Below are 70,621 nucleotides of genomic sequence, written 5' to 3' on the forward strand. Positions count from 1 at the left end.
CTTGGTTTCACGATGTCTTCTGCGCACTACCCTGCAATCAGCTTCATTGTCCATCATGTAAAGTGCCCAGCTTCAAGACCGCTTGCTCCTGCACCTTAATCTAAGTTAAATTTAAAGAAATGGCTTCTAAAAACATGATTCATCCTCACTCCTTCACAGTACGTAACCATGACCCAAATCATATTTATGGTGTTTATCCCCCTAAGATGTGTTCCCAATTTAGATATACATTTTTAAAGTCTTCCCCTGTCTGCGCCCATGGAAATCTGTTAGGTTTTACTGACTGTGTATGGCATCTTTTGGAGGGTGAGGATGGTGATATCTGAAAGCAGATGGGTGTAAAACAGATGCTATTCTGCTCTTGGATACGCAGGGGTATAGAAGGGAACAGAAGAACTCATTGCTCCTTAGTGCATCTGGTCTGATTAGCTGATACGGAGTCGATCACACAGGCTCAGCCATGTGCACTTAGTTGTTGTTAATAAGCTGCTGGTACATGATGGGCTGCTCCCTTCCTCATTTCCTCCAAGTAACCGCAGAATAGAGCCAATTCCCTTCCTTTCCTGATACAGTCCTAAAGGACTTGCCCATAGGCCTTCCTTGTTTCCTCTGATGAGAACATGGCAAACATGTCTTTTCAAAATATTTGCTAACTTAAGGTAAGCATAAGGGTTACGCAGCCCTTGCTGTCATAGGACTGAATCCCACCGTGCCATGGAACAGCAGCAATAGCATTAACCACATCAGCCACCAGCTATACCTGTCCTTTACGTGCTCCTGTCCTGGGAGGGCTGCCAAGGAACAGGCACAGGAGCTCAGCAGGGTCGGCCGCTGCTTCTGCCCATCATCTCAGAGGGGAGGAATAAAGTGCCACAAATAACCGCCTAGAAGAGCCCACAGCCAGCTATGGACATCTACTCACAAACCAGCACTAGCTCCCTCTTTCACTAGGCTGCTCTGCACACTGGGTCATCATCAATCTTACCCTCAGCCAGAAACCATCTTTTAATAGCTCATTCTGAGGTTCATCTTATAATTAAGCCTGTCTGTTTAACTAAGAGAAATGGGCAAGTTGAAATATAATTTATAGCGTTGTTTGCCACAAATCTCTGTTTGGTAAAGGCCAGGATTGGCCTGGATATTGCCTGGAAAGTGCACAGGTCTACTTTTGAGAGCTACAATGGGTATCAAACGTTTGCTTTCAATCAGAGCTTGCAGACTATTTTAAAGACAAAGCCTGGGATAGCAGCAGTGCTGGAGGTCTAAAGTGAAATGCATTGATGGCATTGTTCAGAACTTCATCTAAATGGATTCCTCCTATCTTGGCTAACACCAGTGGGAACAGTCACATCATTTGAATAGATATGGGATCTACAGCTGAATCGTTCAGTGCAACTAAAGTCCTTAATAGTGATATTTTAGTTCAGTTTTCAGTACCAAAAAAAGAATATTTTAATATATATAATCCAGCTATGATCTTGTATCAGGTGTGAGGAGCCAGACTGGCTGATGAAATCAGAATCTGATAATAAAGCCATCATTGTGCAGCAAGTACAGCAAGGGGAAACACTTTCATTACTTGAGCAACGAGTTTGTAAAGCTGAAAAACATTCCTAAGGTCCCTAGAGGCTATTCTGTTTCATATTTATAATCATGCAGATTGAAGAAAGATACTGAATGCACAAAGTCCTCAAATTAAACATTTTCCTAGTCCCACAGCCCCTGTACGAGGTGCATTCCCCTTCCCTCCGCTTCTCTGCGGGCTGTCCCGGGTGCCGAGCACCAGCAGGAGGGTCCTGGAGAGCAGCCTGGGAAGCTGTGGGGCTAAGCTAAGAGTGTGGGGGAACCCGCAGAGCCTCCACCGTGGCCACCTCCTCTGGGAGCTGGCATCCTCAGGGACCTCTTTGGTTCAGGTTCTTTCAGCCCCAAGGAACTCAGTCTCAATGTAAAATGTATGTTGTTTCAGTATTTTTCCCTTAAATCAATTAAATAAATGACTATAGTCATTTCACACACACACACACACACACACACCCCTCTCAAGTTCATGGAACTCAGGATGACTCTGCGGATTTCAGGGTGCCCCAGATCCAAAATGAAGAGTTTATCTACAGGGACAGACCATGAACATTGGCCAATAATTCAAAGTTTGGATGTCTGCAAAATAGAGAACCCTTGGATGTCTGCAAAATAGAGAACCCACGCAGAAAAGTTAGTCAAGAGGGTAGGAAACACGGCCCAATGCCTCTCCCAACAACCTACTCTCCCTGTTGTGTGTTTCTTAAAGAGGAGAAGCCAAATCCTAACTCAATGTGAGTTTACCATATCCCTTCCCAAAACCCTTATGCCCATCTACCCCTCCTGGGAGACCCAACAGGAAAAACCTCAGAAAAAAATGTTCAAGAAAAATCCCTCTGAGGTGGAACACCATTATCCAAGAGCTCACAGCACGTCACTGCAAACCTGCTCAAAAACTTCCTTGCTGCTCAAAAACTTCTCCAAGGAACTGGGCTTACCCAACCTATCCTGCAGGATGCACAAGGTCTGACCTCTAAATCAGCATCCTATTTCTTTCCTATTACTCCTAAGTGTCAAATCCACATCCGATCCTGCTCTGCTCCGCCTCTGAACTCTGACTCCAGGGTCATGGTACCACCACGCAAATCTCTCTCCATCCAGTCACTTCTACACTCTCTTCAACATCGCCTTCACCTATATCAAACTATCCCTGGGGAAACACTTTCCCCTTTAAAACTTTTTCTCAAAACTCTTTTAAAATTCTGAGTAAATTCTGTGCTTGGAAATACTGTAAATTACCAGTGATCAGTGGAATAGAAATGATTTGGTCTTGTTTCTCTCTCCTAGCACACACATATTTGAAGAGAGCTTCCTGGAAGTGAGTGAAGGAATACCAGTTAAGCATCTGTACTTACCTATTTCTCTGTAACATGTTCTACAAGAGCATGAATGCAGAAACTCCTTTATACCTGGTCCAACAGAAATACTAAGGGACTGGAAGAACATTTTCATGTTGTGTTCCCTGTGAATCAGTGGAACAGCTTAGCAGCAGAAGCCGTTAGCAAACTCTGAACTACCCACTATCCTGAAAGTAATGAATATAATGATAAAGGGGATTTTTTTCTGCAAATCAGATAAAAGTCATTCCTTTGGCAGGCTGTTTTGAAAGACCAAGGACTGAGTCACTGAAAACACAAGCTCTCTGGTGCAGGAAAGCACCTGCTAAGGAAAGCCATATTACCCTAAAGATTCTGCTGTGTGCCTTTTTTTTTTTTTTGGATGATGATAAGTGCATGTATTTCTCTAAAATTAGTGAAAATCAATAATAATGCCACTGAGGCTGCAGTCTTCATGATAAATAATTTCAACTAAGACTATAATAGTGTCCAGAACTTTAAGAGGATCTTAGCCCTGAAGAAACAATTGAAAGAATAGCAAAAGAAGCAGCAAAGCCATAATATTGCCTTACCTCCTTCCTCACAGTCAAAGGTTGAACAGGAATCCAAAAATCCATGGGAGACTTCCTACATGGGAGATTTCTAACACACTACATTTTTTTTGAGTTTTCTTTCTTTTGTTCTGCACTGTGCTAGTTTCTTAAACTAAAGAGCTTCTCTTCAGGTTAGAAGGGCAGACATTACTCAAGCGCAGAATGCTTCTTTGATGTTTTATATTTCCTTTGTTCATCAATAGACAATGCTGCAATAACAGCAGTCCTAAAATGGACAAGTAGTAGTAAGATTTTTGGACAACGAAATAATCAAAACCATTCACTTCTCAGTTCTTTGGTCGCCTACTTGCAGTTACACTTTGCAGTTCCGGGGTAGCTCTATGTATCAGTTAATATTTTGCCTCTCAGAGAAACAACATATAATGGAGTCACTACTCCCTTTTTGGAGTTGTTGCTCAAGAGGAGCAAGAAAGGAAAAAGAACAGAAGCCACAAGGTACTTCTTTCCAAGGAAGAGAACCCACTGCATGCACCACCTTTAAGGCTTAAGGCTTCAGGCTTGGGATCATGAGACAAGAATTTGCTTTCAAACAAATAGGGACCCCGTGATTTACTTTGAAATTGCTCTCCTGCAGCCTGTACCCTGGCTGAATTGCTTGACATAAAATAAAATTTCTTTTGTAAGATTGCCAGTTAATTATTCACCTCCATAAAATGAGCACCTGGAGCTTTGTTTAATGTCTCAAGCCCAGGAATAGCTGTGGCTGCATTAACAATAGCCTAAGTGCCAGTCCAAAAAAGATGTTTTTCCAGTAGTACAATATTTCACTCTCACACTTGGAGCCATTCATCTGAATCTCGCTGCTTGTACCATATCACAGCAGCTGGAAAGATGCTGACCAAAGACTTAGCCAAAATTTAGAAAGACACAGCTTATTTCACATAAGTAGTTCAGAGATGAAAACATTTATTTATGTCTTTAGTTCACTACCACAAGAACTAATCCTGATCCCTCTGAGATGAATGGCATTCTCCTTTTCTACGTTCTCCTGAAGTTTCCCAGAATTTAGCCCCATGAAATACTAGAAATAATAATCTGGTTGGGAACAGGCTGTCTAGTTTCACGCATTCAAAACAAGTACCTCTAATATTGGCCAAAAAATGTTTTATGTGTCTGGCCACTAGGGTATTTCTCATTTGCATGGAAATCTTACCCCCAGGAGGTAGTATAAATTTTTAATTATAGACAATCTGAAGCAAAGTAGCCTTGGATCATATCCAAACTTCTCCCAAGCTGGGCAGAGAGTTCTGAATCTGGCACTTCTTTAAAATCTTTCAGCCAACCTACCTGGAAATGCTTACACAACCTTGAAATTCTTGAATGAAAGTGGTTATTAGAGCAAAGTTATTATTATCGAGAGTAGCATCTTAACTTGCTAAACCTCAGATGCTGGTACAGAATGTCTTCAAAATTAAATAGCAGCTCTCTCTTTGAGTCACTTTGGAACATTTGCTGCGAGTCAAACAAAACAATAAGCTTGTGAAACCAGCAAACAAAAGATGTCTTTTTATCCCACGATCCATGGTTATGCCTTGACACATATTGGGGAGTGTGCTTTTAGAGTAAATGCTGAAGAGCTAAAATCACTGCAAGGTATAGCAACAAAAATCATGTCCTAAGCAGCTGTCCAAATCTGAAAAAGGATTGAAAATACTCTCAATGCATGTAAAAAAAGAAAAAAAAAAATCAAAGAAAGAATTTCTGCATAAATATTTGGATTAGGATTTGTGCTTGTTCTAGTGCTGTTTCTGTTACACTGAAAAGCAGGCCAAGTGAAGGCAAAAACAGCTCTGATCTCCAGCTCGATCAGTCTGTTACTAATTAGCATCTCAGTCAGTAATGATTTTTTTTTCTATTTTTTATGCATACTTTGTAGGCAACCAACTTCAAGGCAGAAATGCAGGAATCAAGTACGCCAATGGATTTTGTAAATGTTTTGACAGCAAAGTATAACATGTCTCAGAGTGACAGTGAGAAGTATCTGCATGAACTAAGGTGCCTGGATAGGTCATTGGAAAGGGCTGACGAGGGGTGATCCAAGGCTGGAACAATAGCTGGACCTGTAGCTCCAGAACGAGGTGGTTGGCGATGAACAGGAGAGAAGGTCAATGCTTCAGGACCAGTGGATGCTGGCTCAATGCCCAGATGCTGCAAGCCAGCAATGAGAATGTTGCAGAGCTCTTGTGGAAGAGGCCATCCCAGAATGGGGCTCCTCCTGGTAAGAACAGGGTTTACCTGGTAGAGTCATGTCATAGACCAGAACCATCTGTTACAGGTGCCTTTCGATGACTTTCCTTAAATGTTATTTGGATGCTTAGTAATGACTAAAAATTACGCCTTCTGTTGGAATGTCTGCAATCTGCTCTTACCTTCTGGCTGCTGGAGTTACATAATAGATTTCATGCTTATTTTCTTATGGAACAAAACCTATATTAACAAGGACTGCCTAGTCTATGAGGTCTTTGATTCGATAGTGCTCAGAGAATGGGCTATTCCAGCTCTGACGTTATTAACCTCGCGTCACCTGTCACCGCGTTCATCACCACGGGCTGCAGCTGGAAGCACTAAGTGCTTCCCCAAAGCGGCTGCAGCACGAGGCACCCTAACAGAGGGGACACTGCTGGTTACCACCTGCAAGAGGATGCTCCGAGTGACTCACACACACTTCATGGCAGAACTGGGAATCCAGCTCTGCCAGGCAACAGGGAAGGAACATGTCAGGTTCCAGGCTGGCATTTCAGCCAGGACATCTGAGCCCTGTCTTTTCCCCTAGCATTTGGCCAGGTTCAGCACAGACACCCTGCACATCTCCCGCAAAAGAGCTGCTATCTGTAACATGTAGTCAGGAAATCAGGGGGAGCTACTGCCCCATGCTGGGAACATGAGAGTGAAATACCGCAGAAACCAAGGGCTAACATCCACTTTTCATTTTCCAGTGTTCTAAAGCACACTACTAAAGCACTTCATCATAGGCAAGAAATCAGTCGGGTTCAACAGGCATGGCAATCTTCCCCTCCCAGCCTTGCCTACCTGTAGCTGAGCTACCCTCCAGCTCAATATAAGTAAGTTTATAAAATATATAAAAGACAGAGCATACAAGAAACATCTGACTCCTCCTCCATTTGATTTACTCATGCATTTCCCTTCTTTACTTTATCTTGTGCTCTAGACATAGATCCCAGAAATGTGCTGATGAACATATACAGACCCTCAGCTGAGGTTCATCAGACTTCAAAATGCCTCATTTCCATCTCACTGGAACTGTCACTCAGCCCTATTTTACAGCAGCAGCCTCTCAAGTGAACTTCTGATTAAATGAATTAGGGTAGAACATTCACATGCACCACTGCTTTCAAAGGTGGTACAGACAGACAAGTTTGTGCAATTAAGATGTGTTCTGATAAGGCTTAGTATTAGTGCTGTTTTTATGCTAACGAAACAGAAAATTAATACTCCATGTTAACCTTCTTGGTGGCAAGCAGTTTCTATATTTTCAGTCTTACTGACAAGCACCATGAAATCTGAATGACTGTTAGACCTTAGAAATCTGCACAGGGCTTGTTGGCACATGTGCTTCGCAATCCCAGGCCAGTTATACAGCAACACCAGGACAGCACCTGGGAATGGCATGGATGGAGGTGACAGAGAAGAGCCACAGGAGCCGCTGCTTCTTGAGCTATCGAAAGACTTCTTAACAGCAAAAAAGAGCTCATAACTTGCTGCATAGCTCTTAGCAGGCAGATTATTTGTGGCATGTTCATTTGCAGAGTCTCTCTTGGGATGAAACAACTGAGAACAAACTGCAGGTTCACAAGCATTCATAAACAACACTACTTTCACTTCATGCAGAAGCTAATCTAAAAGCAACTGCCAGAATAAGCATGTATGGCTTCCAGGTGTGCCAAGGAACACTCAGTATGTTTGCAAAACAGTGCATAGCATGTGAGAAAAATGCCTGATTTTCCATACCGTCTTGTGGGATGGAGCTAAAAAGTATGCAAATAAATGAACCTGGGGTTCGTCATCTAGATTTAAACTTTCAATATAAGTAATAGCTAGATAAGGATTGAGAGCATCAGGAGTTCTTTTGCTGACATTGGAAAGGATACTTAGTCTTTTAGGCAGAGAGTGGTTCTTCCAGAAAGCAGATATAGCCCTTCATTGGAATATAAGTGTGGGCACAAAGACAGGAAGGTTGAGTGTCCAGTGAAAAAATATCAATACAGTGTTTGCAGATCTTTAGATAGCAGTTAATTGAACATTATCACTTTTAAATCACCATCGTGAACAACTTTGTCACGGAAGCATAGTGAAATCTCTAAAAGCTGCTGTTCTCTTGCTAGTCCTGAAGCGTTTTGGTCCAGTTCATATTCTTCCCATTCACTCTTGGCATTGGCAGGCTCTCTGGGAGCTTGCAAAGGCCTGCCTCCAAAGTCAGAAAGGACACTCCAGTGTCCAGGGTGAACATTAGCACCTAGTGAACCTACCAACCGGAGAATCAAATACAGTGTAGAAAGGATGCAATGTCAGAAGAGCTTATTCCTCAACCAAATTTTCTAACACGTTATTTCCCCACAGAGTACAGCATGGTAAGGACACGTGTGGTATGCACTGGGTGCCCATAGTCTTCAAACAGGAGAAACGCTACTCAGAGTACACAGAAAATCCCTAGCGAAGAGGACTAACAATTTGGGATCATCAGCAGTGCATGTTTCTCTGCAGTCTGCATAGACAAAAATACATGCAAACATCTCCCAACAGCAAAATCCATCTGTTCCTGCACTGAAGAATTTGAACAAGAAATAAAAAATCCAGTCATGTCCTCCAAGGGTCCCTTCCTGTGACAAGAACAACACTATCCTTATGAGAGCAGAACAGGGTTATGCATAACCTCTGATGTGCGAGGTGCTGGTACATCCTCTCTTGACATCAGTAGGTGTCAGAGAGCTGAAGCAGTCTGGGCTGGGACTTTAAATGAAACATTTGAGATTGAGGCTGTGGATTTCAGCATTGTACATGCTGTAATCTGCTTAGTTGGTCTTGTGTAGGGTTTAATTTAAGGATATCCATTTGAAAAGTATCCCAAGTAAGTCAAGCTCCTTCTATCACTGTGGTATCCAACACATTTTTTTTTATTATACAAGACAGATTTCTTAATGGACCAGAATGACGCAAAATTAAATTACTTGTTCCATCCAAAATGAATGGTGATAATTGCCACTTTAAGCTAGGATGACAACAGAGCAATCAGTAATGGATCTATTCATTACAGTACAGGATCATAAAACACAGCAGCTGGATTGGATCTAGCCTCACTTGGATAAATAAGAGAGGCAATTAAAGTTCTTCTAAACTCCTTGCTTTGGATGTCACTTCATTTCCAAAAGAAAAGAAAGCAATCAGCAACAATGAGAAAGAGCTAAATAGAGTCTGGAAAATAGCCTAATCTATATAAAACAGATGTGTATCATGAATTACTGGGATAAGATTCCTCCTATCTGCCTCTGGTAAAACATCCAATAGCCTCTGCCAAAAAGATTCTAGGGAAATCTTACATCCCGGACCAACATTTCTATATCAATAAAAAGTCTTGAAGCCCAAGGGGAAGTCATTTTTAAAAATGAAATAGTGGTTCCACTTGCTCACAGATGTACTGCAAGATGGTATCTCAATACTTTGTTGGAATTTGGGACTCTTCACTGGACATGAAGTATTAAAGGAAAGCAAATACTCTCCACCAACAGACACTGATGAGCTGTTTCCTTTCAAGGGGCTGTTAAAAAGTTTAAAGTCGACCACAAAATAATCCCATGGTTAACTCTGCAAGATTCAAGACAGGAGTCATAGCAATCTGCAGGAGAGTTACTGTGGCTGCATTTTCCCTAGGATTTGTGCAACCACGTGTACATGCTCCAGTGAGAGGTGCAGAATCCCGTGTTGTCCCATCTCTCTCATTTCTATTTCGCCTCCTATCTGCTTCACCCTGTGCCGGAGCCGTCGGGAATCACGAGGCCTCTGCCCGGCTCCGTGTGCACAGGTGAGCCGAGAGGCTTCACTGTCCACCCTCTCTAGGGCAGCTGCTTCCCAACAGTCAGTTTTGCAATCTCAGTGTCATCTGGGCACAAGGACCAGGAAATCAGGAGTGAAGGGCTGATGAGGGTGAACGTGTGTATTTTGCAAGCGCCTCAGAAAAGCTGTGTTTGATGAACTCATATACTGTGAGTTCTTCTCAGTAAGATTTGGTAAGCAGAGGCAAAACCTGGAACTTTTGGAGAAGGTGGTTTTGGAAACTACATCATCTGCCTTACTTGGGCCACACAAGCTCTGCCTCTCTGCAGTTTTTGTCGTGATGCCTTAGCATGGCAACATGCAACACCACTGCAGAACTAAAATCAGCCCCTAAATTCAGCAAGGTCCATTGCTTATAGTCAAAACTATCTATAATCTTTCAACATTCAGACAAGTTACAAAACTACTTCTAACAGTAAAAAGAAACAGCAATCTGTACCTGACTCTGAAGCTCACACATATGCACAGTGTGCAGTTTGCTCAACAGAGTGGTCTCTGTTGGGCTGATATCATCATCTAATCTCTAAAATTAATCAAGACTTTCCAGTGAAATCAGCAGTTATATGAGTGTTATGCAGATAACACAAATGGAGGAAAAGTCTATGACTGTTATTCCCAAAATTGTTCTACTTTTTAAAAAGTAGAAAATTAAGCAGAAAAAACATAGAATATGGTTAGGATATAAGATATACAGGATTGTGTACATAAGGTATTCCTGCGAGCAAAGGCAAAGAAAGGCAAATAAATTCCTACAAGGCAAAGAAAAATGGGTAACAGTTTTTCTGTGGTCCTTATGGCCTTCAGAGCAGATAAACACAATGATTAATCGGTGTCATCAAGCGTTGCTGTCAGGTTATTGCAATTACACCATGCATCCCCTGTGCTGCAGGCACATCTCCGTATATCTTTCTTACATCACCTCAATGGCCAAAAAAGCTGATGAGATTGAAGAAAAAAATCATTCACCTCAAAGCTGAACCATTCAAGTGTCCGAAAAACAAATGAGCATGAATTGATAGTGCTGATAGGAACACTTAATAGTATTTAAAGGTCTCAACTCCTGCTGCAAACTATTAGGTGTTTTTGTTTTTATGTAAGAACATACTGGTATTAAACAATTAATAATGGGGCGTACATGCTGAGAAAAACTCTCCTCCCATTTATCTCCTTGTAAGTGATGTCAACAGAATATAGATTTCTAAGGAAAATCCTTACAAACCTAAATGAATTGACTGAATAGCTTCTTAATACTTATATGAGAATCATTGTGCAGATCTAGATGTTTCGTTGAAAAAAGCTCAAAGAAGGGAAACCTCAGGACCTAACAGATCACTGCTTTATATTTATAGTGCTATTTCTGGTTCACTTAATGTCAGTCTTCCCGCCACCTTGTTTTTCCCCCCCACTCATAATTTCTGAGTTCAGCCCAGCAATCCACAGCTGTCCTTTAGCTAAGTAGACAGTGTCTAGGGGAAAAACTAGAAATAAGGTGCAATACATTTTACACTCCAATGTGAGTCTCTTGCTCAGAGCTGGCTGGAAATATTGGACTGAATAAGAAAAGACCAATTAGTAGCAGCAATGGTCTATTATTTACACATGCTAATTGAAATCTTCCAAGAGCTTTGAAAGGATACGGCAAAGCACAGGGAACAGGGAAGAGAACCCTCAGCTCTGAGAGGTACCCCCCCTCTATGACCAGAGTTGGATTAAATGGTTCCTTGCATGTGGCTGCAGGAGTTTCAAAGTAAATGACGCCAAGGTGTGAAAAGAAAATTTCAACCTGAGGCAAAGACATCACATTTGCTCTTTCGGACAAGGGAACAAAATGAAACCAAACTGATTGATGAAACTCATAATCGAACCAAACAACGATTGATGAAACTACTTAAGTGAAACTTCATTTCACTTAAGTATTCAAAACCCACCAAATTCTCTCTCTCTCTCTTTTTTTTTTAATTCTGCAAAACTGATGTTCCTTTAGGTAAGATTGAAGGTGCTGTATGTGTGATAGTGGGAAATATCAAGATAACTTGTTTATATTCAAGTTTTTAGACATCCAAAAACCTCTCTTCCTAAAGCCATATATAAGCACTCATGAGCCAACTGCCTCCTCATTATTCCTGCATACACAGAAATTAAGTTTTGACTAGATTGGTGCTCTTGAGCATTTCTACCCACTGTATGAGCATGGTTCATACAGTTCATACTGTTCAGAATCATTCAGGACTCCTTTCTTCATGTCTCCTCCACTTCTAAGGTAGACAATGACACTATGATTTATCTTCACATGGATACTGTGACAAGGGATCAGCCCTTGGGAATTTGTTGGCTAATGAAACATTGCAGTCAGTTTTAACAAACTTTCATAAAGCTTCACCCAGCCTTAACATCAACATTTTCCAAAAGGATCTTTCATAAAACTGTGAAACGTTATATTTATTACATCTGCAATTTGAAATTTCACGGTGAACCTTCCAGCCAAAGAATCCCATTCACTGTAGGAAGAGAATAGCACCTACAAGGAAGCGATTGCTGAGCTACGAATCAGAAATATCATTAAGAGCATAACGATTATGACAATGGTTACCTGGTTACAGCGTCTCTCACTGGCCGTTAGCTTTTCCAAAAGATCCTGGCTAGCTCTTCTGGACCAATTCATGAAATGCCTCTAAGCTGAAGATCACCAAAGGCTGCAGATAAAAAACTAAAAGATGAGTTATTTCTCTACATAAATCTTGCAACTACATCTTGAGCTAGAGCATAGGTGTAGAAGGAAGTGGATAGATGGGGAGGGGCTCAGGAGGAACTAAAAGCCACTGTACTAAAAATCCCACCTTTGCTTCTTGGTGAGCAGCAGAACAGAAATGTTTCTGTTTGGCTATCGGGACTCTTGATGAATGAAAGCTCCTAAGATACTGCAGTGGCTCCTCTGCTAACATATTTAAGGGTTTTCCTGGTATATTTTTCTTTCTCTTTTGGGGTGATGGATTTATTTATGGGCTGGCCAGAAAGTTATTGTGCTTTTATATCAATGTATACAGAAAGAGGACAATTCCCAAACTGTGGGCTCTAGTCCTGGCCTAAAGAGTTTACTCCTCTCTGACCTTGAGTAAATCACACAGTTAATACAGTTGTTTCTTTTCATATCTGAAAATCAGCTTAAGTAACATTTGTGTTTGATTGCAAACACCTTCCAGTAATATGTATTTTTACATGTTACAAGTGACAGCAGGGATTGGTTAAAAATATTGAAATGCAAAGGAATAAGAGCTGTCAGAGAGAACTTGTGTGAAGACTGTACTAATATCTATTTTTGAAACATCAATTTGTTATACCTTGTTAAAAATTAAGCAAAAAATTCCAATAGCATCAAAACATCTTTAGAAACTGAAAGCATTTCCGTACTTCAATGTGAAAACCTTTTGTAATGGAATTCATAGTTTTGACATAAAACTCCCTCAGCAAAATGGGAACGCAAGTTTCATTTTTAATGAAGCAAAACCTTCCAGTCAAAAAAAGTTGGTTGTGCTTTTTTTGTGAAACAAAAAGGATCTTGAAAGCATTGCCTGGCTCCAGAAGTGAAAAAGGGCTCGTCTTGCTTGGCTTTATATATAACTGTATTTGTAACAATATGGCAAGGCAGAATTGTAAGACTTTTTATTCAAAATCTGTCCTGTCTTCATGCAAGAAGAGATCCCCACTGGAAAAGGGACTGGGAGAAGCTCCAAGGACAATAACAACCCCCCTCACATGGGCAGATGACTTCGTAAGATGTTGTGCATATGTGAATTGGGCTGGTGCAAAAAATGCATGTGTAAAATAATCTGTGCAGTCATTTATAGAGACAGCGTTAAGCATTTAAGACAAAGTTGAAACGTAAGGAAACCACAGATCTCCCTTAAAAAAAAATAATAAATAATAAATCTTTTGTACCAAAAAGGAGAGGCAGAAAGGAAGGGTTCTGAGGTTAAATCTATTTGTTACCTATTTATTAAATACTCACGAAATATTGATGAAAGAAGACCAAAGAATACGCATTTATTACACCATGTAGATAAGCCAGGGCACTGCAGTACTTTCATTTTGATGTAATTCAGCTCACATTTAACCTGCTTTTAAAAGTCAATGTTCTTGTTTAAGTTTGTTAAAAAACAAAATACACAGATGTGCGACCACACTTTCTAGGGGTCCCAGGTTTTGTTGTATTCTTGGGCATTTCTCAAAGCAAATCAGCTTGACTCAAAGCAAAAGGCTGTTCTTTGCTCACCTCTGGGATGTAAGCTTTCATTTAAAAAAATAACCCTTGAATGTAAAAAGTAAGAGCTAGACAGGAAGATGCTGTAGCAGGGTTTTCCTTACAACGATAGATTTCAAAACTTCCTCCTGTACTGAAAGATGCATTTTCTTCACTATTCTTGATGATATTGAATAATGCAGACTTTTTTCTCCCCATGCCCTGCTCTGGGTAGATTAAATTCCTGAGCAGTGGCAGCAGTATCACACCTGCTTAACCATCCCTCACCCAAGAGGCTTTTTGCCTCTGTCTTCTCCGTAGAACTTATTCTTTTATTCTTCATCTGCGGCTCTTTGGGGGATAGGTGACCTATTTCTTTCTTCCCCTGGTTTAAAGAACAAACCATTAAGCAAGCCTCTCTTCTCCAAAACGAAAACAGAGAATATGAGGTTTACAAAGAACACCTGCTGAGTAATAGATTTACTTCACCCAGATAGGTGAAAGTTAAACACATTGATTTCCAAGACCAGTTGTAACCAAACTGAAACACCATACATGTTAACTTCCAGTAAAAGCTGTTTCATCAACCACCTTTCCGAACCTGCTGTCCCCATGTCACCAGAATGGCCTATGACTAAATTAATCATGCTTTGGAAAGCCTGGTATCTCATTTATGCATATTTCTTCTGTTTTCCCCTTCATCCTCCTTTCTCTTGAACTTTATCTAGCAACAAAAGAGTTCAAATGCTTCTGTGGTTGGTTTGGACATTGTGCTGCCCCTCACCATCTATTCCCAAACTCTACCAAGTTCTTTAAAGGTAGCTTCTCTACTAACAATGAGGTATGAATAGTAAACAGACAGACTAAGAGCAATGTAGGATCAATAAAAACAGCTTGAGGAGGCAAAGACCAAGCTTGAAAGGTCTTTTGAAAGGTCTGAGCGGCTTTACAGACACCACAGGGAGCCTGAAGAGCAGCCACTGACAGGGCCGCGCTGCTGCGGCCCTGCTCCTCCCTCAGCCCCATGCGTGCCCCACCTGTCAGGCCTGCAGGAGACCCCAGGTCCTGAGACACTTCCCGTGCAGAGAGAATCTCCTTCACCCCCGAGCTGCCCTCCAGCCCTTGCCAGATCCCGTCTCAGGGATGCCTGCAGAGCTTGGAAAACCTCAACACAGCAAAGGGAGCAGCAAGCAGAAGAAATGTATTTTCTGAGCTACTATCCTTATTCAGCTAATTTAATTCAGTGTTGTAATGATCTTGATCAGAAGTTTCTTCTGCTGCCACTCTTTAACCAACAATTCTTGTTGTCATCCTCCCTTGCCAGCAAATGTCATCTTTTTCCAGTTCTGCTTCCTTGGCGCTCTCACTTGGTTCTAGCACACTGTCATTCCAAAACGCCTCTCCGTTCTCTCGGCCTGCATGGGCAGGTATCCACTTCTTGAACCTTCCATTGAAGAGCAGAAGATTGGGACAGCTTTAAGAATTAGAACAGTAATACAATTTGACCACAACACATCCAGGAAATGTAATTTCAAGAGCATTTCGTAAAGTTCTCTGCTGGCAAATGAAAGTTTGACAGGGAATAAACTGAACCAGCTTTTCCTTTTGCTCAGTTCCAACCTCTGATTGCAATCACAAAGATTGTCTTGCTTTGGCAGCTATTGTGCTTGAATTTATTTCCTCAGGCAATACACATGGCTCAGGACCTCTGCTGTTATTTGCTGTGCCAACAAAATTATAATCATTGCCAACAGTCCACATAGTGATTATTCTTCACAAAGCAAGCTGCATGCTAAGCCACACATTATTCAATTCAGAAGCAAAGAAGCCATTACACCTGAAATGCATTAAAATTCCTCTTCTGGCAATTACTAGTGTTAGTCTTTTACAGTGTGTCTCAGGTTAACCCGGCATTAACTTTTGTGTTGAGGGGAGGGTTGTGCTGAAATCAAGACAGCACTTTGTATTTCCATGTGTAAATCTAAAGAGCACCCTACTTGCCTGTTTTTCACATCTGTGCCATTAGTGGGCATATAAAAAGCCATCAGCCGAGAATACTGGCCCTGGCACTCGTGGGGAATAGAGAAGCAATTGTCTGCCAGTTGAAGTAATGTTGTGTTAATTATGCTCATTACTGAGCAACTTCACAGGACTAATAAAGGGCTTTTCATTTCATCCTGCAGCAAACATCCAGCTGCTGCCATGTAAATGAATAATTTGGTTTTAGCTGTCATCTAAGACAACCTGGAAAACTGTAGGTAGCTTTAAATAGGCAAGTAGTCATCTAGGTAAATGTTTAGAAAGTTTATCAAGTCTAATTGGAGACTAAGAATCGTAATCTTTAAATTGAAGACAAGGAACACAGCCTTAAATGAATATAGTAAACATGGGAAATGTAAGCTTATCATCTGATGCAAAACTAACAGGTTTTTCTTTTTTCATGAACGAACTTGTCTCTAAACTCAAACAAGTCGAGTAGGACAGCCTTTATTTCCTATAGCATCTAAAAATCAAAAAGCATGGATACACATTTCTCTCCCTCTGCCCCCACAAGCTAAGCCACACCAATAGACTATGCAAGCCCTTCTAATCCTCTTCAGTGTGTACTACTTTAAACCATTCCAGAACACAGTTTGAGCTAAGCTAGTTTATTTTGCAATGGCAGAGTCAGGGGAAAACTTACATAATCTACTGCCTCAGCTCAGCACAGCTCACCTTAAACCTCGGTTACATTTCCAGACAAATCACACCCGCGGATCACAGGACACCCTTCTTCGGGTTTAACCACTGTTCTCACCCTGGACACTTGATTCAGACAATACCACATGGTCCACACTGTTACGGAAGCCTAGAAAGAACCAAACAGAGCACACCCCTCTCACAGCATTTTTACAAGAGCTGAGGAACCATTAAATGCTAGATTGAGCCCAACCTGTGCAGGAGCAAAAGGAAGGTAGCCCACCACCCGTGTCTACCTGCAGAACAGCCATGTGCAGCCTCTAATCATGCCCTCTGGTTTCCTTTCAAGGTGGCTCCGTGGTAGCCATGCAGGCCCCAGGGATAAGCACGGACAAGCTCCCGTGGGATGCTCAGACAGGAGACTTGCTGCCAAAGCAAACAGCAAACGTTTGCTCACAGGCTTCAGCTCAGTTACAGAACTGCACAAACCTCTCTCCTCTTCCACATACTCCCATGGGCAGGTATAGCCACCTTCTGACAAGGCTGAGCTGTGAAGCTGCGGCTGAACTGTCCTCACCTATGTTTTGTTGCAACAGAGTACACCAAAATGACTTTTTTTTTTTTTTTTTTTTTTTTTTTTTTTTGCAGGGGGGAGGTCTCACAGAGTTTTCTCAGTCTGTGGTGGAGTTCTGCAGAGGACACAGTCCTCTCCAACACACCACTCAGCTGAGACCTCCTCCAGGCTGTGACTCCAGGCATAGCCCAACCACCAAAGCTAGAGAACCACCTCTCTGGCTCACATTCTACTTGGCCCAAGCAAGGCTGCATTGGAAGAATATTGAGAGCCTGCTCTTTAAAGGACTTGTACAAATTTAAGAGATCCAGTTTAGTCCCTATGTCCCTACAGGTTTGCTGTATTCCAGCTTAGCACCCAGTTACCAACTGAGGGACTGAAACAGGATGAGTTTTCTTCTTTCTTGGAGAAAACATTCAAAATGCCTCCGTTAACATCACCTGAAAAATGTATTTTTGATTCCCACCCACCCCCCAAACCTAAGGAAGAAAGAACACGCACCACTACCAAAATAAACACAATTCTGCCCCAATTTTAGTTCTGCTGCCATAGCTCCTAGAATTCACCCAGAGCTGTGGAGCTCAATCTCTGGTTTGCAGCAGCAGCACCAGGGCTGACAACGAATCCCATGTTCAGAGCATTCAACAGCCCTCCAGCTCCCTACCAGGCTTAATGAGGTCTAATGAAAGGAAACTAATGAGCTTTCTCCCTACTACCAAAGGAAAAGGCAGCTAGAAATATGCAGAGGCCCAATATGAATTGAACATGATTAAGTATGTTATAACTAGTGCTGTGAATAAAACAGAGCTGATATATTGAAATAGCCTACAGCACTCTCCTGTCATTAGAGCCATGTAGCTGGCTCTGCTTTAATTGCCTTTGAAAGCCACACATTAAGGATTTCTTTTCTGCCCTTTCAATTCAAAATCAGACTGAAATGCAGAAGCCATAACCCTCATCCATGTAGATAATGGGATTCACTGGGGAGAGGGGACGGCAGCTGCTTCCTCAGGAACCGCTCGGCGCCCAATGCTCAGGCCCGCACGGCCACGGTGGCCGCCTGCGCGATGCCACCGGCTCCTTGCATCTGCTGCAGGCACCAGCAAGGAGGGTGCCCAGTGCTGACCCAGGAACCCTGCAGGGAGGCACCTCTGCCCCTGCCCCTCCCAAAGCCAAGAAGAGGAATCTCCTGGCTCCACACCCGGCCCCAGCGCTTGGCTCCTTCCCCACGGGGACAGCGAGCTGCAGCAGAAGGTGCTGCACACAGCAATGCCCCATGCACATTTATCTGGCTAAGGCAGTCCTCTCCTCCTCTGAGGCTTTTGATTTTGTGCTGTCTGAAAGGCAAGAGCCCCCTTTACATTCCTTCCTCCCTGCAAGAATTCCCTTATCTCAGGCCTGCACTACCCCATGCTTCACTGACTACAGGCAAACTTGCTCCACACTATTAAATTACATCGGCACTCCAGCCTTCTCTTCTTCACCATTGTCAAATTTGCCAGGAGAAAACTGCAGTTGTACCATTAGGTGAGGAAGAACTCCATGTCTTTTTTTTGCCCCAAGAACAAACTCACCTCACACACAACTGAATCCTTGGCCTGGCTCACAGCAATAACTTGGAAACAGCTGAACTCTGGAAGAAACTTCAGTAAAATGTATTTGAGGGAGGAGAAAAAATAAAAAGCAAAGCACATCACAAAAACATCACAGCATCCTTCCATCCTTCCTCCTATGGCAAAAGGAATTAGATGCTTAGGAGCAGCACTTGATGCTAACAGAACAACAGGACTGCTATGCAGAGAAGCCGTTAAGATGCTGCAGCACATGCAAAAGCCTCATTTTGCAGTGCAAGGACAGGGTGCCTGACACCAAGACATATTCCCTGGGGTTACATGAAAATACAAGGATGCGCCCAACGAGTGTGAGGGTAAAGCACAGCTGTTGTCATGGCTCTTGAAGAGCTCAGGCACTGTGACATGTACTGCACTGAGTTTGTATCTGTCCAGTTATTTGCAAAAACAAACAAACAAACAAAAAAAACACACACCACACAGCAGATCTAAGTCTGAATCAACATTTCTTCTTCTATATTCTCATTTGATTCACACAAAACCAAATATTATTTCCTCCCTTCACAGTATTTAAAGGTTCACAGTTCTACAGATCTTCGGGGAGAGAGTCCCCAAACCAGCTCTGCTGACAGCGGAGCGAGACTGGAATCTGAAAGTTCTTTTACCAAAAAGGATCAAGTAGAGTCTTCTGGAGAGAATAAGGTAGGGGAAACATCTCTGCTCTTTCTTGGGGCAAATGAATGCTTTAGGATAATTTTTTCTTTAAAAAAAGTTGCTTTTCAGTTGACTGAAAGGGTCCTCAGATTTCTGCTGAAGAGATTTTCTTTTTTATATATATATATAGAGAGAGTGTGCTTAGGAAGATATACAAAGAGGTCAGGACTCCAGGTTTCTTCTTTAGCTTTCCAAAATTCTAGCATGGAACTGAAATGATGCCCCAATGTCTTGGTGTGGACAGCAATCCAGCCTCTGCTCCAAGTGCACAGTCTGAAATCTGTACATGGGTCTTATATCCCCTGATTCTTTTTAGACATGAGTTTGAATCCATCATCCAGAATGGACCTCCTATTGCGCCTTAACCTCTTTTGCCTCTCGAGATGGATGACCATTCCCAGGAGGAGACTGGCAACCAGGAAGAGCACTATTCCTGCAACAGCTAGAATGATGACTGTGGCTTCCACATGCTCTGGAGCCATCTTAGCTCCAAACAGCATGACCTTCTGGGACTCATCCTCAGGCGGCGTCTCTGAGAGCAAACAAAAATACAGTGCCAATGAGAGCTAGAAATACCACAGGTGAAAAGGTCTAATTAATATGAAGAGGTAAAAGAAAGACCCAAAGCAAATCAAAGCAGACCCAACTGCTGTCCATTTGGTAGACCATCATCCTTCAGGTCATACAAGCATTTGCAGAATAAGTGGTTCTTCCCCTTCTCCGCTCCACAACTTTACTGTGTCTCACTGCATCTCACAGCTATGCAGTTCTATCAGCTAACCACTGCTACCCCGAGTCACTACCTGGGGAGTCATAGCTGAGCTAGAAGAAGTACAGAAGAACTGAGACGAGAACATGTGCCAGGACTGGAGCTACTGCAAGTTCCCCACCTGTTTCTGAGCACATCCTGCATGTGTTGTCCTGTCACATAATTTTTCAAAATGCACTTGCTCAGTCACAACTATTGTAGGATCCCTGAATTCTCTTATGCTTCCACAGCAAGACAAAAGAATCCTTTTGATAAGGGTGGCTATTTGCATTGATAATGACTATAAATCATCTTTTGCATGGTGAACACTTGATCTTTGAGTCTAGTGTAAAAATGAATTACTTACTGTCACTAATGCTCTGACACATTCCCCAATCCTCCCTTTTTGAGCAAAGAAAACATCATTGCAAAAAATCAAGGCACAAACAGAAGAGTTGTAGATAGATGCCTATTTTCAGCCTAAGCTGTCCCTGAAAGCAGCCCAGCTGAAACTATTCATAGCAGTTTTTTTTTTTTTTTTTTAATCTAGAGAGACAGAAAATCAGGAGTCACCACCACACACTATTTGAACTTCTATCCTCGTGACAGTATAAGAACCTTACCTACTACTCCTCCCTCATCCTGCTGAATCAAATGTTATCTCACATCTGTTCTTTAAACAACATCAAGGCCCCCAATACATATTCAGGCAATACAGAGCAGGGAGATGTTTGAAATCCCTTTAGATAGTAATTGGGTGTCTGAATATTCTCTAAACTATACAGACACTGGTAGTCAAAAGGGGGAGAATAATTGATTTAAAGTTCCTTAGGTTTTGACTGAAAGGGATAAGAGGAAAAAAAAAAATCTGTTTTGCAAGATTCTCCTGTAAACTCTTACCATGAGAAGAGAGATGTTTAGAAAATAGATAGGCAAGCTTGCCTGAAACCCTCACTATTACCCACCACTGGCCAAGCCCAACACTAACAAGACCTCTGCATTTATACTCTGCCCAGCATGACTGTTGAGATGTCGCTCCTGCTACCAGGGAAGTGGGGTTCTTTGTGTTCCTGCTTTTCTCCCTGTATAAATCTAAATCTCTGCACTGCTAAGGAGCAGCCCATCTACATTCCTCCTTTCCCTCATACACACACGCACTACTCGGCAGGGCCATGCATACCTTACCTTCAGTGTAGCTCAGGACTTCAGCTGCTGGCTCTGAAAGGAAACAACAAGGAGGTGAGAAAGTGTTGGACTGAAGAGGGAGCGAGTTCAGGACACGGCTTTTGGCAAGGATCAGATCTGGACAGAGTGGTCTTCCAGTGCTTGCAGTTTTATTTTCTCTTGTAAAAGCTTTCACTCTCCCACATTAAATCAAGAAGGCTTTTGTGTTATTTACCTCAAGAGCACACCTACTCCCATTGCACAACTTTATAGCTTTTGAAAAAAGAGCATGATCAAAACCTTTGAGTGCCACTTGCCTTTGAGCACCTTCTAGTATTTCCTGGGGAAGTTAGACGCTTTAGGACATGCATTTAGATAACAGGTAACATTTCAGAAAGGACAATTACTAGCTGACAGATGAACACAAGCTAAAATAAACCTCAATACCCTAGGCAATGGAAACTCCTGAAACCAAATTGTAATCAACTCCAGCTGCAGCTACTGCAACTTTCAAAGCGAACACCTTAATTACCTAAGTGCTAGTAATTTACCTGCCTATTTATAGTAGGTAAAGGACTTGCAAGTGTGATGTAAACATTCAGAATTTATCAGTAATAGTAGAAAGTGTTGTTAGACATTTATGGTAACAATTGCCACTCATTCCTTACCTGGTTTGGGCAAGACATGGAAGAGTATCTCCATGCCAGCATGAATATGATCAGAGACGTGACAATGAAGCAGCCATGTCCCAGGGTTCCCAGGCAACATCTCCACCATTTCAAAGGTCCCAGGGAATAGATCCACAACATCTGCTCTGTAGCCTTTGCCATTCTGTCAAAGGGAGGGAGGCTGTTAGCGTACAGCACTTTTGAGAAACATTTCTCTTAAAAAAAAATCCATCTAGAGAAGTGAAGATCTTAGTGTCACTATAAAGCTCTGCAATTTAGAGCATTCTGCAGAGTTTACAAAAGATTTCAAAAAGCAGTTCCAGGCCTGTTGCTGGAAAAGTTAATATAATCTAGTAATGCCTGATCCCAAGGGTTAGCTACACGCATCAGCACTGTATGAAGTCATATCCCTGTCCTAATTAGGCAAATTAGATGATTGCTGTGAATTCATGCAAGGAGTTCCAAGGCAGAGCCAAGCAAAAGTGATGATACCTGTGGTCAGCCTCTGCTTTACAAGCAGCAGGATATTCTTACCTTGTATGTGAAGGTCTCAGCATGAAAATGGACTGTGTGGACATCAATCTCCTGACCCATTCCCAGCAGGTACCAGTTCACCCACTCTCCTTGGAACATGGTCAGTCCAGGCAAGTTTGCATAGAGCCTCCCATTGATTGCTGAGCAGTAAACAGCAATGGGGAAGCAGAAATGGCTGTTACTGAAATGGCAAAGATGCTGCACTGTCTCTGCAGAACATGCATGGCAAGTTAGAGGTCTGAAAGCTCATTCAAAAGCCAAGGCATCAGCATTTAGCATCCTCCATATAAAGCCCTGAAATCAGCCAGCAGAGAAAGTTGCTTCTAGAAGGCAGGAAGGGTAAATGTCTTCCTGATCTAAAGCTAAGTGCATATATTGGTGCACATATGCACACGCATCTTTGAGTATTTACTTACTGAGCAAGGAAAACAGGCAAACCCAGCCAACAGGCAGCCTTGTCATAGTAGGTCTCATGCTGGCTCCATGCTTTACACACTGATCATTTGTAGAAAAAAATCACTGTATGGTGCGGACTTAGCTTCATAGTTACCACAGTAAGAAGGAAAACTGCTCTGATTACAAATGCAGGAAAGGAACCAAAACAGGGACCGAGTTGAGTGATATGGCACAGAGGGAAACCCTCCATGTTCAGAAGATAGAGGGAAATAAGATGGAAAGAGACATGATTTGAGGACAAGAAGCACCTGTGCTTTAATTCCAGTTCTGCTACAGGGACTTCCTGTAGCCCAAAGCAGGAAACAACTTCTTTGTGTTGATTTGCTACCTATAATATTGGGTTGATGATTATAACTTAAAGGATGTGAACATTTGGAGATTCTTTTTATCACTTACAAAGACACAGCTGTAATGATAATACATATAACAACTCTTTGCCCTTACCCTCCCCTGTTGAGGGACTCATTTTGCTGTGGATACTTTAGATTGATCCAGATTTAATGTGGAAGTAGGCTATCATAAATCGTATATTCACTTATTAAAAAAACAACCCACTAAAGCAGAAGTAACTTTTTGGTAATCGGCTAAAACAACTCATCTGTGCGACCACACAGCTTGATCAATTATCTTGAAAATTAACATATTCTAATGATCCTCAGATGAACAGAATGAATTAGTCTGACATTAATTTCACCTCTTGACTGTATTTCCCATCCTGAGTCATTCAGATACATTAGAGATTAACCTCTCTGACTCATACCTTGCAGGTCCTCCTGACAGGGAGGACCATAATGATTAACCTTCCTTGCAGATCAAAGACTTGTGCCTTATGTGTGCTACAGTGCTGAGAGCACCACAGTTTAATTCTGTTTGTGCCGCGGATGAAGGGAAAGGGTGAGGGCATTCACTAAGTATCAGGTTTCTGGCTTTTGGACTTCTGACATTTAGAGGAGGTCACAGAATGAACATCAACTTGGCACAGACTGTAAAGGGTGTCAAGGTGCCTAATAGGTATTACCATGCATTTTGTTGCTTTCCACAAACACGTCATCCAGCAGGTTGATTTCTCTGTGATTCCCACGACTGTAACGTTCCACATTCTCCTCCAAGTACCAGGATTGATTTTCATCAAACACCAGGAACAGTAGGGCAAACTCCCTCTGTACCTCCTTCCTAATCCCATCGGATTGCAGCACACCTTTCCGGCAGATCTTCAGGGGTCCAATCAGACCGCTGTACATATCCTAACAGCAATGAAGGAGAAGAAGCTCTGAGACAGTGATCTTACTGCCTTCCATTCTGCGGAACCCTTTGCCTTTCAAGGACTCTGTTCGTTGTTGCCTGCATCACCTTTACTAAAACAAATGGTGTGCCACTGTGTAATCTATCTCCCTGGTGATAAACAAGTATTAAAGTGAAAGAACAGAATCATATGAACGCAAATCAAAAGGACATAAATGATATCAAAATATTCTCCACATTCCAGCTGCAAAACCAGCTGGATCTTGAAATAAAAAGACAATGATCTTTGGTTGGAATGAGATGCATTACGGCAGGAACCTCCAGGCAGGTTCAGCTGAAATCAGCATTACAATGATAGCAATGCTCCAACCTCCCTGCTTTATTCACCTGGCCTTACTTTGGACAATTCTTGCCTTTTAAGAATAGCCCTGTGACTCCAACCAATAGAAACCTTGATTCACTAGGAATCATGCTCATTCCCTACAAATAACTGAACACAGCTTATTATCAAGGGAACAGTGGAACTGCTTTACAAGAGTGTGCATTTAGAAAGTAAAAGGATAAGCTTTTGCTTTCTAAAAGATAAGGATGAATTTGGAGGATTCCCTCTCTAAAGAGAATGCCAAATATGTTATCAGATTGTTCCTCCTCCTCTCACCTGGACCAAACTCATTGTTTTGTAGAGGATTAGGGGGAAAAAAGTACAAACACATATATATACACATGTATGCACACATACCATCAGCCTAACTGGGCTTTTCTGGTTCTAACAACGATTCTAAAATTCCAAGTAGATTTTACCTTTATGGGGTCCACCACGGAGTAGTAGATCCAAGGGACACAGGCTGAATCATTCGGCCCTGGACCAGATCTCTCAGGAACTTCCCATCTGTACGTCACAATGTCACCTGAATGACAGAAAAGCACCATTAGCACTTGTGTGATGAAGCAAGTCCCCAGTTTGCTGAGCACTATCCAAAAACAGGTCAAAATGATGATCCTGACTCCAAATGGCAAATACAGTTCTGTCTGTCAGCCACTGCACCTTCTTTTCGCTGACACTGAAAAGCAGAATGGTGGCTTCCCTCTCGCAAGCAAACAGGATTGTGGAGGCGGGTCACAGGATGTACATGCTAACTGGTACCAGCACAACTGTTTTACCTGCTGCTTCCAAGACTAGCCTTGACCAAGGAAATTCCACTGTCTTCATTACAGATGGAGCTTGAGATAGTCTGTGAACTCTTGAAAGTAAATATAATACTCATTGAAATTTCCTTTTAAAATTACTATTCTAGGTATTAGCAATATCTCTTAGAAAGACAGGGCCCAACTGAAAGGCCAGCTGTTTTGCAGACAGAGCCTGTTCTGAAGAATGCACAAGTTGAAGGGAGACAAACACTGCAGGGATTGGCAACTGGACAGTGAAACAAATGGACAGGCTCAGGCTGGGTCCTGGCAAGCAGCTTTCTGTATCGCTGTGGTAGCCATCGTCCAGCGCAGGGCTCAGGGCAGACGGAGGAACAGGGGGGCTATGAACAGTCCTCATCCCTCCTTCCCAGGCCGGATGGGCACCCCGTGGGGGAGAAGGCTGCGCTTATTCCAGAGGTCAGAGATCATTAAATCCTCCAGACCACTACCAACACACAAGTAATAATTAATAAAACCATAGTGAACCTGAAAGCTGTTCCTATTCGGTTCCAAGCCTGTACTGCAAGAAAATAAGCCTATTTAAAACAAACAATCCTAACTGTAGGCTAAAATAAGCTTCAAATGCCTGCACAGGTATATGAAATAAAGTTGGAGAACACAACGACTTACCAGGGTTTGCTGCTTGTGGCTCTCCTGTCTCCTTTTCCAGTACTCCATGTGCATGGATGGAGTATGGTCGTGTAGCATTGTTCTTGAATACAATATTGAGAATATCTCCTACTTCTGCCCACATAAAAGGGCCTTGAGACAGAAAGAACATGTTTTAACATCAGCAAGCATTATCAACATATCTCCAAAGGATGTGTCCACCTCTCTGTCACCATCTTCCCCTTCCCAGGTATTTTTCCCTTTAAGAATGCTTACAACCCTTTCATTCTTCACCCCCACATCCTTGCCCCACAAAAAGAGAATCAGTGGCTGGTCCCAAATCAAGTAGGTCTTACAGAACTAGACTGCATGTCTCAAGGCAGAAGTGAAGATTGCTGCATATTTTCACTGTGCCCAGTGCAATTAAGGCTTGATATCTGAATACTGCTACATCAAATGTAACATTATTTTTATCATCCCTCGCTGCTGGCTTCAGATAGCTTTGTAATACTCAATGTGGCTTGAAAGTGTTGAAAGTCAGAGCCACAAGCTGCTATTTTAAATGACACACACTACCTCACCTCGCTGGCCTAGCACTGCTTGTCCTGGATTCATATCCCAGAGCTCTGTCACCAAGGACTTCCATTCAGCATTCTAGTGCACTCCTCCATTTCTCAAAGCCTGACTGCTTTTGCATTCAAAACATTTCTTTCACAGCTAAAGTTTCACCTGCATCTCTCAGACAGTTCTCCCAAAGTTTTAACTGTTATTTTTGTTCTAGACTTTAAAAAAATGCAGGTGTGGAAAAATAGTTTGACAGATATCGAAGACAGCCAGCAGCAAAAGCAGGCATGAGAATCCAGTCTGTTGTGCTGCAGGCTGTATTCAGAACTCTATTGATTTTCTGCAGACCTGCAGAAAAGAAAGCATATACTTGAGTATCTGGGGGAACATCAGATCACAGCCCACAGAGTCTAAGACCCAGCCCCACACAAAGAAAATGGAAAATGCACCCTCTGCAGATTTCCTTACCCAGGATCCCTAGATGTTCATCACCATTTATCCTGGCCTTCGGGGTCTGGAATGTCCCATCAGTATATTCCCTATAAACTGCTTTCTTGTACTTGGAACCAAGCAGTCCATTTTCATTGCTCAAGAAGACATTGGAATAGCTGAAAAATACAAAGAGAATTGCTGTGTTACCCTATGTGACGGATATGCTCCTTCCCCAGCTCATCCTGACTTCTCACAGGTAGCCCTGTTCAGGTGCTAACTACCACATTCCTGGTAGTTGCCTCCCTGAATTCTTCCCCCACCCAGACATCAACCATCAATAAGTCCTGATGGCCCTATCCTGATGGGGAGATAAAGCTAACTGTGAGTACACCCAACAGTCATTTCTGAATTGAAAGAATGACTATCAGTCAATCATCTTATCCCATAAATACGGAGACAGCCCAAGAGCCCATTGAGCTCTCCTTGCATGTCAGCGGGCTGCACGCTGGGATCTCCCCTTGAGCAGGGACGCCTCTCAAGGATACTCCTCGAGGGTAAGAGATCCTTCCCACTACAGATTCGTGGTAAGTGACTATAGCGCGCCTTTCTCTTTTTGAACTTGTAAACTTTACTTTGTGCGCAAACCCCTTAGACATAAACCATTGACCAGGTCTGGGACTAGGACTGGATTCAGCCGCACCCAGACTCCTCTCAGAAGGAGCTTGGAAAGCAAGGGAGTCCAGTCTGAACCTCGTGACCCAACGGGAGGGTGTCCTTGATAATTCTGTGTATATCTTGAACCTCCATGCAGTAACTAATAAGTGACCTTGCCATAGAATCTCGTGAAACCATTGTCATTACCAATAAAACCTAATCCTATTTCTTTCCCACGAGTGAAGTGCATTGTGTCACTCACCCCCCACCACCACTCGTTCCGTGACACCCTAACACTCACAGGGAATAAGGAGCCAGCCCATATTAGGATGTTCATTAACTGAACAAGCTTCACCTTCCAGCAAAGGATTTTGGCTGAAAAGAGGGGCAGGGAGAGTTAGGGGGCTGTGACCCCCATGAACCCCTCCAGTAGCAGCATAAGTGGCCCGTGACAACAGAACACCCTAGCGAGACCCGCTAGGGCATGGGGAGCCCGTGCCGGAGGCGGCCGGGCAGCGCGGCTACCTGTGCGCGGAGCCGTGGTGCCGCTCGCGCTCCCAGCCGCGGTCGGGCGCGTAGTCCCACTCCACCTCCTCGGCCATCACGTAGTAGGTCCGCACGCCCTGGTAGCGGCGGGCAGGAGCAGGGGCCGTTTGGTCGCACTTGGAAACAGAGTAGCGTCCCCTCATCCCGGCCTGGTAGTGATTGCTCGTTTGACAGTAGATCTCAAAAATCCCTGAGGGAGGAGCCAGCACAAACAAGGAAATTTGATAGTTTTAAAGATCCTAGAAAAAAAGCTGCTTCTCACACAAAGCTTATGAGAGCCATGTCATGACACAGACACAAGCTTTGGGTGCTGTACAGATCTGTGCATTTGGTTAGGGTTTTAGAGAAACCAAACAAAAAAGGCACCAAGTCCTAGATAGGAATCATCTCAGAAGGTTTCCTTACATGCACACACAATAACCAGCTCATTGGATGCGAAGGAGTCCATTAGGGGACAACTGTGTTATCACTGCTGAGATGCTGGTTAAGCAAAAGATCCGGCCTACAAACATCAAGGGAGAGGAGAGGGTTGGCAACATGCCCAGCACCCTCTGAACGGGACATGGTGTTGCACGTTTAACCCTATCAGGAAGCTCAGGACCAGAGGTAAACATGAACCTTCTCGAGGCCCAGACTAGAACGCCCAGCTCTGACAACTCAGTGCTACTTTGCTTTGAAATGTGTGTTTGCCTGTTTCTATGCGTCATGGGCAGCAACGTCCATCAGGATCATTACTACAGGATGTGGCAGCCCTAAGAGCCAATCCAGGACAATATGGGATGAAATCCACTATTCTCTGTTCCTCCCTCGAAACAGATTCAAAAGGCAGGACCTCTCCTCCTCCTAAATGGGGTCTAAAGCACAACTCATTCTATAACAGGTCACACAGTGCTAAACACACCAGCCGTAGGAGCAAACGCTACAGCCTCAGGCTTTTCCTGATGCTCAAATAGATGTGTAGATAGTTACCTTTGTTATCGGGTTGCATAAAGGCCGTAGCAAATGTGTGGGGGAACAGGTTGGTGGAATCCCTCTGCATCCCGTTCATCCGCAGGGTGTTGCCCTGAAACACAGCTCCGTGCACATCCGCTTCAGTGCCCAAGCCCAGCAGGTGCCAGGACACGTTGTCTCCTTCACACACATCCAGCCCAGGCAAGTTACCAAACATAAACCCATTGATGGCTGCGAAGGTGAGAACAATTAACTGTCAAACATCAGCCACAGACTTCATTCTCCAGTTTCCCAGCCCAGATTAGGTGGACACCAACCCATATCTTGTAGTTTTACTCCTGCTGCCTGCAGGACAGCATCATGCCATACCATGCATCCTGTTCGATTCCGTGAAGCCATTATCCTTTTTCACTGAAGTCTCTTCCATCCTCAAATAGTATTTTATGTTTGCATTTAAATACCAGCTGATATTCTCATCAAACACACTGAAGAGAAGGTAAAATTCTTTGTCGATCCCTTTCTAAGATATAATCACAATGATGGCTGTTAATTTTTAAAATGCACCAATTAACCATCAGTTACAGCTCAAGCTGTTTTGTCTGGCTCTCATTTTCCCCTCTTTTCTTTCACCAGACCTCCCGAGAGCCAGGATCTGTCCCTCTACTCAGGCTGGATCACCCTTTTCTGCTCCACAGGGCACCACCGCAGATGTGCCCTGCTGTTCCACATAGGGAACCAGGACTCAGCCAAGGTTTAAGGTGCCAGGTTTCACCACCTGCCCAGAACACAACTCAGATCAGACCTCTGCCTACAAGACAGCTCAATGACTGCTTCACCCCTCTCTCTCCTACAGCAGTCTTGAACTTAGGATTTTTTTTTTTTTAAAGTTACAAGAGAAGTAACATTTTCAGGAACTTAAGAAATGCATTTCAAAGTATTGTGTATTTCCCCATTAAAAATATTCTTCCAGTATTGTTCAGTTTCTCCTTTTCATACAAGCTTCCTTAGTTATACCCAGGAAGACAACCTGCAGAGGGGGCTGAGAAGTGTTTTCCAGTCTGCAGAATATGGTTGTATGAGAAGTAGCTCTGTTGCCTTCCAAATTAAGCAGTTCAGGTGTTTTTCCCTGTTCTGCCTTTCCAAACAAGTCTGTTTCGGTTGGACCCTTTCAACACTTGTAAGCATTTTAGCACTTTCACGTCTCCCTCACATGGCAGGCTTTACACGTTCAGAGCCCTCTCCTCAGAGGATTCACCTTCATATCCCACTGAACTTGCTGATCTCGACTCCAAGTTTAGGCACATCATTTCACCAATGAAAGTGGAGAAAGGGAAACCCCTCTAGGGAGACTCCAACAGAAGCTGTTTCCAGATCTTCCAGCCACAAACCATTCTAGACTGCAAGGTAGATAGGCTGGTCATCTGCCACCAGCTTTTCTCCCCTAACAACAAGCTCTGCTAATCTGTCCTTCATTTACACAATAGCTTCATTTTACTGCCCACGATGAGAGAGAAGAATATCCCATAATGAAATTCCAAGAGGCAGTTCTGGTCACCTTTTGAGTTTCAGCTCTTTCATTAAAAGCATACAAACTAAAATGGATTTTCTCATGCTTTTTCTGTAATCAGCTTTCCTTGAAAATTAGCTGATTTGATAGAAGGAGGTTCACTCAACCTTAAAGCATCCCACCACTCTAGCAAACCATATAGATTTTCATCTGTAAGTAAACAATTAACATCTTGGTGTGCAACACAGGGTAGCCTGCTACCCATGTCTCAGGACAAGACTGACCTATGAAGTCACATCCAAGACACGTGTTCAACTGAAATTGTCCCAGAGATTTAAAGTCAAAACTAGAAGTCAGTTTATTAGACTCCTGGGAGTTCAAAATGCCAGCCTTTCCCATAAAAACCTGGGGCACAGAACTGTCCTAATGTAAGCAGCAGCTATAACCCATCTACGACTCGGATTTAACTCTTTTCACCTCCTACCTTTGCATATGTTTATTCATGTTTTTTTCCTAAGGCTCTGCAGATGTTTCATGCCTCTAAAAGAGCCTCTAAGAGCGCGTCAGTAATATCTGCTTTACCTGCTTGTTGTTTTCATCCAGAGTCCCAGGCTTGCAGACCACCAGAGGGCCCACCAAGCCCGAGCTGGGGTCTCTGACAGGATTCACAGCAGAGCTATACATCCAGGTCAGGCAGGGAGGGTCACTAGGTGTGGGTGCAACGTGCTGCGGTACCGTCCACCGGTAGGTAAAGTTATGCAGAGGCTGAACAGAAAACCCATTCTGTGACACACCTTTAAAACAGAAATTGGTGTAAGGATTCTTGAGACTCATTTACAAGCTTTGCTACATCTTCTCATCATTTACATTCACACTGGCTTTACTTCACACCTCTAAAAATAGAGGCTTGAGGTACAGTATAGTAGCTTTTACAGCGTGTTCAGACACAGCTATTCTTGGTATCTTGTAGAGTAATTTTGATGTCATGGCAGAGATAGGTATAGGAAATAAATTGGGTCCCGCTACACCCAGCAAGATGACCTCTGGAAGAATGTGGTTATCCAAGCTGGAGTACAGTGTATATGTTCCTCTGATCAGAGGGTCTCAAATAACTGGAAATAGTTTCAGTTGTGGTTTATAATTTTCATGCAAAACAGCATTACTTCTGGCACTCTACTTCTGCTGCCCCTCCTCTGCTTTACTGAAGCCTCATCAGGCTTAGAGCACCAAACAGGCTTCCAACAGATTTCTGAGCACATTCAAGTCTCCTCTCTCTGCAGGAGCAATATAGACCATGTAGCTCCACCACCTGGATTAGTACTGAATTACTCAAGAAAAATAAGCCACAAACCATCATGGTACCACATCCCTTCCCACTCCTTCCTGTAGGACACTCCATGAGGCTGGATGCTGAAGGGCCAGGAGGCTTTGTTAACAAATGTCACCACGATGGTATCTCCAACTTCAGCTTTTATCACTGGACCTGTATAAACAGCAGAGAGTGTGTCAACCAGGATAGCTGGGGAAACAAAAGACACAGCTATTTTTTTAATCCAGGGCTCAGAACTGCTGACTTAAAACAGAAAGAGAGTCCTTACTTCCTGCACATGTTTATGATGCACAGCACTACTGAACTTCAGCAAAGGAGCAGGGGAGTTGACAAGAATTACTTGAAAGGCTTGCAAGGCAGCAGGAGAGTTCAAAGGGGAGGCTTCACAGCTGGAGTAACAAAAGGGACAAGTGTGCTGAAAAATCCTCCGGAAACACACCTCTCCCTCAACTGTATAAAGCCCCCATAACTTCCCAACCTCAGGCAGGTGCGTAAAGAATGGTGAGGTACTTGAAACCCACATTTTAGTTTACTGTTAAGAGCACCTGAGTCATGGCACCAGCCAGAAATAAGCTGTCAGTCTTTAAAATATTTAATGGCTTTCATCTGGCCTGCAGACTCATGAGAGTCCACAGATTGCTCCTAACAGTCTATGAGACACCACTGAGAAAAGCCAGGCCACTATCCCAAAGTCCAGGCAGACAAAAATCTGTACAGATCTATGCCATGACACATGGGGGGTCCCCCAACTGAAAATGCTTTAAAAGCACCAGTAATCGTGAGCTACCCAGCATCTACTTTGTGTTGCAGAAGACTGTTCAACACTTCTGTTGTAGGTGGCACAATTATTCAGGAGAAAACAAGTGCGCGCACACACACACACACACACCATATACACTTCATTAGGTATCTTTACTTTTCCCTGACTAGCATGGCATTGGGCCTTCCTGATGTGCTCGAAGGCAACACTCCGATCTGGAGCTATGCTCCCTGCCTCTCCAGATTCAAATTTAGGCCTGGACTACCCCCTGCAGGTTAGTGGGATCATGTCAGCATGTCAGCCTGTTACTCAAAATCTGTTACTGACAAACAGGTCAGTCCCACTGCAGCCCTTCCACCTATGCTTCCTTTCCATCTTCTACAACCTCCCTGTTCTGGGTGTCCCAATTAGTTGCTTACTTCCTCCCATGCCCCTCTTTCCACTATTCCTTCCTTCCCAAATTTGCATTTTCCTTGTGCTCTTTCCTTCTATGGTCTTCGCTGGGATTTCTGTTGCCATTAGTCATTGCTGACACAGGAAGCTGGACCACACCAATACCCTCCTACTGGGTATGTGACACACGCTATCGCAGGTGAGTGGTTTTCCTCTGCAGACTCTCCATTTTCTCCTCTCGTCACCCTCACCATTACCTAGCTATAACAGGGAGCCTTCTTGAGAGAGGAAGCTTTCAGTGAGAAAGTGGGGTTAGGACCACATCTTGAAGACACTCAGTCAAAAAGACATAACCAGATGCCAATACTAAGGCATGTTTAGCCAGAATTACAGAAATAACGTGTCCATCAACCCTTACTATTAACCTCTGAAGACTGTACTGTCAGAAAAATGATTCCTTTTGCTCTGTGATTCCGCATCCTAGTTCTGTCCACCTTACTCAAAGGCTGTCAAACACCATCTCAGTGGGAATCACCACATCCAGAAATGAAAGGATAGTAACGTTCAACCAGTATTTCTGACACCAACATACTCTCACTGGTACCAAGAGGATTTGTGTTGTTGGATGATTCCTACCAAGTATCCCAAGATGTTTCTCTTCTTCCGATTGCTTTTTTTCCTCACGGAAGGTCTCATCAGTATATTCCACATATTTCGCCTTCCAATAAACTCCCCCAATTCGGTCAGGGCTACGCTTGAAAAACTGTTCAGAAGGGCTAGATGCAAAAAAAAGTTTTAGATTATTTTTTTCATAAGACCACCTGTTTGTCCTCCACTCCACACCTCCCAGTTAAGCACCTTTCCAAAAGGGTATCCTCTGGTTTGCAATGACCCTGTAGAGCTCAGCATAATTTGTCTGCACGTTACTTTCATCTAGAGCAGCCGAGTTCAGCACCCCTGCACAGGACGTGCAGACGTGGACAACAAACAGAACCGCAGTGCAGTAAAAAGGGTGCTGCAGCACCAGGTTCTTTCCAGGCCAAGACAGAACCCAAAGGACAACTGCAGTCACAACTGAGAACAACAGCTGTAAAGAGAGACTTATTGCCACTGCCACCACCTTCCCCAAACAAACAGATACAACCTGCTCTGCAGGAGAGGCAGCTTAGTTACAAGGACAAGTGACAGATGTACAAAACTTTCAGTTTTAAAGGTCTATAACAGAGTTGGTGCATGGCTTTGGGTAAATTAACCACTCTGCACTTCTACTTTTTCCAACTGAAAGAGGAACATCCCACCTAGCAGCCTCACAGGGAATGTCTTTGTTTCAGTTAGCCAGGCTTTGAAAGGGAAGCCACATACCAACTGCTATCACCACTGCTTGACCCAGGGGATGGAGGACTCAAGGTCACTAGTTTTGATTTCCTAGAATTTGACCGTTGCAGCAAGCCAACACTGAAGCACATGAGTAGGCTCACTCTGCCACCCTGTGTCTGCTGCACGAGGTGCTTTCTTTGTAAGCTCAGACTTGCAGAGCTCTTTCCAGACCCAACACAGTGAGCAGAAATGAAGCCCAGAGGGGATGCAGCTCATATCCTACCCGAGGTGGGACTACCCCTGGAGTCTGAAGGTAGGTGTGCGCACACCATACACCTTCCAGCACAATTCCCCAAGGTGCCTAGTACTGTTTCTACTAGTTTAGTTACAGCAGCCTACATTTGTACCTGGACTGATATACTTTCTTCAGTACTGTATTCCACATGAACTAGTTTAGTCTGGAGGAAAGAAAGCTGCGAGGAGATTTGATTAACATGTTCAAGTACCTGAGGGGTGACTGTACGGAAAATGGGGCCAGGCTCTTTCCCATGGTGGCCGGTGACAGGATGAGGGGTAATGGGCGTAAGCTGAAACACAGGAAGTTCCACCTCCATATGAGGAAGAACTTCTCTCCTGTTAGGGTGACAGAACCCTGGAACAGGCTGCCCAGAGAGGTTGTGGAGTCTCCTTCTGTGGAGATCTTCCAAACCCACCTGGATGCCACCCTGTGCCACGTGCTCTGGGTTTCCCTGCTGGAGCAGGGGGTTGGACTAGATGATCTCTAGAGGTCCCTTCCAACCCTAAGCATTCTGTGATTCTGTGAATTGCAGGCTCATGTATTTTAAGAAAGACCTTCACATTTTCCTTAGCAGCCTCTGTGCCACTCAGAGGCCCCCAAATAGAGCTACAAGCACTTCAGCCTTTGACTCACCTGCCTGCCTCAGTCAGCCGTTTCCCACTGCTTTGGTCCAGTCCGGAGGGTCCGTAGTCCCACTGCACTTCCTTCGCAGCTATGTAGTATTTCCGAATTCTCCCACTGAGGGTGGATTTTGGAGCTTGCCGAGAACAAGGTCGGACTTCATAGAGTGCCCCCATTCCAGCTGCCCAAAACACAGTGGCCACAGGCTTAAACGATCTGCCAGTTTGATGAGAAAAATGAACGCGGGCCAACCCTCCTGTCATGAACGGGCTGCTCCTCCTTTACTGCCCCAAAGTCCCACAGCTGGGAAAGAGAGATTAGCTGTCCCCACAGAAAGGAAACTTCTGCACTGGCAAGCAGAGCTTCTTACCTTAGATATCAGATACTAAACGAGAAAGGATGAATGTAAGACAAATAGAGCCTTCTGCTACCCTCAGATGTGCCATGCAAGTGCCTGCTACTGGATCAGAGCTCTTAGGACACTGCCTTAACATTCAGCTACGCCAGGCTTAAGGTGTTCAGGACGGATGAACACAGAATACTGTATAGTGGGAGGTGCCATCCCTAGTATATCTGGCCTGCGTATTACTAATCTATTGCAGCATATAAGGGACAGATCCACCCCATTCACCTGCAGTCATTTTAGCAAGGAAGAGTGCCCTAGGTACTGTCCCCTAGCATGCTGTATGCCAGGGAACCACGACAGGAGAAAAGGAAGGCCACAGAGCACAGGATGGGTTCCAGCCTCTGCCCTACCTTGTATGTGATCATTGACCTGGCAGCTCAGCAACCACCTCCCAGGGTTACTGGGAATCATATCTGCTGTGACAAAAGTGGCTGGGAATAGGCTGGCCACATCTGTCCTGTGGCCTCTGATGATGAGCGTCTCTCCATGGAAGTAGGCTGTGTGAACATCGATTTCATTGCCCATCCCAAAGAGGTGCCATGCAACATAATCCCCAGCACACATCGTCATCTCAGGGAGGTTCCCAAAGATGTAGCCGTTAATAGCTGCAAAACCAAGCAAGTCAAAAGCAAAAATCAGAAAAAGAGTCTTCAGAGCTTCCACCTACAGTGCAGAGATGTTTGGAGGATGGATCTGACCAGAATCTGTCCTCCTTTTCCAATTCTATAGAGCAGAGCTTCACAAACATACCCAGCATTTCCAAATCCTTAACACAGGCTCTATGAAGTCAAAGATTAAATCAAATTAATATGTATTTTTCTCTGGAGTTACTGCACTGACCCTGTGACATTGTTTGCTTAATGAACTACCTCATAGTTTGCTATCACCACTCTTCCCTCTACACGTGCTCTGGCACAACAACAAGAAGTGCACTTCAAGATACCAGAATGCTGCCATCCCTGGAGCATATGTACAAAGCCAGCAATTTCACAAAGGTGACACTGACCGTGCATCTTGTTGCTTTCTTGGAATTCCTCATCATCTTTGTCTACAGAGCCTGGATCTGTACAGAATGATGCTATGTTCTCATCCAGGTACCAGCTTAGGTTCTCATCCACCACACTGAACATCAAAAAGAAATCCATGTCCACATCCCGGCGTCTTTGAGAATTTCCAGTAAGTATCCCTAAGGCCAAAGGAAAGAGGAATGAGTACCCTCAGCACCGAGAAAAGCTGACATCAATCAAGAGTTTAAACACACCTATAGAAGAATAATGTCTTACTGCACAAATTAGGGACTGACACTTTTCCTCACAATTCTAGCCCAGTTCTTTGCAGAGTTCTACCAATCACATTCATATTGCATTCTCTCCTAATATATTTCTCATTCCAAGCAGCTCTACCACTGCTTGACAATCCTGAGCTACAAAACCCTCAGTGTCCTTACAATTCTTGAAATCTAAGTTTTGTTTTGTTTTTTTTCCTCTCTCCTCTCCCCTCTTTTTTCTGTTTGAATATTCAACACAGGTCTTAGAAAAGACTCATTCCTAATGCAAATTTAGACAACACTCTCGCACAAAGCAGCTTACAAGCTCACCCACCCAGCAAGCAAGAAACACAGGGTAATTATCAGAGTCCAGCTAGAACACAGGTCTCCAGCAGGCAGCTCCCAGCTTCACAGGATGCAGCACAACTGGAGCATCTCCTCATCCTACCCTCATTCTAGTCACCACCCTCCTCACCCTGCAGCCCTAAACTGCCTTCCCCAACCTTTCTTGCATGTTAACAATGGCCCAATTAATCCAGATGCAATATCCTTTGGTGCATCAATATGAGAATGGTAGATCCAGGTCAAGCAGTTTGGGTCATCAGCAGTTGGGCTGTGATCTTCAGGGACAGTCCAAGTATAGGTGTAATTCCCTCCTGGGAAAACAGCATCATCCTTCTTCTGATCCTGGGGGGACATATCGGGATACAGGGATCCTAGAACAATTGAGCAATCACAACAACCATTCAAGAAGAGCAGAATCCATATGCACAGCTCTATATTGAGTCTCTCACACTCAGCATAGTAGAAATAGCTACACATATACACTTTGGTAATAGCTTTCAAAGCAAGACTCACCACGTTCAAACAGAGTGTTTAATCATCATTCTCGCAACGAGTAATGGGGCACAGAGCTATTGCAAGGCAGCTTGCTCAGTACACAGGTCAGCAGAGTCAGAAAGACAATTCCTGTTCTGCCTATTGTTATTCTGCTCTCAACTCTAATGCTCTGCAGCCAATCTCTCAAAGCTCTACGATTGCTCCAAACAACAGTTCTTTGGTCTCATTCTTGTAAACTTCGAGGCTCAGCATACTCATGACTCTTACAGTACAGTGCTTTAATGACAATTAATTCTTCTCCTTCTGTGCTGTTCTCCCACTGGTGAGCTTTTGGTGAAGCTGCTAAATTTGAGAAGAAATCTGGACTGTGAACTGTAACGCCTAGGTCAGGAAATTACTCCCAGACCCAGCAATCTACTAACTCAGCATCAGATGACTTCACTAACCATCTAAGTACAGTTGCTTTCCAGCAATATAGCTTAGGGCTGATCAAGTCTTTGGCTTCTTCACAGCAATCTTTGTGCATATTTCTAAATTCCCAATCAAAAAAACTACCTCCATTATGGTAGTGGCTCACTTACCTTCAGAGTCCTTCTCATAGAAAACACCATGAGGATGGATCGTGTATGGCCGACTAGCAAAATTTTTTAGATGTACTTTAATGGTATCCCCCACTTCTGCTCGGATGATGGGCCCGAGAAACCCCAGCCAGGCAGGTTTGGGAATCTCAGTGGTATACGTGGAGTCTGTGTATTGCTTATAGACAGATTTCCTGTACGTGCCTCCCACTCTGTCTGTGCCAGGTTGGAGGAACACTGAAGCCTTGCTGTGAAATTCAGAAAAGGGAAAGGCACCATTAAGTCACATTTCATAAAACAGCTGATCTATAACACAGAAGAGTGATGGCGACAAAGTTTGCTCAACTCCTACAACTTCTGGCATGACAGAAGGCATTTGATGCTGTACACTAATGGGCCCTAAGCCAGCAGTGTACTTTTCCCACAGCTGATTGCTGTGAGATGTCCAGTAGAGACTAACTAAAACAAAACAGCACAGCCTTTAGATTTCTCTGCTTTCTCAGAATGCAAAACATGGAGGACATTAACAAATTAACAGCTTGGGAATCTGGGACAAGAGTCACAAAGGAAATGTGGACGGATGTGCAAAAACACACACAAGCAATCATGCTGGGCACGCAGAGGAGGAAGGCACTGCTGCTCCCCTCAACAAGCACACAGGCCAGAGAGGGAAGACTTAGGCCCTTCTTTTTTATCCTGTCATTAAAACGATTTTCTAGAAGCCCAATGCCTTGTGGACTTTGTAGCTGAGACAAGAAGAATAGGCTGAGCTCTCTGGACAAAATTCAGTCTAAAAGGTGATTTGCTAGTTAACAGATTTCAGATTATTTGTAGAATGACAGCCTGCTCAGGGAGATACGTCCCCAGCACATAACTAACTTCAGAGTTAAAAACCTCCTAAAGGACTAAAGGTCAACACCAAAGAGTATATACTTTTTATGATTATTTCTTAGTAGATAAGAGATGAATCATGCTCCAGGTATTAGTGGGAGAGGCCTAAATGACAGCTGAAAGTTTCTGTCTCATGATCTTAGCAACAATCAGTCCCATTAGCTAAGAAGTATTCTGTCTCAGCAAGCAATCAAGTTGCTTTCAAGTTTAAAAGCATTTTATTTCATTCTCTTTTGCTCATCTCTTATATGAGAAAAGAAACAAAAAAGCGTTTGTTACCACCGCAAGAGTTCATTTCTACTTCTAGTTTCCTGAATTTTTCATTTTTCCCATGAAAAAGGAAAATATATATATACACACACACATATATTTTAGTCTATTCAGCACCTCGAGATAGAAAATACTTTTCAACTCTAAGCTGACAGAGCTTATTGTTTTTCTGGGAACCTCTCCTGCAAACCTTTCCTGCTGAGCTGTTTCAGAATTAAGATATCCAAACACCTCAGTGTTATTTATTTAGTAGTGTAGAGGTAAATAACTGAGAGCAAATCAAGATTCTATAGGTCTCCATAAAAACTGGAAATAAAAGTGCAAAATGTCAAAAAAGCTGAAATGAAGCAGGGCTTTTTTTTTTTTTTTTTTTTTTTTAAAGTACACACAGAAATAAAAATGTTTTTGAAGTGACTCTACATACTTGTTACAGCTTGCAGATGTATTTCTTCACAAAACGATTTTAATCATCCCTAATATTTCACACAGAAATTCCCATTAAGTCTAAGGTTGAAGTCCCATTTAAACAAAACCCAACCATCTCTACAGTCACTTACATCAAAGTGAAAAGTCATCATGCTTCAGGATATGCAAGCTGGTCACCAGCTGCAACTAGGGAAAACCAAGCCTTGGGGTAGCATATTGCACAATCTGCTCTATTATAGAGTATTTGTGCTTTCCTCTAATGTAACTGGCATTAGTCACTGCATGCTCAATTAAACAGACTATTCATTTTTCCAGTGGTATAGTCTCTGTGTTCCTATGATAAAACAAGTTAACCATTAAGCCCATAAAGATCAGATACGTAATCATGCATCTTGCTTGCTTAGATGCCCCAGAATACTTACATAAAACTACCTATTTTAAGGCAGTACCACATACTTACAGGTCATGTTCAATGCTTTGATTAGCAAGTACATTCCTTCCCGATGGAGCATAGTTCCAGTCCACCTCACGGATCCCCAAGTAATAGACTCGGGTGACACCTCCAGCAAGAGCGGGCGATAGCAAAGGGATATAAAACGACAGCCACCAAAGCAATCCCATCATCACTTCAGGTAAGGGCCCTTTTGGAGAATCAACCTATTTGGCAGATAATAAAATCAAAACGAATCAGGAGAAGAATTTGTCCATGTAACCTCATAACCTTATGGTAAAAAGGTTGATTTGAAGGTACTAGATACTCTGCAAGGGCATTTAAAAGAGGAAAAAAAGGCAGAATATACAATATCATTCTTGTTTTGAAACAAGGAAATTGGTCCCATAACAAAATCAGCAGCACTATGCTGACAGAAAAAGGTACTTGTAAATTTATATGCTGTGCAAACGTCTTCTTCAGGTTCCATGGTCATCCAAGCCTAAAAGAGCATCAAGGACACTGGAACCACTACTGATACATATATATGTAATTAATTCTAATGTCCCAAATCATCTTTTAGGATCAGAGCTAACGAAAATAATCCTAAGCAAATAACTTTATTTTAAATTGTTGCCAAGGTCACTCTACTCAAGCACCTGAGAATCTAATTCAGTCACTACAAAATGATTTTTAAGTTCTTTAAAAAGCGGTTCTCTAATCCACAAACCACTTCTCAGATGGATTGTGCCAGGCTGTTCCCTTAGTCCAGTTCCAGTAAATATTTTCCCCGTGATTTGGATCATGGAGTAAGAAGCTTATTCATCGAGCTTCCAACTGACACCAAGCTGGGTGTGAATAAGCACCAGAAACACTCTGCAGGGATGTGGGGTTTAAAAATCAATGTGGCAGGTTGGAATGACTGCCTGCAATCGACAAAATAAAATCATATGAACACAAGGAGTGACTGGTGCAATATAGACAAGCAGAATTAGGGCTAAGGGAAGGAGGGGAAAAAAAAAAGACACATATGCACACATTTGAGGTTAAAATAGATGATGAACTACATATAATTACATATGAAGATACTGAAACCAGATCTCATTCAGTCATGTAGTTAAAGCTGGAAGCAACTATTCTATTGCCCTTGATCAAACTGTTTTCTAAAAATAGATGGTCAATTCTTGGTACAACAGAGATGGACATAAGCAACTTAGGAAATGGGAGAGTCAGAAAAAATGTGATATGTCAAGAAAGGCTGAAGGTATCAGTTCTGTTTAGCTTCACAAAGTAGGGGATTACAACATAACACTCTGTCAAACGGAAAAAGTTTCTATAAAGAGGATTGTGATTATTTGTTCTTCCTTATCCTTGGTAATAATAAGGGCAGGAATAAATCAGGCCCACTCGCAGCAAAGCTAGGTATTCCATAAGCTTTCCATGCACACGACACCACACTGGAAGTGGTTTCTCAGAGGAGCTGTGAAATGTGACTCGACTTCGAGAATCTCTAAACTGGAGACAGATTCCTGCTCTGCAGCCTGTCAAGCAGTCATAGCCCTTACCCTGCAATTCCATCGGGAAGCACATAAGGGAGGTCGGCACCACGTTCCCTGAAGGAACGCAGGCAGAGAGCAGCTCTTCCCGCATGAAGCGATCAGGGTAGAGATCACAGCAGAACACAGGCCCCTAAATCCTGCCTGGTAACTGCCCTCACCTCGCCCTCCGGCTACTGCTGCTGTAACGGCCGGCGCTTTTCCCAGGGAGGCGACAGCGCCATCCACACGCTCGCTGTGCTGGACACGCGGCTCACACTCAGGAGCTAGGAAAGCTGCACTGACGCTGCTCGTGCCATAACGGGCACCAGGAGGCAGCGGTGACGACCAGGCACACGCTGGCAGCACCGGCCCTCGCACCAAGCCGGACCCTGCTGGGAAGGGGGAAGCGGCTGCTCCTGGCAGGGCCGAGGCAGCCCCAGGCCAGCAGCAGCACTTCCCGGGAAGCCGCCATTCCGGGGACACCATTCCCAGCACCGGAGTGCTGCCAGGGCCACATCGCAGCCGAGCTGGGCAGTCGCATCCTCCTCAGGGCGATTTGATATTCCTCACAAGGAGGCACCACGGAAGGGTGAAGCTTTGACTTCGTACCAAGTTCAGGCAGGTGCTCTTAGAGCTGGTTGTGAAAAATCTCTCCTGCTGCGTCAGCCCACTACTTCTACATGACCAGGTCATTACTTCAGATATTAAACTTAAGCAAGGCAACATCAACACATTCAATTGGCTAAACCAGACCAGAAATCACGGTAATCAAAACCTCATGAACTTATCTAGCCTTGGGCAAAACCCATGGGAAAACCTTCAGGATGGGCTCTCCGAGGCTCCACAGAGGTCCAGCCGGACCCCCTGCCAGACCTTGCCACGACAGGAGCCCACCCCACGTGGCAGCTTTAGGACTTCTCGCCTGGTTTCATAGCTCTGGTCTCGTGTTCTTCTTGCAGTGACTCAGCATCACTGAGTCACTCCGAAAGTGTAAGCTGAAGAAAGTTAAGGATTTTTTAAAAAACTTATTAATTTAAAAAATGCCAGCCTACTTTTGTTCATCCTTAAGCCTTGATATATTACAGCAAACTCCTTACTTTTAGGAGGACTCATTAACAACACAGGAAGCGCAAGCAAAAGCAAAATTAGATTTCAGTGTTATTTGCTAGCTGATTCCCCCCTGTTTTATCCACACGGACGGACCCCTTGCCGGGTTGCTCGTGCCGCTTCACCAGAGAGCCCGCTAGGCAGGAAAGAGCAGGGAGAGGAGGGAGCCGGGGAGGCGCGGCCCCGGCCCGGCCCGTGCCTTACGGTGCTGCGCGGTCCCGCCGGCGCTCGCTCCCTCAGCGCATCCTCCCGCGCTCGCGGGGCGCTGCGGCCGCCGCGGGGCAAAGTCGAGCGCGCGAGGGCGGCGGCGGGGCGGGCGGACGCGGCGCGGGCCGCGCCCGCGGGCGGGAGTGCAGCGAGGGAAGCGCCGCCCAGCGGGACGCGGCGCCGCTGGGCCGCCTCTCACGCAGCGGCCGCGGCGCTCATGAGCGGGCCGAGGGTCACGCGTGGGCGGCGGCAGGGCGGCCCCACGGCGGGATGGGCACAGGGCGGGGGTAGCGAGCGCAGGCGCAACCGGGGCCGCGCGGCACCTACCGGCAGGGCGGGGCTCTCGCGCCTGCGCCCCGCGCCCTTTTGGGCACGCCCGTGACGTCACCGGAGCCCCTCACGCCGGCCGAGCTCCCCCGCCCTCCGCGCCGGGAGCACAACAAGAGTCACGCGCGGGGCGGCCGGGGGCGGGGCCTCGCCGGGGCAGCCAATGAGAGGGCTCCTCGAAAGGATGGCCCCGCCCCCGCGCTGCGTCACGGCCGCCCCTGCGCGGCCCCGCAGCGAGCGGCCCCCGTGGAGCGGCGCGGCCCGCGCGACCATGAGGGAGGCGCCCGCGCTGCCCGGCGCCCCCGCCGCCGTGCCCGGCTTCCTCGCCAAGCTCTGGGCGCTCGTGGAGGACCCCACGAGCGACGCCGTCATTTGCTGGAGCCGGGTGAGCCGCGGCCTGGGGCCCGCGCGCGGGGACGGGCCGCGGGGGCGGGCCGGGGCCTGGGGGCCGCGGGGAGCACGGGGCCTTGGGGACGCGGCGCGCTAGGCCGCGCGGGCCGCCCACGCCGCGGGGCTCCAGCGGGGCCGGGTGGGTGTGGGCAGCGCCCCGGCCTCCGGGCTGGCGGCCGGGCGGGCTCCCGCTGCTGCGGCCGCTTGTGCGGGCGCCGGCGGCGCAGAGCGATAGCTCTAGGGGATCTCGCCTCGCGCGGGAGCGCGCAGCCGGCACCTCCTGTCTCCGGGTGTCGGTAATTACCGGAAAGCGGCGGCACCCGGGAGAAAAGGCTCCTTAGAAAGTAATTAACTTCCCGTCTTTTCTTCCTAAGAGTGGGAAAATAGCCCTTGTTGGCCTCTTGTGCCTTCAGGCATGGAATATTGCAGACACAGGCAAGCAAGGCAGCTGGGACACATGTAGGCAGTGCTTATGGTAGTCCCGTGTGATTCTTAAATGCCCAATTTTCTTCCAATTTATTATTATTATTATTATTCAGATCTTTGGTCTTTTACAAAGATGAAGGGAAACTTACCGTTTTTGTGAATAGAATTAAAACATTAGAAATACCTACCTAGTTCCAGGAAACTTGAGCTTGATAGTATGACAAATCCAAAGTTCTTGTCTCTTAAGTTACCCCTTTTCACTGCTGGGTTGAGTTGTGTGAATTTTTAGTCGCTCTGCCATGTAACTTGGTTATTTTTGGTGGTGACATAGTGCACGCAGTGGAAGAACCTTGTCGGGGGTATCAGGCTCTGATGGAGCAAAATATAAGCCCTCTAGTGGCATGAATTCTAGTGTGTTTGAGCAGTATTTATGTCTCCTGGGAACCAGCAGAGAAACAAATATGTGTTGTGTAGTTGTGCTTTTTTTCCCTTTGGCTTAAGCTCAAAACCGTTTGTTTTTTTTTTCCCCTTTTTTTTTTTCTTTCCTTTAAGGCCCCTATTCAATAGGAATGTTGCATGTAACCATATTTTGGGATTCAAACTTTTTAGTGCAGTCCTCATTACTCAGAAGTGCCTGTGCAGGCAGATCCTCAATAAATGTTTTGCCCTTTCCTGTTTCAGGAGCTCTCTCTGTCAATTTACATCATCACATATAAGTAGTTTTAGAAATCCTGTGCATGTTCTCTAACTGCTACTTTGATTTATTTCCTAGAATGGTGAAAATTTCTGCATTCTGGATGAGCAGAGGTTTGCTAAGGAGCTACTTCCCAAATACTTCAAACACAACAATATCTCCAGCTTCATACGTCAGCTTAACATGTGTGAGTATGGCTTGTTCTTATGCATTCTCTCTGCCAAGCTCATTGCTGCTTGGCATTAATTTGTGTTTCTTTAATCAAAACAATCGACTTGGCAGATTCCTGGAAACCTGAATTCTGATCTTGAGCTTCTTTTGTAAAAGAACAGAACCTGGCTTAGTCGTTTTTTTCTGTATTTCAGCTTTGAGTCTCTTTAAGTAATGACAATAAAATATTGTTTCACGTGCTAGTACCTAAAGCTTAAGTAGTTCAGTTGGCTCCAGTAGTGATGTTAATGGCAACAACAAAATAATAGCAAACTTGTACATGTTTGGAGGAGCAAAGGCAATATCTTACCCCCATGCATGAGGCAAGTTGCCTGGATCATGCTGTTGCTTGTATTGCTGTGTTGAAGCAGGATTAGCTGTACTGATAGATAGACGTGGACTAACATCTTTGTTTATGTTTTCTGTGCTCTGCTTCTGAGCATGATGTATTAGCTATATGATATTGTAAATGTACAACCTGTACAAGCAAGCATATTGGAGTGGGATGGCAATTCAAAGACAGAACAATATGCAGGGCTGCAACACACCTCAGAAATAGTTGCTTTGCAATAGATATTTTACGGGCCAGGTAAAGGTGAAAATTGCATAAAAATGGTCCTTTTATTTCAAAAGTCCATTTGAGGTGGGGGGGATTATGTGACTAAGCAAATCATTTTCAGGGAACAAAAGGATCAGAAAGATCCTCTAGGTATGAACCAAAGCTCTTCAGGAGCTAAGTTGGGTATTCTGGCATCCAACTACCTGTATATATTCTCTATCTCTTTACTCTGTTCTATACAAATAAAATCTCTATTTTTTCTTTCAAAACTTCTGCTGTGTCAGTAGGCTAGAAATGTTTCAATTCTTTACACACTTCCTTGGCAGAGGGGGAAGGATAGGATTCATCATATAGGTTTGCTGAAGTTAGTTAATTTACAGCACTGCATTGATAATAATGCTGTGCTGTGGCTTAGTCATGGGGAATTGTTGAGCTACCTCATGCATGTTCATTCTATCTCGGATGTGAGAGAGAAAATGATCGTTTAGATCCTGGGCATAGTGGGGACGCTACTGTTTGTGTCAGGAGTTGAGATTCCAGTGCCTGAGTGTCAAAGGATAATGTAAACAAGCAACTGTCAGTTGTCTCATAGCAAGATTAAATGGCAAAGATGTGTAAAGACAGGCAGCGGCACAGAGGGCTTCCTTCCCTGCTTGGTTATCCTGGGTTTGAGTAATGTTGTCTATGATAATGTGTCCTAGGTTCACTGCATGTTAATATCACTAAACATGTTAAAAACTTCAGTGAGGAGAGAGATACGGATTACTTAGTCAACTGTATTTTACATCTACCCTGTGGTATTTAAAGCAGTGTTGGAAATACAGCTTACAATGTGTTTTTTTTTTTTTGTTTGCTTTTTTTCTTTTTTTATATATAATGCGGACAGTCTGTGTGGTATGAAAAGATGAGGCTGAGACCTAATTTCTACTCCTTAAATTTTTCTGTAGACCCTCTTGGTACATGACATTCCACTGCCTCCACTGGGACAAGGCTTTATTCACGACTTCCTAATAACACTCCCTTCTGATTAACTTCCCTGAATGTTTGAATATCCCTGTGCTGCTGATAGGCTTTTGCCTTGCGTGCTGTTTGTGCAGCCTTTGCCAGGATCGTTGGGCAGTGTTGCAGGAGTGTTCCCCAGCAGGGGGACTGGAGCTGCTGAAATGACTGAGCACCAAAAAAACTGTGTAGCCTCTTTTTCATAGTTCCTACTCCTTATAACTATTACAATGGGTATTTTGGTACTTTGAGGTTTTTCTTTATTTCTGTGTTGTAAGTCATCTTTACATTGAAATAAATATGTATATATTTAATCCCTCTTCACAGATGGGTTCAGGAAAGTGATTGCACTGGAGAATGGTATGATTACAGTGGAGAAAAATTCAGTCATTGAGTTCCAGCACCCTTTCTTCAAGCAAGGAAAGGCACACTTACTGGAAAACATCAAGCGCAAGGTATAATCCAAGAGTGAATTTCTTTTGTTTTTTGGAGGTTTTTCTTTTTCTTTTTTTCCTCGAAAAGCAGCTTATGTAGAGCAAGTCCAGGGATCATCAACACTTTAAAGCAAATAATTGCATGTGAACCAAAGGTAGCATCAAGGCTGAGCAGCAGGAAGCTTTTGTAACTCTTCTGAATTCTGGGAATGCCCAGCTTGAGGCTTGGCAAGGTATCCCCACATCAGCTCTTGGACAAAACTCTTCCTGCTGTTCTTTAAGAAAGCAGTGGAGGAAGATCCCAGTCCTTATAGCCAGCGAACTAGATCCCTTCTCCATCCGAGTTCACACACACAGTTATGGCTTCAATTTTATTGGCATAGCAGAATTGTGAAGGGTCTTAGAGTGAAAGGAGAAGAAATACAGTGCCCTTTTCTGCTCGCTGAGAACAAAAGCTACAACAAGGATAGCAGAAATCACTTAATTTGGGCAAGTTTGTGTAAGTGATGATGTTGCCCTGAAAGTATGTTGCCACTAAGCTGCATCTTTGTTAGCTCTTTCCAGTTTTCTCTTGTCAATTCAAGTCTTGTCTGACCTGTTTTGGCACAATAATTTATTCTCTATTTGCTCGTTACAAGCCATAATATCTTGGCTGCCAGAGGAGACTCGTGATATATCATGCTGACATTCGAACTGCAGGGTCTTTTCTTTGGAACATCATAATGTGGTGTCTCCATTGCCCACATTAATAAGAGCTCAGTGTTGGCTTGAGGATTAGCCTGGAGAGTCACAATTGCATTTTGATTGATCCTTCACTGAACTATCTGTGCTCCGAATCACAGTCGATCAAATATAGCTGTACAGTTGCTGCTCTGAGTCAGGCCTCCTCCTCTCTTCCCAGACACTGTAATTGCCATCTTGTCTTAGCTTGCCCACCTCACTTTCTGGTATGTTGGGACAGTCAGCTGATGGCATTATGTATGGCAGCAGGTATCCCAGGAGTGTTGCTTTGGGTGGAGTGCTCTAGATGGAAGACAAAAGCTTTATTTAGTGCCAAGGACATTGGCATGGAGCTGCTGAGTGGGCTTGGAAATGTATTCTTCATTGCACAGGAATTGTTGGTGATTTTGTAATGGGTAAGACCTCCGTCAGTTTTTCCTGTGCTTTTACAGTCTGGAATGGAGTCAAATTTCAGCACTTACTGTGAACTGGTTTTCAAACCTTCAACAGGAATTCCAGTTTGAATGCAGGATTTCCATATGCATAGTTAAAATCCCTATTTAGGGAATCAGCACTAGGACTGCTGTGCATCTGTCTTGATGCCCTCACTAGTTATAGAGTCTGAAGAGAGCAGCTCCTGGCACTCAGGTGAAACTGAGTTGTTGTTCTCTTTTTTACATACAGGCTGAGAGTATTCGAAATTTCCTTGTGCTGCCTGCATCTTTTTGGTGGCTTGCCTGTACAGTTGCTATGTTGAAGAGGAAAAGGACAGTCATGATTTCATTTGGGGTACAAAGTATGTACCCAACTACAACAAATGCAGAGATATCAAAGAGTGTAGACAGAGTGGAATCAGGGCACTGGTTCCATCCTTTGCAACACTGGAAAATATTAGGAAACCTGTTAATTACTTCTGTGGAGTGATTACATAATAATTCCGTTCTATTTCATGGTGGAGTGATGGGCTGTTATTTTATAACAGTGTAGGTTGATCTCTGTCCAGCCATATTTTCTGCCTTTTTTTTTAAGGTATGTTCACAAAACCTGAACATTTATATATATGATGAACCAGACCTATCTTTTTTTACAATCTTGGATTCCATATTAGCCATCGCTGTCACCAGCTCAGAAAAAAAGATTCTGCAGGAAATGGAAAACTTTGGATATGGGAGTGTTGCAGGGAGGAGAGTGAGCTGTTTGCTTTCTGATGACTTGCATCATCATTGGAAAGACCAGCACTGATAGATTCTTCCGTGGGCAGAAAACCAATTTGCGGGCAGACAAGTCTCCATGATTTTGGAATGGCACTGGGTAGAGAGATCATAGAGGAAATGGCAATATAGGAATCTGCAGGTCAGCTGATGTGAGATAAATTTTCAAGCAAGTAGGATCCATCTAATTAGAACCAAATGTTTCGCTTTGTTTTTTCTTAGTAATTGAACAGAAACTTGTGATCCCTGTGCTCGAAGGGTTACCCATAGCCCTGAAGGATGTGCCTGTTGCATTACTACTGCACAAGCACCTTGGGTATTTTGTTGATGACAAGTGACTTACCCTTTAGCACAAGGGGGCAAGCTTTCCCCAGGCCGTTGGACAGAACTGTGAAGGAAAGGCTATTTAGAATTAGTGATGCATTTTTGCCATGAAGCGCAATGGTGAACGTGCTGCCTGTGCACTCCAAGGGCTGTTGTCATGTGCTCACTGGCATCTTGTTTGCCTTCATGCAGCAGAGACTGTTCTAAGGACTGCATCAGTAACAACTGCAATGTTCTGTGATATGCAGAAATCATATAGTCTTTTGTAATCTTTTAATGAAGTTTGGTCCTGTTCATCTACAGACTGACAACTCCTCCTTTAGAAGGCCCAGTCCTTATGTAATCTGATCCTGTTGTAGGTATCTGCAGTAAGAACCGAAGATGTCAAGGTTTGTGCAGAGGATTTACACAAAGTGCTGTCTGAAGTCCAGGAAATGCGAGAGCAGCAGAACAACATGGATGTCAGACTGGCTAATATGAAGAGGTAGACTCTGTCTGTTTCAGAAGCGCTCCTGTATTGAATGTGGTTTATGTCTATTGGAGCCTGACTCTAAATGTGGGTTGCATTTGAAATGAAAACAGATTATATGCGCTTTATTTTACAGATTGTATTTTTCGAAGAATCCCCATTCCACCCACACAGCATTCTGAATCCTATTTCTTTATATAATTCAGTAACAGACCAGAGACTAAGATTGAGTGTTTGTGGACTGCTGTGAGATTTCATTTTCCTTTCCAGCATCTGTAGTTGTTTTTTAGGGGAACCAAAGCCTTTCCTGTCCAAAACACATAATAGGATTAGATGCAGTAAGAGTTAGTGCTTGGCTTTCTTATTAACTGAAAATGAGCTTTGTATGTCTTCAACTCTGTTCATTCAGGTTCTTTTTGAATAAATACTGAGAATTCACTGTGACTATTGGCATGCAGGCAGGTCTCAAACAAAGCTCAGGAGACATCTTCACACCCTCTGTTGCTTCTTTCTTTCTTATTTTTCCCTTAATACTTTTATAATTTCTGATATGATCTATGTTACACTTAGGCTGGTTCCAAACACTAGTTAATCTGAGGTATTGGAATATCTCATGTCAAGATAATTGGAGCAGCAGAGGATGAGAACATCCTTATTAGTGTGTGTTTGGTCCTGCCTGCTGGAATATGGAGCTAATTTAACCCAGAACTGGTGGATTTGAATAACTGATTTAGTCACACAGACACGGAGTTTTGTCATTGGTCCTGCAAGGTACTGTGAAAGTTTGAAAGCTGTGGAACTAGAGCATATAAAGTAAACTCTGTTCATCCTCTGTCTTCTAATTTATTCTGCATTGCAGAGAAAATAAGGCCCTGTGGAAAGAAGTGGCAGTTCTAAGGCAGAAGCACAGTCAACAACAGAAGCTGCTGTCTAAGGTACCATTGCAGCATCTTCAGTGCTACCATCCTTATTCCTGCCTCTATGATAACTGATGGCATTCTTTGCTTATGTAGAATGACAAATGACACAGAGCTGAACAGGCTATATTAATGCAGCATAGACAAAATGTTCACAGTTCCTAAGCGTCCAAGAATTAGAGAAACAAAGAATCACAAGCAAAATACTAAATATTTTGGTATGTTTGAAAGCTCAGTGAGGCTAGATTATTTGGAAAGAAATCAGTAAAGCACTTTCTTTTTTTAAGAATTCAGCACTGGGCTTGGGGCAAGTGTGGGGCTTGGAGGCAGTGAATGGTAGTAGGAACATAAAAAGAGACGGCAGGCACCTGGAATGGATTCTGTGAAAGATCTCTGGCCAAGTCAGATTTTGACGACTCAAGAAGCCAACTTGGAACCCACAAACTAGGTGTTGCTGCATCGATTTTTCTGTTTTCTCTCTCAGCTGTTTCTGGTCTGGTATCTTCTGTAGTGACTTTCGGTGTTATATTGGATTAAAAAAATCTGTCTTAGTGGGATCATTTTTCAGTGCTATTTGTAACCTTTTATTTTTGAGACAAGAACACAAATGGACATTTAATATACTTATTAATTTCAGTCACATAACTACAAAATTTTGCACTGAAAGCTGAATTAAGTCTGAATTAATAATTGCGTATTAGGATTGTTATGCTGATCACTTGTTCTTTTATTTTTTTTTCTTTTTAGATTCTTCAATTTATACTAAGTTTGATGCGAGGAAATTATATTGTTGGGGTCAAAAGAAAAAGGTAATGACTGGCTAGATGAAAGTTAGTGTCAGATGTGTGTTATGGGGACAAATTGAATTCTAGAAGAAACAACTTATGTGCAGTTTTCATCACGTGTGTTCTTTCATTAAAATTAGAGAATGCTGATGGAGGTGGAAAAAAACATGAAACAAAGATTTCTTCTTGTTCATAACTAAAAAAAATAGCATAGGAAGAAAAGATACACTAAATTTTAGATTTTGAAGGGCCAGAAACAACTGTTTTAAAAAGTGCAACTGGTTTACTCTGAAATTAAAAGCCTACTTAGTAATTTGTCTGCAATACATTTAAATAAAAACAATTTCAAAAAGCAAGGCTTCTTAAAAGTGAAATGGAGTAGTTCTTACTGTTACTGCAGTTATTTGGCATTGCTACAACTTTTTACTGCTGTAATGTACCCTAAGGCCATGTTTCTTCCCAGGTCTCTACCAGACGCTGCAGGTGCTTCCCCTTCCAAGTACAGTCGTCAGTATGTTCGCATTCCTGTGGAGAGTGGCCAAGCAGTAAGTGTTCCCAGGGGTGAAACACTCTCTTCGTGGAGAGGATGCCATACCGTGATTTCTCCTGCTCCCTGCAAGTTTTCCTTACAACTGTTAATATCTTAATCTCATAATTGAATACAGTCCATTTTGAGGTGGACACATTTAAAGCATTAGCTTGTCCACAAAATCACACAATCCGTCAACATGGCATAGGTGAAATCTTAATGGGGAAGAAAAGCTGCAAGAAGAATGCAGGTTCTGTACCAAAACAGACAGAATTTTGATCTATTCATTGTTTGCTGTATCCTGCAGGTGACTTTTTCTGAACATAATTTGGATGGTGGAGATGGAAATGGTACAGGTCTTATCATTCGAGATATCACTGACACTCTGGATAATGCTACTGATGGACTTCTCGCTCTGGCCCACACAAGTAGCAAAGCCAGGTATGTATAAGGATGAGAAATATTTACTTATGTGATTAAATAAGTATTTGTGTTAATGTAAGCAACTGATATGAATAATGGGAAATAGCCTCTCAATTCTTTATTACATCTGCACATGATGGGCTTTTTACAGCATGCAGCATTGGCCATGGTCAGTAAAGCCTTTTAAGGAGTTCATGTCTCATGCCTGTAATCTTAGCAAGCTGGTTGACACTTCTAAAGTCTCCAGTACTGCTCTAGTTTAAAGTTTTTAAACTTTACTGTTGATGTTTTACTAATTGCAACTGAAGGGAAAACACTTTTTGTGGCCTCAGATTTAATTGTCAATATCCAGAGTCAAATATGCACCAGTTTGAATTTTTTTTTTTTTTTGAGGAATATGGTATGATGAGTTTCCTTCCCACCATATGCCAATGCACCTCTCATGTCATCTTTACTCTGGCAAATGGGATGTTCTGCTGTGATACATGCTCATCATATAAGCTGTAACAAATGATCCTTCATCAGTCTTTAGCAATTTTATTTTTCCTCTTTCTTGAAAGACCAGTTGATTATTTGAACCCTTGGTGGGTTTGACCTTTTTAGGTATTAAGATACTAAACTTCAAGCAGGGAGCAGTACAGTTGGTGAATTCCCCTGCATCTTGTTTCCGCGTGAGGTATATTACATAAAATGTCTGTCATATTTTATAGAGAGACACAAACAGCTCTGGATCCTGGCTTACCGATTTGTCAAGTATCACAGCTGGTTGAGTCAAACTGTGCAGAACCTATGCCTCATATTCAGATAAAAGATGCTAACAAAACCAGTGAAATAAGAAATGATGCTGTGGAGCTTCATACAGCACAAACTAATACTCCAGAAGACCCCGTGTCAGTGATTGACTCCATACTGAACGAAAACAATTCTGGAAACCAAAGTGATCCTTTACTGGACAGGTTTGTAGATCTTTATACTAACTCTTTTCTGGAAACTGCTTTATGCAGTCATCATCCTTGGGATCTTTGGATAAAATGCTTCTGTGTCAAAGTTTTAGATGATATTAGTAGACCACAGTAAATTAACTTTTCAAATATTTCAGGTAGGAATAACTGTGTGACTGTACTTAGTATAATGCCTCATTGGTACAGCAAAATATGGGTTAATGACTTGGAATTTTATGTCATTTGTAGCTAAGCATTGCAGTATAGGAGATAGCTTGCAACACAGCAGGAACTTGGCGTTGGGGCCACACTGCATCTTGCTTTCTGATTGTCTCATGTCCTACCTATTGTCCTGAGAAACAGCTGAAAGCTCCCAGTGATCCAATTGCTCTACCAAAGAAGCAGTATTCCTTTAGCTATTGATTATTCCCAGTCCTTTGCTTAGCATGCTTTGTTCCAAGGTGAAAGCCATCAGAACTGCATGGATTCTAATCTGAACATAGATTAGTATATAAGATGACATCTGAGAATGTTCAGAAGCTAATAAAATAGAGAGAAAATATGTATGGAAGGAAGAGCTTTTTTTTTTTTTTTAATGATAACCATTAATATACATGCTGTGCAGATGTCTTTCCTTGTACCTGTTCTGCAAATAGTCAGGTCATGAGAAGTAATACAGGAATGTGGTTTCTTGTATTGGTATAACCTGTTCTGCAGACCTTGCTCTATCACCCTGACTCTCCTTTTGCCCCACCAGCTGTAATAGCCAAGAACTTAGCAGATCGTTTCCAGCAGTTTGTCTGTGGTAAAAAGGAAAGCCCTAATTGCTGATGGTTTCTCATGGTCACTTTGTCTTTTTAGGGAAGAAATCCAGGATTTTCTAAATTGCATTGATGCAAGCCTTGAAGAGCTCCAAGCAATGCTATCTGCAAAGCAGTATAACCTTGGTTCTGAAGCTTTCAGTGAAGTGAGTGTCTTTTAATATATTCTGATTTCTGAAAGATATTAATTAGGTTGTATTATGATTTTTTTATTGATTTATTCCATGTTGTAATGGACAAAAGGGAGGAAAATCTTGAGAAGGAAATAATCTGGGATAGAATGGTACGTAGTCATCCTAGGAGTCTAACAAAGTTTAAGTTAACACAAGAGCCTTTTCTAGTTCATGTAATTCTTCTCCTGCGTGTAACTCAATTTTTTTGAACTGTTTCCTCTTTAGCTGCTTCACGTACTGTCACATCCTGATTATGTGTTTCATTCCATGTTGTGATGCGGAATGAAAACTCAGCCATGTCCCTTGAATTGCTGAGAAAGGTGGTGGTCTTCTCTTCTGTGACCATCAGTTTTCTGGTTTAAAGTAACTTGCTGTAGGGTAGAGCCTGTGGAGTAGCGCCAGCTTCTCTGTGCTTCAGTGGTGGCTGGAGAGGTCTGTGCCAGATGCTCCTGTCCCGCCAGGATCTCTCTGAGGCTCCGTTTTAAGAGCTCTTTTATAACACATGTTCTCCTTCATATGGTCTTTCTTTACTTTCAGACATTTAATCCTGAGCTGCCAGCCCTGGATATGAATTTGATGGAAACTTCCCCTGGTATGGAAAATGTAAGAGTGAGACTTTTTTTTTTTTTTTTTTTTTCTCCCCCATGTGATGGGGAGGATTAATATGATATTGAGAGCTAAGTTGGAGGGTATGGACTGACTGATAGCACAGGATAAAACTGCTCCTTTGTCTAATCTTGTTGTCTTAACATTTTCAGTTATCACTGTTGGCATATATAATTTAAGAGAATTATTCTCTTATTATTAAAAATATATTTTAAGTTCCTAGCCATAGTAATATACTTAGTTTAAACAGATGTTCGGCATAGTGTTACTTTGCTTTGAGTAACATATTCTTTGATTTCTAAATACATCTGAACACATCAGGGAAAGGGAAACAAACTGGTGTCTGTTCACTCAACTGTGAGAATTCTTTTACTTCTAACTATCGCTTCTGTGCTCTGTGCTAAGAATGAGGAGGTTAGGAGAATCGTGTTGTATTTTGTTCCAAGTGTGCGAGTGCAATTTCTTAGCTTGTTTTTCCTCACATCAGAGATTTACAGGATGTCTTTCTGCCAGCTAATAACTAGGTTTGGGACTGATTTCAGATTAAATTGTATGTATTAGTCTCCTTGAAGACTGAAGGGACATATATTAAAGGAAAAAATACAATGCAGTACCTTATATATTTTCTGAGCACAGCTGTATGGCCTTTCCTGAGGGGATACACTAAAGTTCTCTGCAAGTGCTCTTTTCTTGTTCTGGTACCTAAAACTGTCCCATGCTACAGAAAATCTGTGCAAGTGTAATTTGTTCTTCATAGTCCTGAAATAATAATTCAACTAGGACTGAACCTCCCTTCAGAAGAACTTAGATCACAGCTGAGGTAAAGTGCTGCTGTGTTCAAGCAGCACTTGCAAAATTTTATTGCATTGATGGACAGTGGGATTTAACTGTAATCTTCCAACAAGACTGAATATAACAAGGGTTCTAATTTGCAGAGTAAAGTAAATACTTGCTAATCAGAAGCTTATTTGGCTTTCATAAGTTTGTGTTTCACCATGCCTCCCTCTTAAGAATTCCTGTTTGTTGGTCCTCATGCGCGATAAAGGGTCTGTAGGGTCAGGGGTTTGCCTTGGCCAATTGTTTTCTTCCTTTTACCTCCTTCCTTCACTTCTAATATTGTTAACGCAGCAGTAGATATTTGGAGGGTGTGAGGGAGAGGGAGTTGTTAAGCGTTTTGCCTTACTTGTACCTTTTGCTTCAGATTGCAAACCTGGCAGACAGCACTGAAGATCTGGGAGCAAACGAGAGAGAAACAGCAGGAAACAAAGGTGGGCAGGAAACAATCTGAGAGCTGTAGGGGTTCCAAACTCTTTCAAAATCGTGTGTTCTTAAATGGATTTTTTTCTGGCCAGTAATATGGTGTACTACGGTTTATGTGAAGACTAGAAGACGCTGCTGATCCTAACGGAGCTGCGCCCCAGCCCTGCCAGCTCCATCCTGTGCCCCGCTGCGCTCCGGTTGTCCCCTCTTCGTACGCGTGGCAGCGCCGCAGCGGGAGGCACAGGCGCAGCTCTCGCTGCAGCCCCCCACGCGCAGCGCGTCCCGCGTGGCTGCTTGAGCGCGGCCGCTTTGTGCCTTGGGTGTCGGGGCTTGAGGCGTGCTTCAATATTGATGTTAAGACACGAGAGCCTAGCTGCAGCTCTTGCTCTTGCTGCTATGAATGTAGCTGGTCAGAGCACAGCTGTGCACTGTTTTCAGTGAATGAATTTTTGAAGCAGCCTCTTTAGTTTTCCTTGCCGTGAATAAGAGCCTTCACTGACATGTTATAGCCCCAGTCTGGAGTTTTAAGTTATTTGTTTTTTCTCAGATATGCAGCTGATACAGTACAAAGCAAATCCTCTGCTTTCATTATTTGAAGAATTACCCTCAGGCGAAGCTGCGGCGAAAACAGAAGATGCTAAAGACCTTCTACTGGCCCCCCTGGAGGAGAAACCTGAAGGAGGATGGAGAGCAGGTAGTGAAACTGTCTTGCCACTAGCAGCTCCAGCAAGCCAGGCTGAGCCTCTTGATGCTCTGGGAATGGGTGATCCACCTCTCCTCTCAGAGGATGGGAATGGAGAGTATAAACTGTTTCCACTCCTGATGCTCAGTCCTGTTGCTAACTTCATAGAAGAGGCCTCCGAGATAGAACCTTCCTGAACTCGTGTAACATCTATAACAGGCTGAGCAATGTAAAATAGTAACAAAGATAAATGAATCAGCGAGAAGTTTCATCTTCTCTCTCCTCTCCTGCCTCATGCGTGTCATATTCTGTATAGACAAAAGAAGGTCCTCTTTCTGCACGCAGAGAGCAAGCCTGGAAAAGCTGAAATCAAGGTCAAAGCAAGAACTAATGGGACTGAAGGCACTGGGAGGAGGGAAAAACAAGTTCCCTGTAAACATTATTGCAATGTATTCCATAACTGTTTTTATCTGATATTCTTACTGCAACTGCAAGAGGAAATCTGTTTGTATGCTGTTTGTAAAGTTTGGCTGTTTTTTTTCTTTTTTCTTTTTTTTTCTTTTTTTTGTTAGCCAGATAGTAATGTGGTATGTGACGTTTTAAAAATAGGTTTTATTCTTTCTAAGAACCTGTTTTAATAGGTGACTTGTCTACAAATTATGTGGCTTTCGTTTGGTTGTTTTACTTTAAACCTTGAGATTTCTGTTTTAATAGTTTGTGGCTATAATGTTTGCACCTGCTTAGACTGCTTTCTTGCTCCTAGACTTGCTCCTAGGTACTGGCAACATTTTTTCCTATGGAAAATTACATTTTAATTGTGGAATATTATTTTTTTAACATGTTGACACGTGTCCATTGCCATGGATTTTAGGTGTTACAGTAGGAAATGCTTTCCACCCTGCATAAAGCTGATTTCTCATGCACATTGCATGGCAGTTCTTCTAGGGTAACTTGTACTTAGCACACAGGTCACTTGTTCTCAATAATTTTGAATTGATCCTTTCAGGAGATGCTTAGCAAAGTCCAGCAGCTGTCCTTGAAACTAGAGCAAAGAAAAAGGAGTAATGGAGTAATTTTCTTTGATGTAGGACAGTAGATTGAGACTTCTCTTCTTCTTGCAGTTGCTACTTGTTCACATATCCCTATATAAGCATTGGACTTTCTTGCATTTTCTGCTTGTGGGGTCTTAAAGATAAATTTACAACATGTGTTAAATTGCAGTGAATTGCGGGAAAAAAAAAAAAAAAAGAATGTCTGCTTAATAAAAACCCTTTTCCCCAGAATTCCTTCCTATGCTGTTCTCCTAACCTGCCCTACTGGAACAAAGTTCTGCGATTGGCTGACCTTCTGCAGCTTCCATTTCCTGAAAAAATTAGGTGGAAATGTAGTTCCTGCTATGGATTCCCATCATGTTCTTCCATGATGGAGTCATCTGATCGCACTGCATCTCACCATCAGATATTTAATCTAACTACCTGATAGTTTTTTAAATTCACTTTCTCTCTTAAGATGGGAAACCAAGATTTCGAAAACTGCAGATAGGAACTTGTGCTGCTGCATCTGGTTTATGTACAGTCTGGGACAAGTGTATTTACGCAAGTTTAGTAGCAAAGATTGCAGTAGAAAAGGGACAGCTAAACAGCAAGGAAAAAAAAACACAAGCTGAAGCAATTAAACTCATGGATTACAAAATCAGTGCTTGTTTCTTGTATATTCTCTTTTGTGCATGTTCCTGTGTGTGCTAATCGCTTTTGCAGAGGAGGTTCCTGGCAGAGCCGTTGTGCTTTTCGAGCAGTCTCGCTGAGCAGCTGCTGATTTGCAGGTGGCCGCAGCGCTGGCCCAGCCTGGCGCCCCGGCGTGGGAGCCCTGCAAGGATGGGGGTCGCGTCCTGCTCTACCTGTGTTCGCTGCAGTGGGGTGAAGCTGCCGGCAACGGAGCGAGCGCCCCGAGCGCGCGGGGCCAGGCCGAGGGGGCAGCGTGTGCGGGGGGCGGCTGCTGCGCGGGGCCTCGCGGTGCCGAGTGCCCGGGCGCTCTGCGCTCACCTGCCCGGGCAGGGCTTGCGGCAGAAGGTGCCGGAGCCGCAGCTGAACATCCTGGTAGACTGTGTGCTGTAAAGTGGCCGTCCCAGCTTTTCAGACGCTTTAGGAAGCTGCTGTATTTCTAATTTCAGACAGTTGTTGGAGAAAAGTTGATCACTGTGCCCCAAACTCCACAAAATAAATGTTACTGCTATTACAAAGGAGCAAGCGTTCTTGATACTAGAGGAGAGAGAACACTGCATGGGAAGTGAAAGGGGGAGCAAGATGAAAGATAGGACTAAAGAATTCAAATAAAAGTGGGATAATTTGGCTGCAATCAGCCGTGCTGCCAAGACGTAGGAAATACGACTAGGAGCAGACTCCCTTTAATAATTCCAAGCAGGACTCTGTGAGAAAATCCTGGCGGAGGAAGTGGCGCTGGGTTGGTTAATGTGCAGAGGTTTGTTGGGTGCCACGAGCTCCTCGGTCCTTAACTTGCTGTTGCTCTTGCAGAGCCCTGTGTGCAAGCGATGTCTCATGGCAGCCCCTGTGTGGGGCAGGGTGGTGGGCAGGAGGATGCAGAGCTTGGAGCGCTGTGTCCTATGAGGGGTATTTCTAGAACCACCCAGCTCTTTGTCTTTTAATCCATAAAAAAAATCTAGTGCTGCCTTGAGATGCCATTACCAAAAGCAAAGAGATGAAAGAGGCAGGTAAAACCTGCACAAGCATTGCCTGGTTTTCTGTGTTTCTGTTTTTTGGTTTTGTTTTTTTTTTCCTCTCCTTATAAGGCTCCTTTATGAAAACTGTAGTTTTCTACAGCTGTAGTAGTGATTTCCTTTTGCAAGTAGCAGGACTAAGATAAACCCATGTCTACAGGTGATGGACAAAATTACTAGCATAGCTTTCTACCTACTGTTTGTTCAAACTGTACTCAGTGAAAGTGTCAATGTCTAGGAAAAATCACAATCATTAGTTAAAATTTCTTAAGGGAAGCATTTGAATTGGTGGGGTGAAGAGCAGAATTTCTTGGAATGAAAAATTCCAGATTTCTTTTAGACTTTGAAAATAAGTTAAATAGTTTCAGATCACTGCAGCAGTGTATTTTGATTTTTCTTAACACATTTTCTTAAAACGAGCATCCCTTATCTGAAAGGATTGTTTGTTTATTTTTGGCATGGTGCTTTTCAGTAGAAAAGGCGTCCTGAAGCCGTTTGCACTGGAGGTCCAGATCTGTCTTACGTGATGTGTGAGCTCAGCAGACAGGCTGCATTTTTGCAGAACTGCTCTGTGAGCACAAGGAGGCCAAGCCGGAGCTTTTCCCCGCTGCCCCTCAAAGGTCAGCGGCTCGGGCTGCTCGTTAAGTTGTTCCATGTCTCAGTGCCTGTTCCTCCTCCTCCCGCTCGCTCGCTGCCGAAGCCCTGCGTCTCCCTCACGCTGGAGATGCTCGGCCCGTTTCTGCGGGCGCACGGGAGCCCTCACCGATGCCTGGATGCTTTCCCTGCACCGCGCCGGCGGTCGTTGTCCCCCCTGTGTTTACTGCAGACAAGGTGGCGGTCCAGCGGAGGTAGAGCAAGTGAATGTTGCTGCATGCTTGTGGTTGCCCCAGGTTCTTGCCCCTCAGAGGTTCTCTTAAGCGCAGCAGAGTGACCTTGAGAGGCTCCTGGCTCGAGAGCTCTGTGCACTCCAGGCTGCAGCCCCTCGTGCTGGGGGCTTTGGCTTGCACAGTGCAGTATTTGGGGTGGAGAAGACCTTTTTTGCATCTATGATCTCAGGCCACGTAAGGAAAAAGATACCTTTTTGTTGACCTCCTGTTGTGTTGGGGAAGAGATGCTCTTTTTTGCTGACCCCCTGCCCATTCCGGGGCTCACCGCTTGCAGCCAGTATTGCCTAGTTGTTGTGGGCAGCATGGGACAGTGCCAGGAGCTGCCCTGCTCCACCACCCCCTCCGCTGCGTGTCCTTGTTTTCCTTTGTGCTGATCTTTCTGCCAGAACGGGGACCTGGCTGGATGCTGAATACCAGAGATGTGCAGCACTGCAGATCCAACACACCCAGCTCACTGCAGTAGATTCCATTTGCCAAAATTACCTCAGATTGCCATAGGTTGTAGGATAATGATTCCTTTAGTGATGCTAAAACCTTAAATAGATTCTTCTTCCCCGAGGTTGGCTGGGATAATGAGGAACTTCTCATCAGCCTTTGGGACATCTGCTGGGCTTCACTGGCACGGTTATCCTTAGTTTTTAATAGCATTTTCATAGAAGTAAACGATTCTATTATTTCTACTGTTGTGTCACATGATGTTGCTTCTCCATGCTGTTTCTGCAATAAAGGACAAGGGCAGCCTGGTGGTGGCATTGCCAGGAGCTGCCTCCCTGCTCCTGCCAGGGAATTCACTTGCAGGTGACCTGTGGCGAAGTGATGGGTAGCACAACACAAACCTGACACAGCTCAGCTGCTCCGTGAGTCACTAGCTCGCAGTGCACAACACTGTCAGGTTAAAAACACTTCACCGCTGCAAGCCGATGCACGAGTTCTGCCCCCACCCACTGTTGCTTCATCGTGATGCAAGTTTCCGTCCTCTGGTGTCAATGCCCAGGGCCAGTGAGTGGCTTCTGGTTTTAGTGGGCAGCTGGGAAAGGAAGGACTGGTTTCCCGTGACAGCAGTGTGGGGAAAACTTACAGAACCCACCCAGGTATGACGAGCACACTATGAACAAACCCACGGTGCCTCTCACATGCTGCTTTCATCATCAGTTCTTAGACGCTTTCAGATAAGCACTTTACACCCAGCCAATGCACCTTAACCATCCCTGTGTTATCTCCCACTGCTTGTACTTGCTCACACAGAGCTTTCCAGAATAGGTGTTAGTCCTGTAGCTTACAAAGACAACGATAAGCCCTGTGACACACACGAGATGTCCTCAGCTGCTTGAAGAGAAATACCACAGTCCAAGAAAAGTTAGATAAATCCTCTTCTGCAAGTTCGACCAGAGAGATAGCTCAGCTCATGATGGTCTTCCATATTTCCAGTAACAAACTCTGATTCCAGTCTTTCCTGGACTGTATGATGCCACCTCATCCAGTTCCTGCTAAAAATACTTTGCTGCCTTCTAAAAATGGTTTGCCCTTTTGAAAAACAGCGTCTATGTCAATTAGTTCCCTTAAGCAGGAGATATGGCTACTATCCAGCTCCATCTCTGTGTGCAGGTGTCTGTCCTTAAATTGCATTATATATAGGATCTGAGAGATTTCTCCCGCCCATGCCCTCCATTAGCCAAAGCGCCTTATGTATGTCTGTAAATGCACACATGCCTTTTTGTTCATCAAGTGGTGCTAGTTGGCGGTCTAGCAGTTCCAAGACGGGACATACGCTGCCAGCAGCAGGTTCCCTTGCGACTTAGCTTGAGTCGAGCGATGCTTTTGCCTTTCTGCCCAGCCAGCCATGGAAGCAGACTCCTTAATTTGAACTTGAGATGTTCTTTCTTCTTCTTTTTCTTGAACCAAGAAGTATGCAAACATTGTAACCAGCACAAACAGCTTCTTCCTCTCCATCTCAGTGACTGCAGATTGGAATTGCATCTCATGGAAAATTTCTGATGCAGGAAATAACAAGGCTGCAGAGAAGAAGCACATGAAAGCAGGTCCCCGAAATCTCTTGGTAGCTAATGTTTTTGATTTTTTTCAGGTAGGTGTTACATTGATTAGGTGTCCTCTTTAAATAAAACTGCAAATATATAGACTATAAGAAATGAGTTGAACTGATGTTTCTCCAGGCTGTGACTACAACAGTTTATAAAGATATTTTATTCAAATAAAGGTAAGGAGATTCTGGAGTTGGAAAACTGATGAATCACAGTCTTCAGGGGGACATAGATCAAAATATTAGAATCTTAAAAAAAATCGAACTCATACCAATATTATTACCATAATTAAATCAACATTAATAAATAATCAAAATATTTATATATATATGCTTTCAAGCACCATTATTATACAGAATTAAGCAGCAAGGTTTCTAGAAGAACAATGTGTGTAAAGTTTTCCGAAGTAATCCATAGGGAAATCCAGGAACCTACCTCCCTAATCTCTATTGTTAATTGAATGCAATTAATCAATTATTCATCAAAACAGCTGAATTGCTTTGTGAGACAGGAGACTCAATTTGTGATAGAGTGGGATGGTCAAACCAGCTACTTGCAGTTTCTAGAAATCATTTGTTTTCAGTTATATATTCCTAAATTCCCCATCTAGATGGAGTTAGTATGATTTTTTTGTGTTAATGTGAAGATTTAAAGAGGAAATAAGTGCTCATGAATAAAAAATAATAAGGAAGAAAAAAAGGAGGAATTAAAAAAGGAAGAGGTTATTTCTAAATAGAGTTTAAAAAGGCAGGGAGATAAGCAAACACAGTAGGAAATATAAACTAATGTAGAAATATTTTTTCTTCTTTTCTTTCTACTAATATTTCTGCCCATGTTTCTAACAGCCATCACTAGAACATACATGTTCTGTAGAGGAGAAAAAAAGAGGAAGGAAAAACTATCACCAGCTGTTCTGAGTTCTAGATGACAAAGTGGATAAAGAAAAGGAAGTGTTGCTGATTTACCCCTTGACTTTGAGAGAGCAGGTCTCTTTTGCTAGAAGGGAAGAAGAAGCTGTAGACCTGGAAGAGATGGGGATGCTGGTGAGAACTGCTGTGTTTGTGAGTCTGCTTCTTTTCTGTAATGGTAAGTAATGAAAGAGCCTTAGCGTTCAGAGGAAGCACCTTCCCTGGCACAGGTGTGTGTAGGTGAGTGTTTGCACAGGGACTTCAGAAATAGACATGCAGCTTCCTTGCTGTGCTTCTCGCTTGATGTGCAGTTGATTCCAATCTAGTGGCTGCAGAGTGTAATGGTATGAAGAGTATGAACATGCTGCCCAGTGCAAAGCTCTTGTGTCTAACATAGCAAGTTCTTTCAAAGAATGTAGCAAGCAGCAGAGCAGGAGGCATGCAGGTCGCTCTGATGTTCCTCCAGCTAGGTAAAGGCTAATGTTTTCTGATAAAGTGCTTGTGGAAGTACAGGTTCACCCCTAGCAGTAAGAAAAGTGTTTAGGGAAAACTTGTTTTGTAAATGGCAAAATTGGAGGAGTTTTAGACTTTTGTTATCTTCTTTTTGCTTCAATTCAGGGTAGTATGGAAAAGCAAAGGATGATTGTTTAGACAATAGGGAAGAATAACATAAAAACTGCTTATGAGCTGTTGTTAACATGTAGTGCTTCCCAGAATAGCCCTGAAAATTAAGTGACAAAAGGATAAATGCTAAGGGTGGCTGGGAGCTGTGGGACTTAGATTTGAAGACAAACTGCTTCACTCAAGTTTAAACCTTCCATGAACTCTGATCGCATGCTCTGCCTGAAGCTGAATTTGGCCCCTGCGTTCTGTCTGCCATTTGCAGGTAAAAAGCTGTGAACGGGTCAAAACCCCTGAAAAATGGGCAGAGCACAGGCACATGTGCCAGGTTTCAGCTCTTCTTGCAATCACCTGTCTCCCATGTATTGTCTTCACGAGTTATAAGCCTACCCCTTGAAACACAATCCTTTGCTCTATATTGACTGCCAGTGTTTGATCTGGTGAACTCCACTTGCTGAGGTTCTCATTGTTGTTTCATGATCCAGGAGTTTCCTTCACCACAGGGGTGGAGGTCTGTTGGCCTGTTTTTTTTTTTTTCCCCTTTTTTTTTTTTGGGGGGGGGGGGGGCGGGTTTCTTTACTTTTCTGATTTTTATTTTATTTTTTTCTCTCCAGCTCTTCTGGACCTGTCTGGCCCCAATGAAATTAAAGGAGTGTGGAAGGCAACTGCCATCCTGCCATGTAGCTATGTGCCTGTGAAGGACTTTCTGCAGCAAACACTTATTTGGACTGTGGAACATGACCAAAGTTCAGGCACCATCTTTCGGAGGGACAATTCTGGTGATCACATTCTGCTGTCTGAGTACAGAGATAGGGTTGAGATCCCAAAGAACTCTCCAGGGAATGTGTCTCTCCATATTTTGAAGCTTGAAAACTCTGATAAGGGAACCTACACTTGCCGAGTCACCTGGAGAGCCAGCAACAATAGCCTGATTACAAAAGAGATCTCCACCAGAGTTCAGGTGATTAAAGGTAAATCCTAAAGGGAAGCTGCACAAGAGTGGAAGCCTTTGTTGTTGAGAAAGTATTTACTGATTTTACTAGACCATGTAGTCAGTGATTCCTTGCTTCTAATACAGGAGCATTTTGTTGAGCGGAGCCTGACTCCTCTGAGAAGCAGGAAGTGGGTTAGGGAAAGGAATTCAGGCCTGTGATACTGCAATGTCTGGTTCAGGGAATGGGGAAAAGCTCTGTGGCCTCTCACTGATTGAATTGTCCCTGACAATGCTCGTACCTAATTGCCCGATATTTCAATCGGATATGCAGCAGAAAGGCAAATCTAGGATATTGCACTACTCCTCCTTGAGCAAATACCAATGCAGATACCAGAATGCCCTGGCAGTGATGATTTAGAGAAATGGAGATGGCATCAGCAAGGCAGAAAAGGTCTTTAGTGTAGGAGTAGCCATGTGTGGCCTAGCTGGTGTAAAGCCATCAGTAGGGAGAGCAGAAGCGAGCTTAGGCTGTGCATGGAAGTGCCAACACCTCTGGTGCCCCTGTCCCTGCTGAAGGGGCTCAAGCCCCACAAGTGAACTGCCCCAGAGCACAGGGGAGGCTTTGGAAAGGGCCGGGGCCAGGGTGAGCTGAGCCCCGTCTGCTTGTCTTGCAGCTGCGGTGACAAAGCCCGTCATCAGGGCTGGAGAGCTGGGCCTGGTGCTCCCGGCAGGAGCCAGCACCAGCCTGACGTGCGTGGCCGGCGGATCCCCCCCCATCAGCTACCGCTGGTTCCTGGGGGAGCCGGGAGGCGCCGCTCGGCACCTGAGCAGCGGGGCCGAGCTCACGTTTGACAGCCTGCGGCCCTCGCACTCGGGCAAATACTACTGCGAAGCAGAGAACCGCGTCGGGGCCCTGGTTGTCCAGCAGAGCGATGCCGTAGAGCTCACGGTGAGAGGTGAGTCCGCAGGCGAGGGCTGTGCCTGCTCTCTGACACCGAGTGACCAGTCCCCTACCCGCTGCCTGGGCAGCTGTTTACTCGACCTGTAAGACAGTGAAAAACTGGACAAACTCTGTATTACTGCAGCAAAAGAAACCATAGTCTGACTCCTTTGTTGCCTGTCATTTTTGTTCAACTTGCAGGTCTGTCCACAACAACCGTCACTTTCAAGACTGATGTGGGAATCCCAAAGGGATACAGCACAACTACAGGTAAGGGGTTAATAGCGGTTATCACTGGCAGCAAGAACAAGGAGGCAGCTGGAGGGTTAACTTCTGTGTTTTCCATGACCTTTGTTGCTGGGGAACCTATTCTCAACAGAAGACTATTTTTAATCTATTTGCCTCAGTTTTTAATCCAGCTGTCTCGAAGTACAAAGCATCCTGCTTTTCTAATTCTCTGACCTGTGGAGGGCTTTTTACTTGCTTGTAGGGGCTGTATCTTGTCCTTTCTGAGATCTAGTGAGCAGCTGAGGTGATGTGTCTAGTGTATGTACCCCTATGTTGTGCTGGCACAAACTGCTCCATCCACTGCCAGGCTAGTTTCAGACTGGCAGTGTTCTGAGTCTGTATTCTCAAGATTGTCCGGGTAAGCTTGGTCTCTCTACAATCAGGCCTTGAAAACTGTAAGGATTTCTTGCACAAAAAAATCTTGCTTTTTGTGGGTGGATGTGGTTGTGTGTGTTTGTTTGTTTGGTGTGTTGTGGTGGTAGCACACAAGCAGGAGTGTCCTTGGAGAACCAACCTAGCAACTCCATGGCTGGAGCTCACAGGTACTTTGTCAGGCCCTCAAACTCTGCCACCAGCCACAGGGTTCTTTCACAGGGAGATAAATGCAAGTGCAAGGAGCTTAGTGGAAGTAAATGACACTTTTTTGTGCCATTAACTCTACTTCTTGGCCAAGTTGGAGGTTTAATGCCAGCACTTGGCATTGTATTCTGTTGCTGGTGAAAAGCTACTTAATATTTTTGATGCTTTTGCTTCAGCTTTCTGTCTGAATGAATTTGTATGCCTCTGAAGAGGACTGCTAGAAATACCACTTCTTAGTATGTAAACCATTTAGGATATCTTGATTTTTTTTTTTTTCCCCTTCTCCTTTAAAGTTTTTATTTTGTTTGTACTTGTTTTTCTGGTCTTGAAGTGAATGAGAGTTTTCTTGGTCCCACTGAAGTGGGAATCTCTACTGGTAGATACAGATAATCGAAAAAATACCTGTCCAGAAATGAGTCAAATTACCAAGGGCAGTTGTTTTGAAGGAGGCTTGTAATTTGTGTGGTTTGTTTTTATGGATTATGTGAATTGTCTTCAGCAACTAGAAACTGAAGGTAAGATGCTGACAATTCTTGACTAATTTTACAGGGAAGAGTCGGAGCTAGTTCAGAGATACTTCAGTCATCCCTTGGATTCCACAAGGCTCTCCTGCTGTGGCAGATGTGTGTGTGTGTATATATATGTAGCCCTTTTAGGGCTTTCCTATTTTCACTGCGTTGTAAAGGTAATGGAGACAATGTGTTTTTTGCAGATCTCCCCCTCACAGTAATGACTTCTGAGAATGAGTTAAGAAATTCAGAAAAGAATCATACAACTAAAGGTAAGTGGAGAACAGAACAAAAGCTAAGAAAGAGATTATAGATCTAAGTCAGATCAGTCTAGGCAGATTTTTTTCACAGCTCACCTATAAAAACACTTAAAGCCAAATGGCCAAGGTGGTATTAGGATAGGGAAAAGCAGGGACAGGAACATATAGTAGAATTGTTCATTACAGAGTCTGCCTGATCAGCCAGCCCGTCCTTGACCCCAGGAGGATGATCGATATAGTGTAAGTGCTGCTATGGCAACCCAGGAGTGTTTCTCTGTTTGAAAATCCTGTGCTTTTTTTGTTCTAGACTTCCAGAAGAGTCACCTGCCCCTATACCTGATTGTCCTGATCGCTGTGATTTGTGGTGCTGCTGTTTTCCTTATCGTCTTTCTTATCATTTGCATTAGAAGGCCCAAAAATGGTGCGTAGTGTGTTCTGGAGAACTCGAATGTGCTCTGCATTCCCAGCTTGTTTTTATTCTTCAGGGCTTTTTGCATGGGTGTGATACTGTGCTCCTTACTACCTGTAGCAGCTCTGACATTTGAACCGTGATAGTATAATGGAAATACACGTGAGTTAGAATGGGAAGACTGTGAAGGGCAGAGAAGTCCCATTTTCCTCTTACGCACACTGACAAAATGCATCTTTTCAGAAAGGGAGCAACCGAGTCGTGTGCTCGAGCTGCTTTCTGGGCTTGCTCAGCTCCTGCCCAGAGACTCTGGGGATGTAATTGTTTCCCAAAGGACTTTGGCCACTTTTGTAGGTAGTCTCCAGTGAATCTAGATCCTGCGGGATTTAATCTTCTGTTCTATTAGAAAATCTTCTAATTATCTTCCAATTCTATTAGAAGTCATCTTTGTACTAGAAAATTCCTGACCAAACACATTAATAGTGAGAAAAAGATTTTTAACAATACAGCAGAGTTCAGAAAGCTTTCTTTTTTAAATACTGGCCATAGTAGTGCCTCTTTTTCCTCAACTACCTTTCTGCACCTCCTTGCTATTCATTAGCACTAATCATCAAATACTGCCTTTTTTCTTTTTTTTTTTTAATATTAAGTTATCCAAAGTAGTCTCTTTCAAAATTGTCCTTTTTTGAACTACTGAATATCAGAAGTGGGAACTGGGAACTTCTGGTTTCTAAACTCAACTTCACCTTTGACCTTGGGCAAGAAATTTGACCCAGTTGTGTTCCAGCTGGGATTTTTTTTTTCATTTCTTGATCTGAATCGTGGGAATAAGTCATCACCCACCTACCACACTCTGAGGTTTCTGTTTTTATTCTCTCCAGAAATCACTTCTTTATATCAAGAAAATATATAGTAGAAATATTTGAAAATAAAAATGCAAATTATTGATATATGCTTTTGATTGTTCTTTTCCAGTGCATGTCTATGAAGTAAAATTGTGAGTATCATCCTTTATCTAACATTCTGAGAAGGCTTTGGGGACTGTGTCAGAGCAGAAAAATGTTGCCACTTATCCATCAAGATGAAAAATCTCTTTGGCAGTAGGGATGAGATTAAAAGTTACCTCACTAGTACATTTTATGGATCTTTTGTGGTCTTCCCACATCATATATGTATATATTCCCACCTATAATGTAGAAGAGGAATCTCTTAGAATATTAGAATGACAAAAATGAGTGGGAACTCTTCAATTTCTTCTTGGCTTGGTTAGGCCAAGTGAAAATCACTCAGGATACATTTTTCAAGTGTAAAAAATAGGACTTCCCCTTCTTCTGGACAACCAATATTCCTGAGGCAAGAATCTAATGCTAATGTCATACCCAAAATATCCCTGTCTGAACTTGCCTCTTTTAATAATACCTGGAGCGCGATGTTATAGCTATTTCTAAACTCAAACATTGGCATCCTGTTCTGCTTGTAACCTATGCAAGACAAGCTGAACAGCCTAATAATCTAGCCAAAACATACAGGAAGAACTACTTATCTGGGTATAAATTAAAATATTGACACCTTGAACATCACTGTGTAATGTGCCAATGATGTTTGCCCAGATTCCATGTTTTCTGGTCTATAGAGTATGTTGAAGCAACAGTTGAGCCCTGAGCAGCTGAATCCGTTGTGTGATGGTGTTTGTCCCTGCACATTTAGCTTCATCTTCTTGTTTTAAAGGTGTTATTTGCCATAGTCACATGGTGGATATAGGCTGTGTTAAGCTCACCACTTACTTCTCTACTGTTCTATATGTCTTTGTTCTGCAAAGAACAGTTGTCTGGTTACATCATTCCAAGAAGAGATATTGCAATTCTTGTGTACTTTTTTTGCTGCCTCTGAAACTCTTCCTGAACTTGTAGAAATGTTGCTGTAGTGTCCAATGTTATCCTTCACCTGGAAGCAAAGGACAAGATCCTTTACTTCAGGATACTGTGTTAACCCAGTGTCCCACATTTATGCAGCTCTGAGTCGGATCAGAATCCGGCTCAAAATCTCTTCAGCTGGGGGATGCTCTTATCTGCTCTAGTTGCAACTTTTCTTTCATGTTGTGTTTTTATTTCAGCCATAGCAACTCGGTGAAAGCAGAGGCTTCCTCAAGGTTTGACAGTGCGGCTCACTATGAAGAACCTCTCTCCGCTACTGAAAACAACTATATGATAGAGCCCATGAGAAACAACAAATGTGAAGAAACAAACCTGAAAGAGTTTGATAACCCTGCAAATTCCAAGGAATCTGAGTATGAAGTGG

The 70,621-nt window shown here is 43.5% G+C and overlaps 3 protein-coding genes across 6 annotated transcripts in view; 2 read left to right on the plus strand and 1 right to left on the minus strand.

Annotated features, from left to right (window-relative positions):
* Positions 1-19,629: 19,629 nt before the first annotated feature.
* Positions 19,630-40,660, minus strand: HEPH (hephaestin). Of its 2 annotated transcripts, XM_010216925.2 has the most exons (20): positions 40,494-40,660; positions 38,450-38,694; positions 37,532-37,744; positions 36,768-36,947; positions 36,112-36,366; positions 35,368-35,536; positions 33,756-33,895; positions 31,988-32,119; positions 31,219-31,430; positions 29,499-29,649; positions 29,148-29,360; positions 28,158-28,368; positions 27,015-27,154; positions 26,004-26,135; positions 24,987-25,093; positions 23,962-24,187; positions 22,488-22,627; positions 21,954-22,116; positions 21,307-21,339; positions 19,630-19,905 (listed from the first exon to the last, which is right to left on the minus strand). In XM_010216925.2, exons 1-20 carry the CDS (start codon positions 40,655-40,657, stop codon positions 19,667-19,669), a joined length of 3,465 nt encoding a protein of 1,154 aa, XP_010215227.2. In that variant the 5' UTR covers positions 40,658-40,660; the 3' UTR covers positions 19,630-19,666. The 2 variants fall into 2 exon arrangements, with proteins under 2 accessions (XP_010215227.2, XP_088383550.1); XM_088527424.1 differs by lacking the exons at positions 19,630-19,905; positions 21,307-21,339; positions 40,494-40,660 and having other exon boundaries at positions 21,853-22,116; positions 37,532-37,715; positions 38,450-38,550.
* A 3,238-nt stretch (positions 40,661-43,898) lies between these two features.
* On the plus strand, positions 43,899-58,444 carry LOC104569928 (heat shock factor protein 3). Of its 3 annotated transcripts, XM_088527427.1 has the most exons (13): positions 43,899-44,027; positions 45,231-45,339; positions 47,248-47,375; positions 49,969-50,093; positions 50,938-51,013; positions 51,743-51,804; positions 52,244-52,325; positions 52,617-52,750; positions 53,443-53,688; positions 54,535-54,640; positions 55,205-55,270; positions 56,475-56,541; positions 57,081-58,444. In XM_088527427.1, exons 1-13 carry the CDS (start codon positions 43,914-43,916, stop codon positions 57,410-57,412), a joined length of 1,647 nt encoding a protein of 548 aa, XP_088383553.1. In that variant the 5' UTR covers positions 43,899-43,913; the 3' UTR covers positions 57,413-58,444. The 3 variants fall into 3 exon arrangements, with proteins under 3 accessions (XP_088383553.1, XP_088383552.1, XP_088383551.1); XM_088527426.1 differs by lacking the exon at positions 47,248-47,375 and having other exon boundaries at positions 43,906-44,027; XM_088527425.1 differs by lacking the exon at positions 55,205-55,270 and having other exon boundaries at positions 43,912-44,027.
* A 5,367-nt stretch (positions 58,445-63,811) lies between these two features.
* LOC104569926 (V-set and immunoglobulin domain-containing protein 4) overlaps positions 63,812-70,621 on the plus strand; it is a 6,950-nt gene continuing 140 nt past the window's right edge. Inside the window, 10 exon segments of the mRNA XM_088527428.1 lie at positions 63,812-63,961; positions 65,019-65,375; positions 66,013-66,294; positions 66,480-66,555; positions 66,950-66,961; positions 67,708-67,772; positions 67,858-67,926; positions 68,222-68,335; positions 69,299-69,320; positions 70,437-70,621. The exon segment at positions 70,437-70,621 is cut by the window's right edge and continues 140 nt beyond it. Of these exon segments, the coding sequence (XP_088383554.1) occupies positions 63,907-63,961; positions 65,019-65,375; positions 66,013-66,294; positions 66,480-66,555; positions 66,950-66,961; positions 67,708-67,772; positions 67,858-67,926; positions 68,222-68,335; positions 69,299-69,320; positions 70,437-70,621 (1,237 nt within the window). The 5' untranslated portion in view covers positions 63,812-63,906.

Source organism: Tinamus guttatus, unplaced genomic scaffold, assembly GCF_059628265.1.
Source record: "Tinamus guttatus ecotype Peru unplaced genomic scaffold, ASM5962826v1 Tinamus_guttatus_pri_ptg000287l, whole genome shotgun sequence".
In the NCBI taxonomy this organism is placed as follows: domain Eukaryota; kingdom Metazoa; phylum Chordata; class Aves; order Tinamiformes; family Tinamidae; genus Tinamus; species Tinamus guttatus.

Excerpts from the sequence above, each read along its gene's own strand:
- HEPH (XM_010216925.2), bottom strand. The coding sequence starts at position 40,657 with ATGATGGGATTGCTTTGGTGGCTGTCGTTTTATATCCCTTTGCTATCG. Across the intron at positions 27,155-28,157 it reads CACCACGGCTCCGCGCACAG|CTATTCCAATGTCTTCTTGA; the intron begins GTAGCCGCGCTG and ends TGTATTTTTCAG. Across the intron at positions 24,188-24,986 it reads CCGTGGTGGACCCCATAAAG|GATATGTACAGCGGTCTGAT; the intron begins GTAAAATCTACT and ends CATTGCTGTTAG.
- LOC104569928 (XM_088527427.1), top strand. The coding sequence starts at position 43,914 with ATGAGGGAGGCGCCCGCGCTGCCCGGCGCCCCCGCCGCCGTGCCCGGC. Across the intron at positions 44,028-45,230 it reads CCGTCATTTGCTGGAGCCGG|AATGGTGAAAATTTCTGCAT; the intron begins GTGAGCCGCGGC and ends TTTATTTCCTAG. Across the intron at positions 53,689-54,534 it reads AGTGATCCTTTACTGGACAG|GGAAGAAATCCAGGATTTTC; the intron begins GTTTGTAGATCT and ends TTGTCTTTTTAG.